This window comes from Mastacembelus armatus, chromosome 24 (assembly GCF_900324485.2).
Source record: "Mastacembelus armatus chromosome 24, fMasArm1.2, whole genome shotgun sequence".
NCBI classification, from domain to species: Eukaryota; Metazoa; Chordata; class Actinopteri; order Synbranchiformes; family Mastacembelidae; genus Mastacembelus; species Mastacembelus armatus.
Genome location: NC_046656.1, coordinates 17,045,794 through 17,107,382, shown reverse-complemented (window position 1 = coordinate 17,107,382; position 61,589 = coordinate 17,045,794). Strand labels below are relative to the sequence as shown.

Here is a 61,589-nt window from a genome sequence, read left to right as displayed (position 1 = left end):
GGAAAATATTCTAGCTACATTTGATAATACCTTTCATAATTGCAGTACGTCTTTGAACAGTCCCATAATGGTGCAACGCAACCTTTAAGCCAGAGCTCATTTGAGTTATTTCAGCACAATGTGCAATGGAAGACCAATCAAAATGTATTTTAGAAAAACTTATGGTTCATGACATTTTTTGAAGCTTCAGTTATTCTTTGTTAGTTCATCAACAAAGTTCAGAGATTCACTAAGGCCGGAGAGTACAGACTATTCAGAGATATCACTGTGTTGCAGCCCGGAGGAGCCCAACTGGGACCAGGTTTCAGACACAGTGACCTTGAGACTAGTTTGTTTGGAGCATACTGAACCATCTATCATAATTGTGGTGTATGGCATTTTTGTAACTTGACCTATGCCAGGGTGTAAAAGTCATAGCGTGTGTGCCTTGGCCAATTCTGACAGTCTATAAACATGGACATGCAGTACTAAATTGCTGCAGTGCTCTTTGAACCTCACAATTTGACAGTTTTCCAGCATCTGAAAAGGGTGAATTTCCTGGTTTGGTGCACACTTCACACACCATTACCTTTGTGCCAGAGATGTGTGATGTATCAGTCTCTGCGGTAAGAGTACTTCACAGTAACAAGTTGGACATACTTTACCTTAGTGCAAGAGCTTCATCTGCAACAAAAGCCCACCCAAAAATCTTTTTTTCAAAGCAGCCATCCTTTGCTACCCTCACGCTGTCAAATGTACAAGATGACTTCAATAGTTCAAAAGGGAAAACTCTTCAACTAAATAATTCAGACCCCTGCAGAGACCACAGCTCTGACTGGTGATGCTGCACTAATCTGAAGCCCTGAGTTCTCTGTTTATGATCAATAGCACATATCGGGTGTGGGTCTGCAGCTAGATAGTTGAGTGGTTCCAGACTCTTTCTCCATCCATGTTTCAGTTGCCCATGGTAACCAATTTGGCGCCAGTGCAGCTGCACCAGGTGTCACACTATAGTGCTCGTAAGGTTGGCACTGATGCCCTGCAGTCAACATCACTCCTGAGTTTTGTTTTAATTTGTTGCCTCTGTGTAACCATTTGTTATTCCCCTCCCTCTCCACATCTGTTTGACAGCACTGAAGCATTTAGTTTCTCTCTAAATTGAGTCTTTTATTTAGCTTTTCTGTGGTTTGACAGTTTTCACTTCTGGGTGTTGGAAAGCCATTTGAGACTTGATTTTGGAATAGAATTTATTTGAAGGGGTGTGTGTTTGAAAAGTCTGAGTGTTCCCATCCAGCAAAAACAAAAAAAAAAATAGTCAGTGCAAATTGGAAAATATTTTTTTGGTGTTGTCATCTTTTCCATCTTTTTTTTGTCCTATTCTTCAAATTTTATGACAGGAACTTTATTAATCAACTTCAAGCTGGTCTGCTGTATGAAATGAGAAAGAACCAGGCTGCTACACAGTTGATTTTCTCTTTAAAGTTTAAAGTTGCACTTGGCAGGGCTTCTCTTTGATGCGTAGGTGGCAGTTTTCCCACTAATTCAGGTGTTTGTTGCATGAAATTCTAAATGTCATGGGGAGAAAATCCTCTCCACCCACTGGATGGAAACATGGCATAGGGCAGCTTTAATATCCAGTGTTTTCTTATAGAGCTGGTTTTTGTTTTACAGATGATATGGTCATATTTTCCTCTGAATAAAACCCCTGCAGAATGTGTTATGTGCTTATGTATATTTGTTATAAATGGCAGATGTGATCATCCCCAGTTCTCAGTATTAGTACACTAAACTGTGATCTCCAGAATCTCGCCTTAAATTGGTCTTGCAGGTCTACAGATTATCATACTCAAAGAGGCGGCAGAGTGGTTTGGAGAAAAGTAAATTGGATTTGGCGGAAGTGAGGATGGGGGGGGACAGCTTTTGTCACAGCAAAAGTAATTTTTCATGCGGTGTAGCTGCAGAACGGTGCTGCTGCTGCTGCTGCTGCTGCTGTTGATGCTGCTGTTTGAAAATGACGCAGGAGGAAAAAGTCCTTGTTCATTGGCCACATCAATAAACTTTACTTATTCCTTGAGAAAGTTTCATCGTAAAAATGCCAGAAGCTCCACTCTCATCTTGCTGTGCCTCATTATATTCAGGCAAATGGCGACAGTGAGGTGTGTGGAGTGTTGATGTGTATCCAATGAGGAGCAGTAAAGGAAATGGACTTGACAAAAGCTCCTCGAACAAGGCTGCAGTCATAATGACAAATTGGACACAGGAGAAAGACTGTGTTGTCTTTGGAGAATCTTTTGGGCTTCTGTGCCTTATAAAGTAGCTCTCACTGCCAACGTGAGACAAAATAGTGAAGAAGTGTCTTTACATTATTGATATCTCTCCTTTGCTCTCTGCACTCATTTCACTTTGATCTCTGTCTGTGAAGCTCCCTTTATGTCGCCTTTTATGAACAAATAATGCTGATTCCCCCAACTGAATCCACAGTCCATCCAGGCGGCTGATGGAGATTGTCTCAATCATTGTACTGCTGCATATTAAAAGCTACAACAGTCACAATGAGAAGTCAGAATAAGTCATGTATCTATTTCTGCAAAACTGAACATACTATGAGTTTATTCTACTGGTTCTTCTGTATTAAAAAAAAAAAAAAAAACACCAAGCAGCTGAGTCATTTTACCTAATGACCAATGAATAATCAATATTTTGAGAAGCTGCCATTTCTGGTGATATTATAAATAGATTGATTTTTCCATTTCAACTTGTACAGTAACTTCCAGTAACTAAGTTCATGGAAGATTGAAATTCCCAGTGTCTCCATACCAAATGTGCACTGTCTGCAATACCATCATGAATTAGTCCATCCCTCAATATTTTCCATCTTCTCTGTTGCCTGTGGCTCTGAGCCCAAAGTCCATTGGTTCCTACAAAAAACCAAGGCATAAATCTTTAAAAGAGGTCACAAACCTAAACAAGACTGAGAGTCTAAGGAGCCATGTTCTAAGAGGCTGAACTTAGGCACAGTGTGTCTAACACTAACATGCTGATGTTTAGCAGAAAGCATGTTTCACTAGCTGAGCATGTTAGCATACTAGCATTTGCTATCACCAGAGTCACTAGGATCTTACAGGACTGTTTTATTGGGACAGTGCTGCACATTTGGTTCAGTGACCATGTTCATGGTGATAACCAAACACGTGACCGTGTTTGTGGCAATAGATCTTTTCACTCAGTTATTATCATTGAGGCTTAACAATAGACACAGCTCTAAACATAATGTGGTACAGTTCAACAACACATACAGGCTTCAGTGTTCATACACATACGGTTCTTTGCCTGAACAAAAACAAACACTTTCATAAGAGTGGGTTTATTACAAAACTGTTGTATTAAACTGCTTTAGATTTAGATGGGCATGTAGGAGAGAGAGTAATCAGTCTATGGATTACTTGGTTATTGGCTTTGTTATTTGGTATAACGATTATTACCACCTTTAAACTCAATAACAAACCTAACGTACTTTGTCTGGTGATATATTTTTCCTTGGCTGTTTCTTTTGAACATCTACTCTAATTTGCTAGCTTGCTGCCCTCTAATTTGAAAATATGATTTCAATTACGGGGCTGTACAGCTCACAGCGAGAAGCAATTTTGGTCAGACCTGTCACACTTTCTCCCGGCTGCTACTGTATAATAGAAAACCCTCTTCAAGTAGCATCAGAGGTGTTGCAGGTTGGTGTGGCTCTGCTCAGCCTCCTCTCAGCTTCCAGCCACACTAATGACATGGCTTGGTGTCATTGGCGAGGTATTTGATATCTGACAATGAGACACTCGGAATGGGGAAATTCCAAGCTAGTGTGTTCTCTACAGTACAGTTCAGTGTGGTTTCACCACCCTGCTTATAGACTGTTTTCAGATGTGATTGACATGTGAATGAAAACGTACAACAGTGTCTTTATTCTGTAATTTCTCGAAATACAGAAAAAAAGAAATAATGAGTCTCTTTTCATGCTGTTCAATACAATGAACTATGATTCACCCAGAAAGACACACACACACACACACACACACACACACACACACACGCACAATGGGAGTAATATTTTACAAATTGCTTTTTAAAATTCTGTACATCAAAAAGACTATTTGGCTGTGAGGCTGGAAAGAAAATAGATGTTGGAAATTGCACCCAGCTGCTATTTGTAATTATGCATTTTTGAAACCCAAGAGCAGAAAATCGAGTCAGGATTTTAGTGTGTGGGGGTGTTTGTAATTGATATAATAGAGCTAGGGGAAAAGCTTTGAAATGAGAGCTTTAGTGAGAAGAGCAGAGAAAAGCCTTTGTGGATCTGCCGCACAGGCTCTTTGTGTTTGCGAGCAGTGGCGACACAAACACCGCTCATCTGAGTTACAGCATTATTTTGTACAGGGTTTAAGAGGCTGGATTCTCTGACAACATTGGCCCCCACTGCATTAAAGAGTGTCCTCTAACTCAGAACAAACAGGCTGCGTGTTGTTCAATATCCATGGTAGTTTCACAGCGGACCACATTAATGAACGTCTCCTTGTATCAGAACTTTTTGGGATTACCTCCTTCCTAAGACAACAACTAAATCCTTTAAATGAGAAAGCTTATATTATACAGTCAGCCTCCTCTGTTTCCAGCTGAGCAGAGCTCTCAGATCTCTGAAGGCTGTGTCATATTTTCAAATACTAGCAGCCACATACTGTTTGATGATTTCCTCCCATCTGATTTGGGAGAAACAAAGGCTACAGGAACAGGAGTGGTTACCAACTTTGGGTTCGCCACCTCCTGAGGCATCACAAGATAAATGCAAGATGATAAAAGTCAGGTCCACTTCATTTTCATTGTTCAACCCTGTATCCCAAATGCCAAATTTGTCTCAAAGCACTTTAAATTCTGTACAACATAGTAACCTGTATGTTGGATTTGGATTAGGAAAGTTTCTTCCAAAAAATTTCATTTAACACAAAGACAAAGAAACATCAAGTTAAAGTATTGTACTTACTGTGAGAGAGCTACAGAAGCTGCTGTCACTTACTGTAAGTGATATTTTTGATGAGGTGCATGTCATCCCTCAGCAAAAAGCATAATTGAAGCTTTCTTTTCTGCTTCACGCGGTGAGAGTGTTTTCTGCATTGTTGTTGGCCATTATTCATGAGCTGCACAATCCTCCATTCTGGACAAACATGGACATGCCTGGGATACAGGGCTGGGATACTTCCATACTACCTTCATTCTTCATTATACTGTATTTGTTGGGGACTATTTTTACTCACAAACTGATCCACATTTCAGCACCAGTGCAGCTTAGAAATATGTATTATTGGCCCAAAGTACAATGTCAATGTTTATAGTAATCAAAAGAGTTTCTCACAGTTTAAGGACTAAGTTCAGTGTTGGGACCCGAGTTTGAGGAAGACACACACACCGCCCATAGGGGTGAGAAAGAAAATTTTAAATTTTATATATATAAAATAATCACCAGACCTATTTTTAAAAAGCATTGATGTCTCATTTAGCAAACTAATAGGAAGATCTGCAGAGTAGAGAAAAACACATCTAAAATGCACCTCACTTCTGAATGTATTGATAAGTTTATTGGAATTAAATGAATCGGGTTCTGAGACTTGACAGAGATGAAAAAGCAGTCACACCTGAAGGGATGAACTGTCGGTCGATTGGGGATCCAGAATAGATGAAAGTCAAGTCCAGGAACCCAGGGAGCTGAGGCTCAATATGGGAGCAACATTTTGTTGATGAGGCCTCTCATGGCTGCGTCTTCCCCCCTGAGGTTCTGTACCAAGAAAGAAAATAAGAAGAAGCCAAAGGGGAATGTGTGTGAGAAGACAAACAGGCTTAGATACATGTAGACGTGAAGCTGAAGGGTTGTTTTTGTTTTTGACTTAGTTTAGAACAATTCTTTTCAATTTTCTTTGTATTGTCCTTGTATTGCAGTTGTGTGCAAGTTTGGTGCATCGAAGCAAAACTTTCCTTCAGCTCTTCTGCAGTCATATGAGGGTTTCCTTTCATTTTCTTTCCACCAGTCATGCAGGTTTAATTAAAAGCTTTCATGATCTTTCAGATTTTGTTTTGACTTCCCCTCACTGCAGTTTCTTCATGACATTGTGGAGTGAAACTTTCAGGCTGAGAGTGCTGTGATGTTGCATTATAGCCACGTCCAGCTTTGTCAGCATTCATTTTGTTTTGAAATTGATTTTCAAACGTTAATGTTTTTTTAAAAGCTTTAAATGGTCTTGTCCCGCTTTATTTAACTGACTTTTATCAGTTCACAAGCCAAAAAACTTCTATTGGGGCTTTGCTGCATCACCAAATTAAAGACTGATCTATTTAGCCTCATTTTCAGCTCTCATTAGTGCTGCTGTGTAAACACTATACAAATAAATGTGGATGTGATTAGAATGAGCTTAATTTCAGATCCTCGGTCACTTTTTCAGAGGAGCCCATGGTTGTTATTGCGAGGTTTTAGAGAAACTATTGCCTGATGGTTTCTAATTACAATTCTTGACCTGGGTTACAAGTCCTAGCAAACCAATTGTGGCCTGACAAACTAAAGTCTGTTTTTTTAAGTTTGTGATAGAAGAAGTAACAGTGTATTAATATTTGAAGAAAGAGGTCATTTAGTGTCTGTGTGCTGTGAGTTTCATTTCAAGAATAACAAAACAGACTAATGACAAAAATTTCTATACAAGTGGTCTTAACAGTTAAGACTGAGAACAAACTGAAAAGTCCAATCTGTAAAATTAAGAAATTGTTGTCAGTGTCGTGCTTTATCTTGTGAGTTATGCTATTGCTTAGATAACAAACACCTCAGAGCTTCAAACCAGAAATCTGTAATTGAGGTGTGGTGTGATGGTCTTTCCACTTCTTTGTGGCTTTGTTTGGGCTTCAGTTTATTCTTCATAAGATTTAATCACTTGGAGCTTTGAGCTCTTGAAACAACATCTAACACATTTGAGACAATACACAAATCTCATGTTTCACCTGTTTTTTTTTTCTCAGTTTAATATAATCACTGTGTGAAGCTGCATCCGACACACGTCACTATTTACAGTGTAAATTGTTATATGAATAAAATACTTACTGTATCAGCTCCTACTGCCACTAATGTTGGGAAAAACTAGACCATAGTGAAGCAGAGAGTATTAATTGGTCATTTTAGAAGGAAGAATCAATTATAGTACCTGTCCAGGGTGTACCCCTGCCTTTCACCCAAAGACAGCTGGGATAGGCTCCAGCAGATCCCTGTGACCCTGAATAGGAATAGGAGGGTATAGATGATGGATGGATGGAATCAATTATAGTGTTGTGAACATTGTTTAGTGACCTGTGTTGTTCCTGTGCAGGCCAGAGATGTCCTCAGCCTAAATGATGTAACAAAGACAGTCATGACATATGACATATCCAGATTCACTTGGTACGGTGGATACATGATATGGGAGAACTTTGAATTACAATAAGATTTGAACTTTGAACCTAATCAAATAACTTTCCAAATACTTTAATGAACAATAAATTCTCAGTTGAGTTAATTGAAAAAATTCTCACTGCATTAACTGAAAAAGTAATCACTGTTATAAATTTGTTGCACATGTGCTAGGAGACAGTCTTTTTAATAGTCTTCCCTGTTTTGGTACCCAGGCCCACTGGTGATTCCATTAATTATGGTGCTAGAAATTTTTAAACTTAAAATAAATGCCTTAATGATGTTTATTCTTCCTCGTCGTCTTTTCTGAGTTCCAACAAATGGGTACCCTTCAACATTTTCCCTCCTTGACAGCTCAGCCACAGCTCTGCAAATTGTGTCAAACCTCCTCTTCTTCTGTTTTGAAAAGTAAGAAAAAAGTGTACATGTTTTGACAACATGGTGTGTGCACAAATTCTGTGAGAGATGCACATAACACAAGGGTGTGTGTGTGTGTGTGTGTGTATGTGGGGGGTGATGACAGTACTTTCTCCCCTCCTCCAGCTTGTCCATCAGTCACTTCCTCAGCCTTCTTCCCACACCAGCCTCCACCAGCAGCGTGCCTGCATCACTCAACCTAAACTCCATCTTAGACAACACCTCCCACCCTCTGAGTCTAATGTTTCCTGCTGCACCGCCTGCACAGTCTCTGCAAACTGCAAACACACACACACACACACACACACACACACACACACACACATGCTGCACATGGCAGTGTTCTGCTTTCATCTGTAAGCCAGAAGTGTGACCAGTTTGAGCAGAAGATTGTATTCACGTTTGTGATAGAGATTCTCTTTCTTTCTGGTACTGGCAATAAAAATAATGTTTTTGTTTTATGGTGTTTCACGGTTTTGTTACTGTTGTTCTTTTATGGTCAAAAATTTAAACCCTCATTTAGTGGGATGCCTTTTGCTTTATTTGCTTTTCACCAGCTTACCTTGTTTTTGTTTTTTGTTACATGTGTAAATGAGCTCTAAACTCTAAGCTGATCTCTTATTCAGTGATCAAAGATATACTAACTTGTACTTAAGTAAAAGTGCATGGTTCTATTATTAATATTAACAGCATTATGCAGAGGAGCCATTCAAAGGGTCATTTTCTCTGTACACACACACACTGTTTCCCACTGGGGTGTTAAAATGATGGACAGACACAGATCTGTACATTATGTACAGCCCAAATCTTTGACGTAGGTGTACTTACATATGTGTCTGTTAATGTAAAGGGAACATCCACAGCTCTGATTACATATGGATGGTGCAGTTAATCTCAGTATGTATATTTTCCATGTCCTTTCCCATCACATAACTTACCTAACATTTCTATATTATGTCATGTTTGGCACAAATTTAAGCTATATAGTCTCATGGAAAGCAGATTATGTCATGTTTATTACAAGTTATTATTTTTCCAACTACTTACACATGCTGCTTTTTAAAAAAAAAAAACTTCTCTTTTTTTTTTTTTTTTTTTTTATCAGCATCTGAAGCTTCTGCTTGAAATGTTACTACACATAAGTGTTCCCCACAAATCACAAATTTCTTCTGAGCTGAAGGTTTTTTCTAATAGTTCAAAAACCCATTTACTCTGTTCTTGTTTCGATTCTTCTTCATTCTGTCTTATTACTGTGATAATTGAAGTTGCAATATCCACCCCAAGAAAGTAATTAAAATTTTCTCCTATCTTATCTTCATCTGCATTTCAGCAGAGAAAAATCTGATTTGAATGTGCATGTGGATGGACATGCAGTCTGTCTACATGAAGCATGTGAGGACACAGTTTAGATGCAAACTGAATGCTAATGACAGTTGTAAAAACAGCGTTTATGCCTCTGAAGGTTAGACTTTCACTTCACAGCTAGAAAGTCTTCATCAGCACTAGAGGTTTTCTACATGCAGCCACAGACTATTCTTGCACTGAAATATTTGATTTACACGTGTAGTTTGACATTTTGGGGAAAGAGTTGCATGAGAAAACTGATGCTACTTGATTTTAGTGCAGAAAATGAAGCCAGAGCTAGAACTTGGTTAGTTTAGCTTAGTGTAAAGAAGGTAAACAAGGGGAAACAACTTGCTTAACTTAATTTAAGATTAAAAAACATCTACCCAGCACCATTAAAGTACAGTAATTTACAACCTGTATCTTATTTGTTATATTCATAAAAAGTGTTATCAGCTTTTCCATGTATTAAGAATATACGGTATAACATGAAAATAGGTTATTATCTTCTGATGGAAATATTTAAATCACGTCCATCTAGTGGCCTTAGTAATTGTGCAAGGAAAAAACATGGAAGTGAGATGAGGTTGTGATAGAGTGATAGAGATCAGGGTGGATGGATGGTCATAAAGCTTCTCTAACCTTAACAAAATTAATAATATTTCTTTCATTTTAAAGTACTTCTTTCCAACTTAACCAGTTTTCTAATCCTACCCAAACCTTATCCATAGTCTTGTTACATTATAGAGTGCACCATTTTGGAAAAATGGTGACATCTGTAAAAAGCACATTTACACGCCCCACTCTCCTAAAAAAAAAAAAAAAGAAAAACGTAAAAGCCGCATTAGGCACACAAACACAGCTCCACAGTGAGGAAAGCTACTCAGCCCAAATAGCTGACATATTAAACATTCACTCTGTTTGCCCAAATTTCATTCTAGAGCAGGACTAGAGAGCAGATGGTAGACTGAAAACATAGAAAACAAACTGCTTCCCAAAAGCAGTGACAGACATGTTGGTGAACATCAGCAGGCTGTGTGCATTTTGGGTTACTGAACCCTGAAAATTACCCTCTCTGTGCCACTTTGAAGCTGCCATAGTGCAAAAATTACCTTGTTCAGCTCTAAAGCAAAAATGTTTGGTGGTTTTGAGTCAGTTTCCTGTCAGACATTTGATTTTTACTGTGTCCACCTGTCTGTGTGTGGACGTGTGCGTGAGGTGAAGGAACAGGGAGAAAGAAAGAATCATAGTGAAGGGATTTAGCTGATGATGAAAAGATATTTGATATGCTTGATCACACATAAAAAATGATGGGATTTAAGGCAGATTATGATATTTTTAGATAAAATATCTTAGAGCTGAAATGAGTCATTGGTCATTAGTCTATCAACAGAAAACTAATCTGCACCTTTTTGGATAAACAATTAATAGATACCAATATTCAAGTTTAAACAAATTCAAACATCTGAATTGAGAAACATGGGATGGTATCAGGAATATCCCATTTCAGGAACATCCATAGACACTGTAGCACCTTTTATTGGGCTGTGTCTTACAGTACTGAGTCTTCCACCTGTGAATGATGAACAGTAGTGTGAATGACTGCAGCCCCTCAGTGCTCACACTCATGACCATAACTGTCCAGAGGCCTGATACTCATACACATGATGCAGCAACACCAACATCTCATTCAAAAGGGATTCGGTTGCCATGACACCTAAGCTGACAGCAGATGTTTACTGATTTCTATTCATTTCTCTTTTGTTCTTTGTCTGCACCTTTCCTCGAGGAGCTGTAATGCACCATTTGTGTGCAGCTCAGTAACACTTGTCGGATCACGATGTGCTGGGCTGGAATATACACCCACCTCAGCTCTGTTGTGCAGCAGAGGAGGCATCCTTGCACCTACTGGATGTCCCTGGGAAAACTGGCACCAAACATCTTCTTAATTCTGATTCTGGTTTCTGGTCCCTTTTTGGTGCATTGCTGTCTGTTGCGACGTCTTTCCCTGTGGAACAAATGATTTTCATGCTTTGTTTGCGCTCAACCTTGGCCGTGTCATGTGACTAGTCATTTCAGTCCTCACTTGTTGTCATGCCAACAGTACATCTAAGGCAGTGGTGCCAGTTCAGTGGAGAGATGGGATGTTTGCACTTCACAGGCATGAGGGTTGGTTGGAGTGTAAGCTTTGGTTTGGCTGCTTTATTCTCAATGTACCTGTCCATGTTATTTATACTTCAGAAACAATAGAAAATCAATAATCATTTTGATCAGGATTAGGTTATTTCTAATTGTCCAATAATCATCCTTCTTCCATTTTGATTTTCTGATGATTCCCATGTGCTTTTACCATTGATACAATCCGTGATGAGGGAACATGAGTAAAAACATATAAAGTGTCAGCCAGAAAGTTTTACAACAAGTGTCTGAAGTTAGGACAGTTACATGATTTGGATACTTTTCAGTTTTGTTCCTCCAGTGTGGTGAACGTGTTGCTGCTGGAACAATCCTGCAAAAAAAAAAAAGTCTCATAGACGTAAAATAATGTCATATTAACAAAAGTTACTGGATTTAATATGGCTGCTAAGAACGGTATTATCACTGTCTAAAAGTTATCTCAGGAGGAAGATCTGCAAATATTTTGTTTGTTTCTTGTTTTGGTTGTCGTTAAAAGTTTGTCATGACTAGGAAGAATCTCAGAGGTAATTTGACATCACCTGCAAATGCACATGTCAGAGATTACACTGAGACTGTGAATGTAGTTGGTGTCTATAAAGGCCAAATATCATGAATATTATTGTTATATTACAGTAAAAATCCCAAAATGCCTCACTGTGTTTTGATGATAAATTCATAATAGACGCTCTCTGGCATTTAATGTGTGTATCACTGATTACTAATTAAATAGCAAAGAACTAAACATTACTGCTTAAATCAAACCCTGCATCTCTTATTGTGAGTAGATTTAATGAGATGAAGCCTCTGGCATTCCTAGTCCAGATGGGATATGTAGTCCTCCATTCAGACCTGGGTCAGCCTGAGGTCTTCTCCCAGTCAGTCTTACCCAGAGCATCTCAAAAATAGGAGGCATCCAGAGGGCATCTTCACCAGCTGCCCTGCCCAGCTCTGTTCACCATAACAGTCACAAGGCTGCATGACAGGCAGCACAGCCTCACTGTTTCTTTAACTCTCTGGAGAATTACGCTTGTAACCTGGATGCGGCAGAGCTCTTTGTTCTGGGGGGACTGCAAACTCAGACTCAGAGGTAATGAACCTCATTTGAACTGCTTCAAGCTGAAATACAAATTGCTCCATTACACTTTGACAATCACGGTCCAATGAACCCAGAAGGACAAAATATCTGCAAACAGCAGTACTTAACCTTTTAATATCAGGAGTATCTCATATAACCAATGATTGAACAGAAAACATTAAACACACAGACACACTTCAAAAAATAATGAGTCACATGATTGAACACAGAACATGAGCAAAAATCAGAACAATACAATCTGAACACTCAAATCTCCAAATGCAAAAACAATGTTTAGCGTTCACACTTGGAGCTTTTAGTGTACAGACAGTGGCAAAACAACCTGACGGTGAAGAGATACCATATCTCTATCTTAAATACAAGACTCTTTGGTTGTAGGGTATGAAGCAAACAAATGAGATATTACATGTTACGCTATGAGCTGCACAGATGTCGTGTTTAACAGATAACATACTAGCTGTTTCCCTGTTAATGTAACTATGAATTTATATTAGACTGAAAATTGGCAGCGAGAATTAATGTAATTTAAAAGCAGCTTATAAGACAAATGGTTATACTGCAACCTCAGAGCCTTGACAGTCAAGTTTGATTTTTTTTTGTTTTTTTGAGCCACACACATGCCTCTTTCATTAGGATTATAACATGTACGTACAGTTAATGGAAGCCTGCCTTCAATAAAGTAAAGCAGGTATGAATATAAATGATTTATAAAATGTGTATGAGGGCTTGCAAAGCAGTATCATCAGTTCACATGCAGAAGCACGGAGCTGCAGTATTCATCCCAACTTCATTGCATTTCATATAACTCCAGCAGGAACAGGGAGATTCAAATGCTGATTTGCCTTTTTCCTGCCTGCAGTGCATTATGTTTCCTATTTCACTGGCAAAATGTCTGTGTCTTTGTCTCCCCTTTGACTTCAGTCGTTAATGACAAATTAAGCAGCATGCAGAATATCCACAGACACATCTACTAAGAAGCTTAGCATATTTAACATTCATGTATACACTCTGCAATTAGGCTGTATACTGACTCACTGTAATGCTGTCAAAATAATGAGTATATTTATGCTTTTATTGATTTAACATTTTGATGGCACTTCATGTACAAAATTGACTGTATGTTTATTGGTGATGAAATGAACGCAAACCACAGTGCGGTTAGAAGAGAGCACGTTATAGTCTCTATTGATGCAAGTGAAGTTAGCGATAACATCATTACACTTGCATAAAACAAACAGCCATGCTGCAGACATGACTGGGAATATAACAAAAAGGCTATAATAAGGTGAATAACTGAGAAAGAGAATAATTCTAGAGTGCACTGTAAACATACTACAGGCTAGTAACAGTTTATCTACCAAAAGAAGAGCGTAGGAGGAGATACAGTATGTGGATCCTTTAAGAAGCCCAGGTCTTTGTTTGAGTCTTTAAATGATTTTCTTTTGCCTGTATTGTCAAGCTTTTGTTTTGTTCCATCTGTCAAATCAAATTAAGAAAAGCATAAACAAACCTTGTATTTGCCTGACGTGTAAGGTGTTGTTCTGAAATTACAGAAGCTTTCAAGGAGAAAAGGCTAACAATGGAACCATCTGTGTACCAATCATTTGACAGAGAACGTGGTGATGCCTGCAAAGCTGCTACAATAGACCCAGGTGAGCTCCATTGACGGATCACTCTCTAACTACTGTTTTAAAACTCATCAAATCTGTGTGTCACAATTGCTGATAATTACTCATTGTTTAGTATAATTGAGCTAAAGTTCACTTTGGTTGTCACAGTACTGGAGTAAACTGTAATTTATCACAAACCAATGGTGCAGCTGCAGCTCTGTAACATTAACACGCAGACTTTATAGCTTGTTTGTGTCTATTTATGGAGGCACTAGACAACAGCTCATTTTTCTTTATAGTTTTCTCAGCATATCACAGAATTATAAGCACGTGAAAAATGAGCTCTAATTTAGTTGAACTGCTTACTGGCAAAAAGACAAAGGCATCTGTTTACATTATGTGGCCTATTTTCAGATGCACAGGCCATGTGATAACCTTAATCACTGGTTTAGCCTCTTTAGTAAAAGCATAAAGTTTCATGTTTCTCAAGTTGAGTGGAGATTTGAAGATGCAGATCAGGGGAATACTAGTGGGAAATCAAGCTTAGATGCATGAATTCAAGTCAGATTTTGTTTACTCAACATTAGTTGCCCTTTCATATTGATGAGGTTGTCACTGGTGCATTAGGGTGATATTTGGGAAATTCAGGCTTGGATTCTGTTAGCCAGAGCTCTTCCCTGAATATAGAGCAAACTGCAGGAAGGAGATAAGATAGTAGACTGGTGTAAAATGCATTATGAGTCCTGCATAAGCTCCTATCTGCCTCTCATTCAGCGTCACTGTAATGCGACCCAAGTGAGGCAAAGAGGCTGCTAGCACCTCATGGGTTTAACGGCACTCCTAGACCCGGGTCTACTGGCTATTCATATGTCACTCACTAAGTTGCACATTATGCAAATTTCTTCCAAAGACCCCAAAGGAGCTAAAGCTTATTAAAATGAACAATTACAAAAAGTTAAGTGGTTTAAAAGTAGTGACCTCTTGTGAAACTAAACTCACAGATGCAACAAGCAGTAAAGTATCTGTCAAAAAAAATTTTTTTTTAAAAGACAGAACTATAGATATTAAACATTACTGCCAATCCTCAGACTTTGTTTTATACATATATGGATATAGTGTCACCTACACTAAACATTTGGTGGTCATTATTATTAGTTTTAGGAATTTAAGTATATATAGACTTATAGACAGCATTTTGATTGTCAGTCGTATAAAGTAAATTATTCTGCCAGGTGCACTAGCCGTGCAGTTAGGTATAGGTATAGGTAGTTTTTTCCTAGTTAATTATAATAGAAAGTCTTCCTGGTTTACATCACTATTAAATAATGTTTTGAACAATATATGACACTATTTCACACAGTTGCTAATTCCGCCAATTAACTAGTTGAGTTAGCTGGTCGACAATAATAAGGTGTAAATGTGTGATAACAACAAACCTCTGAAGAAGAATTTAATGATGCATATTCAGTGGAGATACCTTGGTAGTTATACATTTTAATATGCTAAAAGGCTAAAAACGTACTGAACAGAGCTGTGGGGAGTTTGACATGTGGCACTGCATCACAAACAGTCACAAGTGCTATCAGGATCATGGTGGCTTCCTCTACTGTAGTTTCTTTTCCCTGATGCATAGACTGAGTCACAAGAGGACAAAATGTTATGTACCTCAACTGCAACACAGATGGCTGGGAGCTTTGCTTGAGCCATCACTCATTGCTCACTCACAGGTTAGCATGCCAACCAAGTCAGAGAAAACTGTCACACACCAGTCAGTTTGGCAAACCTCCGTACAGTCTCAGTCTAACTGCTCCATGTGGTGGATATTACAAAGCCTGCGTTACTGGGATCAGAATAATAAGCAGATGAAAGTCAAATGTCATTTGCTGGAACATTTAATTGGTGGTTAGCACTGTTGCCTCACAGCAAGAAGGTTCCTGGTTTGAAACCTGACATGGACTTTCTGTGTGGAGTCTGCATGTTCTCCCTGTTTCCTCCCACAGTCCAAAAACATGTATGTCAGGTTGATTGGTGACTCTAAATTGCCCATAGGAGTGAGTGTGAGTGTGTGAGGTTGTTTGTCTCTATGTGGCCCTGTGATGGACTGGTCACCTGTCCAGGGTGTACCCCTGCCTTTCACCCAAACAGAGCTGGGACAGGCTCCAGCTGATCCCTGTCACCCTGGTTAAGGAATAAGCAGGTATAGAAGATGGATGGATGGATGGATGTATTTAGTGTTGCTATGTTTGGAATAAGACTAATGCATCCCACACCACTGTCACAGCTGTGGATGTATATTTATATTTACACATGTTGCATGTCTAAGCAGTCACAGATGACAATCAATTACTTTGCATATGAGGGATGGGCAGGACTGTAGATATCCAGGACCTGCGGAAACATCAGTCTCAGAAAGACAGATTTAGCTGCTGGTTGTCAGTCATATGGTTGTGAATATTTAATTCTGCAGAAATGACATGTAGATGTGAGAAAACCCTCCATATTTCAGCATGCTGTCAAAAAAAAGAAATCCAGCTAATGAAAAAACATAGGTGTTATAAGGATCGCTATTGCTTGGGGCTGCTCCAATAGTTTGGTCCAGACTAAAATATATGATCATTACAAGAATCACCATGAAATTTTGTGCTGCCTTTCAAGGTCCCCACAGTGTGATTCCTAATAACGCTGTCTCTCCTGACTTTCCCAGCAGGCCAGAAATTCCACTTATCCAGCGGAATATCAATATCTGCTGGATAAATTACAACAGAGTTAGATACAGACATTCATACATGTCTCCCTGGTGGAGAATTCTAGATATTTGTTGATTCGCTAATCTTTCATCTGGAACAATCATCAGGTCAGTTCGTCCAATAGTTTGATTGATGTCCAAACTAATTACATTCTAATCAGGCTCCACTGTACTTTTTGTTTGGTGTTAATTGGTAAATGTTAATGTGCTAATACACTAATGATGGTGAACAGGATGAACATCTGCCAAACATCAACCTGTTAACACCGACACTGGGAGCACATAACGTGCTGATATTAGCTTTTAAATCCAAGCAGCACGTAGTAACCTGGCTGCAGACTGAGTGCTGTTTGGTATTCACCACCACACGCCAAATGTCATATTGAGAAATTACTTCATTGTTTATTTTTCTAAAAGTTCAATGATAAGCAATACATTTTGCTGCTGTTCTTCCATAGAATATTTTATATGGACGTGTAAAATTATGAGGATACTGGGATGTAATACACAGAGAAATCCATCATAGAGGTGGCACAGATATGGATTTCAACATAAAACACGCTTTTATAACAGTAGCAGCAATCAGGCGTACATAGACTCGGTTGACTATATGTACATGCCTATAAAATGAATAGCATGAAACAACCAAAACCCAGAAGTCAACACAAACTGTTAAAGGTACAAACCGTTAAAAGGAAACTACAACACATGATCCAAACATAAGTCCCACAGTACAGTGAAACAGCACAGACTAATGCTCTCTAACAGTGAAAGTGCATCTGATGTTTTCCTTCCAGGGTTTAAGAGCCAATCTGGAGACTGGAAGATCATTACTTCCAGCTTCTGTGCAATTTGACAAACCCTGAGCAGAGGAAGTGTACCAGTGTTTCTCTGAGCTCACTGCTTTGATGTTTCCTGGAACAAGACATTTATCTGCCAGTTAGTCTGTGAGAGATAATCAGTTATCAACAGTCGACGAAGAGGGCTTTTATTTTGGGCCCTTCTCAGGTCTGGATCAGTGTGGGGAGCTCGGTTTTTATCTGCAGCTCGTCCAGCAAATCTTGACTGTAAATAATGTGTTTTTTTTTCTGTTTGCCTAAAGATTAACGAGAATCAGCTTGGAGGAGAATTACAAGTAACACAGCTGCTTATAGTGACAAGCTGCCAGCAGTCTAATTTGGAACGAAAGAGTGAAATATATTCACAGAAAAATAAATCAAACTATGTTTATTAGATAGTTCTGACCATTCTTGTTACGAGAAGCAAAACATTTGGTTGATTTCACGCATACCTGAGCTGAAAGAGCCATTTGCCTTGTTTCATTCTGTTTGGCAAAAGGTTTCCATGTGCTGTCTGCTCAGGTAGTCTATGGCCACAAAGTGTTGCATTAACGCATCTATCTGATCTTATTTATGACAATGCAGCCACTCAACCTCTGCCTTCCTGGCCTGCGCCGCTGACTCCAGCTCTGTGAGGGCATTGAAGAAGCATCACTGAAGTGTTGGCATGGAAATGGTCTAATTACTAAATTGAAATGAGATCATTCATAATCAGAGAAGTGAAACTTTTTATTATATCTTTGTTATTGTGACTCATAGCAGGATGACTTGTTCATTTGACAGTGTGAAATCTGACTGTGCTGCATGTAGCTGGTTCAGCCTGAGGAGAGGAGACATCTGGGTGAATGGGAGCTGCAGAAACAACATGTAACGTGTGTTACAGTTTAATCTGTGAGTCTGGCTCCTAACATTTAACCTTTAACTTGTACTTTCTATGCATTTTCATTCAAATGAAAACAATGGCGTCCATTTAAGCACTTAAAATATCTGGCATGGATGGAAAAACATGAGGAAAATTCACAGCTTGTTATGTGCAAATAAAAAAAACGGGGGTAAAAAGAGTCGGAGAGTCCGACATTTGCAGCTCAGGCATCATAAAATTGATGAAATCTGCTTTCTGCTCTTATTACTTTTCTATTTTGGTTAATTATTCACATAATAAACGAACATGCTCTGACTAGCAATTAAGTTCGCACCCCCTGTCTGGATCTGTAAGCGACAGGACCAAAGTTACCTTCATGTGGAGCGTTTATAGGAAAATGCAGCGTTTTTGCAGCCAAATGCAGAAATTGTGTCCACGGTCACGATATGATTCGGGAAGCGTGAACGGTTTTTCTAAACCGCCAATAATCTGGTGTTTTTGTGCTTTGTGTTGTGCTGATGCTGCTTCTTTGTCCGAGCACGTCTGCTAAGAGGACCTTTGGGAATTCAAATCTGATCTTTATTCTAAGTCTCCACCGCCGCTCCCGTCTGCCTGGTTCCTATGCACTGCACTTGACAGCTTCATGGGTTGGGCAGATAGAGCTATATCGAAACACGTGACAGGGCTTGTGGGAGCGACGCTTCATAAGTGTGAAGACACCGAGAAAGACGCTGGAGAGACGCTGGAGCCCGCAGCAGCGACCTAGAGTCCATCCAAAAGCAGGAGCGCACTGTACGAGCTTCTGCAGACATTTGAAAAACTTCTGTTACATATAGAATAGAAAGAGAAACTAATAAATATGATTAATGGTGATTTCATGCCAACACATTCACCTTGATTGTCTCTCTTTTATCTAACATTTGTGTTGATTGGATGTTGCGCTTCTGGCTTGGATTAACGCGCGGTCATAAAGGGGGAGTCTGCGCACTTGGAAAAATTATGTAAGGTAAAGAAACACCTTTTCTCTTTAAAACGTTAAAGCCTTAATATTTAATGTTTATACCAGAGCTTCACGTGCTGTGAGGTTTTGTTTTGGCATGAAAGTTTCTGTGTTTATTTTCTTCTTTTCTAATGTGCGTCTTCCTCAATGCATTTGTGCTATTTCCACCAGTTTAACTGTAAATCGACGCTACAGCCTGGGTGGTCAGACTTTCTCAACAGTCTGATATTAAAATAACTTTCCAAATGAGGCATATATAAAACTTACTTGATTACCCAAATTTGAGGAGACGTACTGTGTATTGCTTGTCTGGTTTTGGTGTTCCAGTGTATACAGCTCAGCATTTATTTGGCATATTTAAACCTCATGGGGCAAAAGGTGTATTTTCAGACTCACATTTCATATTTTATATGTACGTCTCCTGTTTATCAATTAGTAAGAAGTGGATGATATAGTATTTCTAAGTATGCAGACTCTTAAAGACAAGATATGGTTAATTCTCAATTCAGGAAGTCAGTAAAATGTGTGAACATCCATCCGACATTGTACAAAGGATCAAACCATTGTAAATTTGTCAGTATTGGCACTGAAAAGGTGCATTATCTAAGGGTTATTTTATGCTGAAGGCATTTATGTGGCACAGTATATACTGGACGTTACTAAAATCTTGCACTCCTGCAAATATACTACATGCAAGGGTCATATACAAGAGATTTTTTGGGGGTGGGGATTTCAGATTTAATGGGATGTCTTAAATGTTTTTCATTAATTTGTAGGTTGTCCAGGCATCTTACACTGCAGTATTACCCTCAGACACAGCCATGAAATCTGTGTTGGATGGTGTGGCAGACACCACCTTCCGAACTATTACATCTGGTTTACAGTATCTGGGCTCCAACGACGCTAACTATGATGATCCCATCAATGATGTAGACTTCAAGGGCAGCTTCTCTCTGCAGAAGCCTTTATCTGCTTTCCGCAGCAACTCTTTCCCAAACAAAGTACCTGCAGAAGAGGAGCTCATTCTCAAGGGCATCCCATTCTACCCCACCAATGCCACAGACCTGTTTGGCAACAGGACCACACTCCGAGATGAGACTAATAATATTCAATGTGGGGAGAACTTTATGGACATGGAGTGTTTCATGATCCTGACTCCCAGCCAGCAGCTAGCTGTGGCTGTGATGTCTCTGACTCTGGGTACCTTCACGGTGCTGGAAAACCTGGTGGTGCTCTGCGTGATCCTGCAGTCCCGCACGCTCCGCTGCCGACCATCCTACCACTTCATTGGCAGTCTGGCTGTGGCTGACCTGCTGGGCAGTGTCATCTTTGTCTACAGTTTTGTGGACTTCCATGTTTTCCACAGGAAGGACAGCCCCAATGTTTTTCTCTTTAAGCTGGGCGGAGTGACGGCATCATTCACAGCATCTGTGGGGAGTCTTTTCCTCACTGCTATTGACCGCTACATCTCCATACACCGGCCTCTGGCATACAGGCGCATTGTGACACGGACCAAGGCTGTCATAGCCTTTTGTATGATGTGGACCATCTCCATTATCATTGCAGTGCTACCTCTCCTGGGCTGGAACTGTAAATATCTCAATTCTGTTTGCTCTGATATATTCCCTCTTATTGATAAGAATTACCTGATGTTCTGGATCGGTGTTACCACTGTCCTAGTTCTTTTCATTATCTACGCCTACATATACATCCTGTGGAAAGCACACCACCATGCTGTGCGCATGCTGAGCAGAGCCTCCCAGAAGAGCCTTGTGGTTTACTCAGCAGATGGGACTAAAGTACAGACCACACGTCCTGAGCAGGCACGCATGGACATCCGTCTGGCCAAGACCCTGGTGCTTATCCTGGTGGTGCTAGTCATCTGCTGGGGCCCATTGCTCGCTATCATGGGCTATGACCTCTTCTGGAGGATGGATGATGACATCAAGACAGTATTTGCATTCTGCAGCATGCTTTGCCTGCTCAACTCCACCATCAACCCAATCATCTACGCCCTGAGGAGCAAGGACCTGCGGCACGCCTTTTTCAACTCCTGCAATGCCTGCCGGGGCAGTGCCCAGCAGCTGGACAACAGCCTCGAGTCAGACTGCCAGAACAGAAATGCCAACATTTCTGCCAACAGGGCTGCAGAGAGCTGTGTGAAGACCACTGTGAAAATAGCCAAAGTAACAATGTCTGTGTCAACTGAAACTTCTGCAGAAGCTGTCTAATTGGCCATCATGGGGAAACTGTGTAATTGTCATCTTCCCTAGACAATGCCATTCAACACAATAAAGCAGAAGTTAGATGTTTCAGTGAGAAAAAAAAAATCCTTCCCTGAAAGTATTGACTTACATCCTCACATAGATGCTTTAGTGGTTGCATTATTTTCTGACTGTGTGTAAGTACAGAGTGTGCCGAAGTGCCAAATGTTATTGCAAGGTCATAGGAAGGACTCATGATTTGAAGGGATTATCAAGGACTATCATAGGTCTGTTGTTTACCACAGACTTCATAATGTCCATTTAGTGAAGGGATATTATATTTTTGTACTGTGAATTCAGGTTTTGAAAACAATATATCTTCATTTATGGGATAAGGGGCTACTGACATTTTTAATTAGAGATGTGTTACTGTGTCATTTAGACTTTAACATGTGTCTCACTCCATGAATATAACAAAACGTCTCACCTTGACTTTCTACAGGCATCATGTACATGTTGCATATAGACATTTCTTTAAGTAGGCTAAATGATCAAAAATAGTCCAAATGACTGGTTGTTTATTTCCAAAATAGCCATTAGACATGTCACGTTTGTATTTCTTCTAATAACACTCAGTGAGTGGTAAATGTGCAGAGAGTTTGAGAAATGAGGAGTGATTCATGCTGAGCATAAAAAAAAAAACATTTATCACTATCACTGATAACTAAGTGAGATGGAGGTAAATGAAATCACAGCTTATGTATGTGAAATCTGAAATGGCATTTTATGTGGCAGAGCGACGATCGTCCTTGTCCACTTCTTCTCTTGCTAGCTGTTAAAGCTTTAGAGTAATGTATCCTTTGTTCTAATGTATAATGACTGTACAGTGTTTTCTCGCAAAATGAATTGTTCGAATCAACTTGTTCAGCTATACAGGCAACACAGCAACAACAAGCTTTTAGCCAAAGCTTGATTACATCCATCTAAACTGAATTTGGATGCAGTGTGCTGGTCACTACTGTAACAAAGCAGAACAAACTGACTATAGCTGCTTTCATCCAATGTATGATTTTACTGGATTTAGCCTTGTATGTGTGTGATAACTTGTGACTTGGTGATATATTTCCAAACCCCAAGCCTTTTGATCATTGCAGTGAATTGTTTTAGTGCTACTGTTGCAGCGGGGCGTCATTTCAGAAAACAAAAGCAACCCATGCACAGGCCTAGTGAAGTACTGTTGGTGTAGCTCTAAATAAAAATGTCTGCTGTTAATTTTGACTTACTCTAAACAAATAAGGGAGGGTCTTTGCATTAGCAGGTAACCTGACTGCAGGTTTGTTTGTATGAATTGTGCGGAGAACTGACAACTGACCTTGCAAAAGAATCTGAGAAGATGTGACTTTTCTAATAGATGATGTAGTACTGTCAATCAAAAAATCTCACAGCACAATTGTTCTGTAGACATTTATCTTGGTGTAAAGTTATCCAGACAGCTGTTTATCAGTATGCTTCGCTGCCTCTTGTATTACTGAGTATTGAAAATCAAAATGTCAACTGTCAAGTGGCTTCTGTACAATGGTGGCATAAAGAGGAATCTATGACATAAAAATCACAGTCAAGTGTTTTTAGTATTGATGTTTTCAAACTTTTGAATAAAGTTGCAGCTGGTTGTCATTTCGCCTTCATTATTTGATCATGAGAAACAGAAGATCACATTACAGTTTGCCTAGTTCATCCAAGAAGGTAAGAGGAAGAGAAAACAACACAAAGACCAGCAGTGATCTTTTAGTGCCCCCTTGTGGACGATCTCACATTGTGCCAACCTTTCTGGTGCAAAAGCCTTGCCACAGCATCATCCACCAGTAACATCTGCTCTGTTCTTTTCATCTCTTGGCTAAGAGGATAGGAAAATTGCAGCATCTGTTCACACATCTGTTCACACAGATTTTGTTCATTTATCTACCAAATAGTCCCAACTACAGAGAGCTGTGGGGCGGTTTACTCTACCATGTGTTAAAGGCAGCAATTAGGATTTGTATACAACGACTAAATAAATAAATGAACAGGGCTGAGACTAGAGCTGATGAAGTGAGTGGATTATTAATAAACATTTTTTATAATCATTTACTCATTTTCCAAGCAAGACTGAACATAAATATCAGTCAGTACATTTCTAATAATCAGTACCCTAACAAACACTATTAGTTGGGTTTTGATTTTACAGACCTGCCTACACTTTAACTTTTAATGTGGAATGATTTCACAGAAATGTAAGTCTCCCCTTAATTCTCCACCATAGTGCTCAAAAATACAATATTATAGCAATATATAACACCTAAATGCCTAAACGTCTCCGTGTCAGTTGTACATGGTATGATATGAATCAAAACAGCATTGTTGGGTGTGGATGGTTATTCAGTATTTTCTCTTATGATAAATAAATGATAAATAAATAACAAACCATCCTAAAGTGCGATAATTGTTGTAAAGGCAGGCCGTATAATGTTGAGTAAGTATAACGCGTGTTTTCTATAAATATAAAACCAAAACGTGTTTTTGTTTTCATATTACAGTTCTGAGTGAAAGTAAAACTTGGTTTGCAGGTGGTTAGCAAACAAAACTGATTTGAAAATAAAACGTCACTTTCCGAGGTTTCGGGAAATGTAGTATTTAACCGTATATGATAACGGGCGTGAAACAGAATAAAAACTACAAGTACCAAGATGAAGGTGTTTTTGCGCATGCCCAGTGATGAAAGGTAGAAGGGAGTAGAAGGTATGCTAAGTAGAGACGTTGTGTTTGGATCTGTGAAGTGTTGCGGTGAAATCTGTAATCATCGGATTTAACATCATATTTAACCGAGCTCTTTTTATCCCTTTTATTTCAAGACACATCCGGCGACGTACATTTGGTGAGATTTCTCAGTTCAGGGCAACAAGAGACGAGAAAAGTGAGAATTTGTCTGCCACCCGGAATCGCTGCTGCCGTACTATCTAGCTAACGTTAGCTAGCATTAGCAGCTCAGACCGGGGCCCGGGTCCGCGACTGTCCCAGACAAGAGGGAATTCAAGTGTTTCTGATTTTTAAGACACATTCAGCGCGATGGCTTGTGGAGCTACCCTGAAAAGGACTCTGGATTTCGACCCGCTCATGAGCCCGGCTTCCCCTAAAAGACGGAGGTGCGCCCCGATCATGTCTCCGGTCTCGTCCCCACAGAAGTATCTGCGTATGGAGCCCTCGCCGTTCGGGGAAGTGTCGTCCAGACTCACTACAGGTACAAACTTGTTGCCCTGATTTAAATTCAGTGGAATCTGAAGCTGTATATGTGAAAACCATCACTAACTTCAAACTGAACTGTGTAACGTTAAACGTCTACGTGGTGTGAGCCGGTAGTCCGTGCTATGTATCAACAAAACCCCACAGGCAATTTGTCGAGTTAAATGAGTGTTGTTGTTGTAAATGTTGCCTGTTGAGAGTCGCATATTGTTGACGATGTGGTTTGAATCTTTGTTGCCAAGTTGTGATTTCGGCAAATATTAATTTTGGGAATGAATGTTTTAGCATTTGCTTTGCTTTGGGGAAGTGTAGTGATAACAGGAAATACTGCTTGTTTGTGTTGATACTGCGTAATTACTGGATGTAAATGGTGGTGCTTACTGTGTCTGCCTATCACTGAATTGTAGAAGGGTCTATTGAATTATAAAGGTCATGACGCACACTGACACATCAGCAATGTACTGTGAAATGATCATGTTTTGCTTTGTTGCCCTACAACTGCAGCATCTGTGGGAACATGACAGTTGAATGATGGAGCAAATGCTTTTTCTTTATTTCAGAGCAAATTCTTCACAATATCAAACAGGAGTACAAGCGGCTGCAGAAACGACGACACCTGGACAGTGCTTTCCAGCAGGTCGATGGCTGCTGTCCTCTGGATCTGCACAGCATTCACAGTGGATCTGCCCTGCCAGGTAGCAACAAATGCTACATCAAGCCCCTGTATGATTACAAATTAAAGGGTATTGTAAACTGCTGTCCACCATTATTTACAACTAGGGTCAGTAGCTGCAAGTCTCAAGAATGTAGTTGTATCATTGTATAGACTAGCTCACCAAATCACAAGCATGCTGTGACTGGTTCAGTTCTGAGTTGTGGTCACAGTATGGATTGTAGTAACCACTGCATATGGTTACAAGATTGTCCATTTTGTCACCAATGTGTTATTCACTCTGGCATTACCTGCTTGGTAGCCATATATTGGGTGATAATAATATGATTGTTTTTTTTTTTTGATCTGGGTAAAAATGAATCTGACTGATGTGGAAATCTTTATCCTGATGAGGTTTTTTGCTGTTCCAGTATTTAAAGCTGTCCATCTTGTATTAATTGTAATATTGACTCTCCTACAGGTATGTCCTCAGGTGCATCATCTCCCACCAGGAAAGAGCAGCCTTTATTTTCCCTCAGACAGGTTGGGATGATCTGTGAAAGACTACTCAAGGAGCGCGAGGAAAAAATCCGTGAGGAGTATGATCAGATACTGACGACAAAGCTTGCTGGTATGATTGTTTTTATTTTGTTGTTTTGTTTTGTTGATGGTAATTTCTAGTGAGTAATCCATACCGAGTACCAACAAATATTTATTCTTTCAACAGAGCAATATGATGCATTTGTCAAGTTCACACATGATCAGCTGATGCGAAGGTTTGGAGAGCAGCCTGCTAGCTGTGAGTATATTTATCATTATCAACACTACTCGTCCATTAACACTCTCTACAAACCTTGCCTCTGTGTGTTTATGCTGGTAATGGTTAGAATGTAGAGTTAATTATGAGTACTAAAATTCAAGAGACGAGCAGTGTTTGCCAAGTTTGTCTACATCACACTTGCCCATGCATATGGTTAGTATTTACATTTTGTAGTAGGCTGTAGTTTGCTGCCAAACACTGAGCTTTATATATAATAGTAATAGTGAAAGGGAAGAGACTTGACTAACATGATAGTATTTCCTGCAGAATGCTGTAAGAATGCACTGTTTCAGTTGTCCCAGTCAGCTTATTAGTGTGTCTGTATTAATGAAAACTTTAAGCGTCACCATCTCATGAGGTGTAAGGATAGTCGGTGACAGACGAGAGTGTTGAAGTCAGATGAGTTTATTGCATCTGGGTTGAGCAAAACGTTTTGCATTTAGATGTTTTTTGTTGACCAAGTTCTGCTTTGAATTTCCCAGAAGATGGCAGATGGCTTTAGTAAAGCTACTTTTTACTGTTCTGAAATGATATGAAACTTGTCTGTTAAACCTATTCATTTGTTTACCTTCACAGATGTTTCCTGAGTGTTGCTGTCTGATATTGGGGAATATACTGTTTGCTGCAAATTACTGCAGGGACTCAGTGGGTCTAGTTGGACTTTTCTCCTAGCTGTGCCATATCGCCTCTATGTGGACTCACTGCCTCAGGCATCAGTTAGTGGCATCCACGTTTGCTGTCTCAGAGTTAGGAGATCTCCTGCCTCCAACATATTCAAGGACTCTCTGACATTTCCTGTGGGCTCTTTACTGCCATGTAAATATTTATTTGGCTTTGTTCTGATGCCTTTGTAAAGGCTCACTGCCACCACATACTTGGCCTTTTAATTTGATTTGATTTGAATGTTTTTGTCACATTTGTTTTTCTCACAGACGTTAGTTGTGCAGCTTCTCTATGTACATAGTTTGGAAAAGGGATTGGACATTGATGAGCAGGCAAACTAAAGCTGCCTTCAGACTGGACTCCAGGAACAGGTTTCTTGGCTTTTTTCAGCATTCTCAGACTGTACTGGCAATTACTGCTATTACATTTGTATACACTGTATTTTTTATGTTTTGCTTGACTGTTTATTGTTCTAAAACTTCCTGATTTTATTTGCTGTAAGTATCAAGGGGCTTTGACTCAAGAAAAGCAAATGAATAAAGTGTTTACACAAATGTTTGTTGGCAGTGGTTTTTCACAAGATCACACAAATTACTGAAGTTTTATTCACAGTCTTCTACATATATCTAGTGAGACATGGGCTCCTACTGTGGTGCTATGAAGGTGAAAGGATTTAAAATTTGTGCTCGAAACAAAATATTTAATAGCTAATGTTTTTTTTAGGAAATTAAAATAAAATATTTTTTGATCTGCCTGGCAGTTTTTATCATTAGGACAATAATCTAACAAAGAGACTGATGATATTAAGTCAAGCTGACTATGGGGTGAGTTTAAATGCTTTGTATTAATATAGATGAATTCATTCATGTATTGTCAGTGACATCCTGAAAGAAAAAGACGTTAACTCCCTAATAAATTATAATTAACGCTTTTCTCCAGTTTAACTTCAATAGTTTCTTATTTAGTCAGTCACATTTAACCTCAATGAAACGTGTTAGTGTCCGTAGAGAAAATACCTAATGCCGGGAGCAGTGGAAACTAATCAAACAAACCTTAAGTGACGTAGGTGACGTTGCCAGTGAAGACGCCTGTGATTGGTCGATCTGACAGGAAGTGCTGTGACGAAGAGGAAGCAAGCTATGTCAATGTGAACGACCGATGGACGGTTTGATTTCTTTTTGCAGAAATGTCATAATTGTGTTTTGTTTAGACCTTCAGGAGTCATGGCTTGTTTCTTTAGACGGACAATTGCAGCGAAGGTAGTAAAGTTGAAAGTCTTGTAAATGACTGTGTGCTAACACGTGCTAATGCTAACATGGCTTGACCCCCGAACAGGTGAAAACAAAAACAGGCTTTAATTTGTCTTTCATTTGAACTTGTGTCCAGCTGGGTGAGGCCCTGCAGCAGGCTGAGGATGCCTTCATACCAGCTCTGTCAGCTGTTCCAGTTTTGAAGAAGCAGTTAAGTGTGTTTGTGATTCTCGCAGTGAAACCTTAGCTGATCCTTAGCAAACAGTGTCACTCCTCCCAGTCACATGCCGTGGAAAAGTTTGTTAAAGCTTCCTGACTTTGGACTTTTCAGGCAGACTGCAGACTTCAGGCTGTCAGTGAGCACCTTGCGAATCAATGGGATCTTACCCTCCAGGGGAGACGTTCAGGTCCAGGCAGAAAACTTGGCCACTCAGGTAAGATGTCACAAACTGGCAACCAAATCACACATTTCATTTGATATTGCTCTGCATTTTTTTTTAACACTGGCTTGAACTATAGGTCAAATTCAGGCGAAGGAAGGTTTTTGCTACATTATATAATATATAAAGACCATATTGTGGTTCTGACTTCATAGCAGCCATTATCTTTACTGTTTCAATACGACAGTGCCCCTCTATGCATCGTGAGTCCATAAAGAAATGTTTGCCTAGCTTGGTGTGTAAGAAGATCCCTGACCTTCACATTGACTACAAGCCACAACTACCACAACCACTTACAGCAGCCTTAATATTTGTCTCCAAAAGACACACATCATGTAAAAGTTGATTATGTTATGTTTTTCAGTTGAAGCAGGACAGTGTGGTGGAAGACATCTCTACTGATCGTGGAGTGATCAGTTTTAAAGTTAACCGCAAGCTTCTTGCCCAGGTCAGTGAGTCTGCACTTCCACATGGTAGAAAAAGTATTTGTCAGTTTTCTTCCACAGTGATGAAAACAACAATATCGACTGCAAATATTGTGATGAAATCCGCCTGCTGGTTTTGATGGTAGCCATGTCTGTTGTAGAAATTGCTGGAGCCGTTTGAAAAGGGGCAGGATGAAAAATTCGGGTTAAACAGTGAACTTCTTAACACCCTCAAGAGAGGAACCACATTAGTGGAGTACAGGTGTGCTTGTGTTTGTTTCGTCTTAACACTTGTCTTACCATTATTGACAATTGAACAGACAGAATTCGTGTGTTTGCATGTTGCAGCTCTCCAAATATTGCCAAAAAATTTCATGCTGGACACTTGCGATCTACAATTATTGGTGAGTTTTGGCTGAAATAAATTTAAGCTAAAATATCTTATTTAGATAATGGGAAGTATAAACCACCTTTTGCTTATTGCTTCTAATTGTATCAGTGTATATGTCAACCAATAATTAAAACATTAAGTACAGAAAAACCAAAAATATATTTTAAAACATTTTTATTGTTTGTTCACTAGAATACAGTTTGCAGTTTTACTTCTACTGTAAATGGTTTTGCATCTGTACATTTCTTGGTCGTCATTGTTAGAAGTGTAAAAAAAAAAAATGAAATGGTTGTCAAAGAAAAGTAATATCATCTGATGGTGGAACTGTTTACCCTAAGAAACCCTGCTTCAGACTATACTGTAAGCTTTGTTTGAGTACTGACAGTGAAGTTACCTTTCTTCTCCAGGTAATTTCATTGCTAACTTAAAGCAGACCCTTGGAAACAATGTTATCCGGATGAACTACCTTGGTGACTGGGGTATGCAGTTTGGTAAGTGAATGATGTACCACAGGCTTAAATGGTGTTTGGGTGAATTTTATTGTTGAAACCTTTGAATTTCAGGTTTGCTAGGAGCTGGATTTGGCCAATTTGGAAGTGAGGAAAAACTCAAACAGAACCCCTTACAGCATTTGTTTGAGGTGAGTTTGTTGACATACCAAGAGAACTGCCAACCCACCACTACAATTCAGTTGAGTTTTGATTTGAGAAACCTAGTGGTGCATGGATCCACCAAGCCAAACAACAGTACTGTGGCAGTAGTTTGTTTTTAAATCATGTTCTTGTCTTGCAGGTTTATGTTCGAATGAACAAGGAAGCAGAGCACAACGAGGACATGAAGCAGGCGGCCAGAGACTTCTTTAAACAGCTGGAGCAGCATGAGAGCCAAGCTGTGTCGTTATGGCAACAGTTCAGACAGATCACAGTGGACGAGTATCAGCATATTTATAAGGTACAATAGAATTACAAATGTTTACAACTCTAAGGTCCAAACTTGGTGAGAGAAGTGAAAATGTCAGCAGAACCTTAAGACGTAACAGACTGATTTGTTTTTCCAGAGGTTAGGGGTCCACTTCGATATTTACTCTGGGGAGTCCTTTCATCAAGATCAAGCCCAGGAGGTGGTGCAGCAGCTGCAGAGCCAAGGCCTGTTGAAAACCTCTGAGTATGTAACAGTATATGATGGTCTTTGTTAACTAAGTGGTGTGACAGACATGGCTGAAAGCTGGCAATATCAACATAACAAAACATATAAAATGAATGTTGAGACCAAAAATGGAGCAAGAAAGGAGTGAATATTAAATCTTTACTCACTGTGAGCAGAAACAAGACTCCACATCAATAATGTTGCCATGCAACTGCTGGATTATTTACTCCAGTCAGTAATGTGCTGTGTTACTGTAGGTTTTTGTGGAGATTTTAGAAAACAAAAGTAACCATCCATGTAACCCTAACCCTAAAACTAGTTTAGTTTTATGCTTCAGAAAATAGTTTAAACTCTTTTTTTTTTTTGTCATTGCTGTTGAGATTGATGGCTGATAAATGAAACTAGGCCTGTGTGGTTTGGGTTTTATGGGTATTTTTTGTATTTACAGGAAGGGGACTGGTGTAGTGGATCTCTCCCCTGCTGGAGACATGAACAGTGTCTGTACAGTGCTCCGCAGCGACGGCACAACACTCTACATCACAAGGTCAGTACCAGTATAACTGGCCAAGTAAATCTGCAACAAAATTTTTCCAACAGTGTTGAGAGTCAGTGAAACAGTTCACAGGTTTAAAGTTTGGGTAATGCCCGTAACATCCTAAAAGAAAAAGAATTTGCACTGAAACTATTGTCAGCAGTGGTGTTATTTATGCCATGAGACGTTTGTCTAAAAATGACGATTACTAACCTGTGCTGGCAGCTTGTGGTCGTGGCAGTAATAGCTCATTTTGCATTTTCTACTTTAAAGGGATATCGCTGCAGCTATTGACCGAAAGGAAAAGTACAATTTTGATGAAATGATTTATGTGGTAAGGACACTGGTGAACTCAAGCTAAACACTTTTACCTTTGTAATAGTTACACTGTGGTCCTTTATATAGCAAACAGCTTACCTACATGATCCACAGCAGCAAAAATTGTGGAAAAGGCACAAACAAATTTGTAATGAAGCATTTTTAGAGCCAACTAACTCTGAACGTCTCACTACAGAAATGTACTCGCTGCAGGACAATGTGAATCTGAAAGTATCTATCTATAAATATCTATATATAATAAATATTTGTTTATTAAATTACCTTTATTAATTATATAATTATATTCATATATTCAATTGTTTATATATTTATGTAAATATTTATAATAAATATTTAATGAATATATCTATCTATAAATGGACTGGAAAACACTAGCCCAGCATCAATCCATAATGCAGCACTCTCTGTAGAAGACTGTGTTGCACTGGTACAATTTCAAAACGAACAATTGACGTTGTGAACATGTAATTGTCACTAATAAAAGACAAACTCTACATTTTCAAACCTAATTTCCATAAAAATATGGTTTTATATTAGAACCACTAGGTTTGCCAAAGTTAGGCAGAAGGTGTGCAGTGGTATAGTAACAAACATTGAGTGTTTATTACTCTTGTTTTAGTGTATATTTGTTTTTCTTAAGACAGATAAAAGTCAAGTGAACCACTTCAACCAGTTGTTCCAGATCCTGCTTGTAATGGGACATTCCTGGGCTGACAGGTAGTGCAAATATTCCTTAACACAACAAAGTGGCTGTTTAAAACAGAAACAATAAAGTAACCAAACAGTGATTCCATGCTGTAAAAATATATCACACTTTTATGGAAATGCAAATGAACTTTAAGGTAAATCAAATATAGAAGGAAAACGTCATGCAGACAAAAGAAATATTTTACTTTTAATACATATAGTAAAAGTTATAAACATTTGAAAAACTTGTATACAAAAGAATACAAAAGTCTATGAAGGACCAAAATTTGGGCCATCTCAATGTTTTTAACAAAGAAAATAATTAGCAATAATAAAACAAAGGCATTAATAATATAATCACTCTGAAAAGGCACATTCTGCACACTGAATGGTTTTATTTTGATCTTTACATTTTGAACAGTAGTTACTATTTTCAAGGGATATAAATATTGACTGCAGGTGTCAGCATGTGCCCTTTGGCCTGGTGCAGGGCATGAGTACACGGACCGGTGAGGTGGTTTTTCTGGAGGACGTGCTGGATGAAGCTCGGGCCAGGATGCTCCACAACATGAGCCAAGCAAAAAGTAAGTATGTCAGCATCACAGTTATCTGGCCAAATAGAGCACACCCGACTCTTAGCCAATAATCTATTTGCACTTGTCCTAGTACTAAAGTTTTTCTAGGCCAGGAGTGACCAATCCTGGTCCTTGAGAGCTACTGCCCTGCTGCTTTTCCAACCCTACCTAGTGCTGATTACCTGGATCTAGTGTGGTCAGCCAACCAGAAGCTGGAAGGACAAAGCTAATTAGAAAACAACCAGGACAGTAGCTTTTAAGGATCAGGGTTGGAAACCCCTGCTCTACTCAGTGAATAGCTCAAGTAACTGCTGTGTGCAATGTAAAGTAGTACTTTCAATTCAGTTCAATCAAATAGTTGACCATTTCACTGTAGCTGAATTTCCTAACAAGACAAAACAATCATAACAATCAACATAGATGACCAAAAAAACATGTAAAATAGTGAAAGCATAAAAGAAACTAATACTTCAACTAATAATTTAAACTAATTTCTCTGTTTTTTTGAATGAAGTTAAAAAAGGATGAGATTTACCTATTATCTGTATAGATTCCTGTCAAAGGAAGTTTTGGCAGAAGGTGGATTTAGTTAAACAGATTTTACAGCAGATTAGTTTATGATTTTAACAGTTACCAATTTTGTTTAAAAACCTATTTCAATAAGTGTTAAATTGTTTTTGATTATATTAAGTAATATCAGAATAGTTTTGATAATGGCCCTTTACAAAGTCTTAGATACTGATTTATAAGACCAAGCTATGGTGCTTAATAATTTTGTGAATGTAAAACAAAACATCTTTGGAAAATGTGTTATGAAATGGACCTACAGGAATAATGACTGTCTTTGCAGCAACAAAGGAAATGGACAACCCAGAGGACACAGCAGAGAAAGTGGGAATCAGTGCACTACTAGTTCAGGTAGATAATAATGATGATGATTATAATTATTCTAATTATAATAATAATATAGTGAATGAAAGTTTAAACCCTACTTATGGGCTCTTTATTCATTCATTTCAGGACTTCAGAGGCCCCCTGCTGTCAGACTATAGGTTTGATTGGGACAGGATGCTGCAGGCTCAGGGTGACACAGGTGTCTTCCTCCAGTACACACACGCCCGACTCTGCAGGTCTGTGCTAAAATACTGCTGTAAATAATGGACTACAAGAGGAATTGTTTTGTTGTAACCTCTTCATAATCCAAGGTGACATCTCCAAGTGTCACTTTGTCCAATTTGTCAGCCCCAAACCCAAAGATACCTGATTCAAATTGCATCTTAGAAAAGCATGGGGTTGAGATGGAGCTAAAGCTAAGCACTTAAAGGATAGTTTCACATTATTTTAAGTCAGGTCCATATTTGAACACTGAAATATGTTTCACTTCTTAGAGTGCTTCTATTTTAAGTAAGGATGACAAAATACAGAGTGCTGGTACAGTGCAAAAGTCTATTTGAGTTAATGTTAAGATTCAGCAGCCTGACTAAGACAAGTCATGTGGTTAAAGTCTGTCCTTTATGAGCAAAGTTCCCTCTTTGTTTTCCTATGACAGTTATTCTGTAACACGCTACAATGAAGGGGTAAGAGGGAATTTCATAATTTCAGAAGATGGCATTTTAGAAGAAAAACCCTTCTCAGTGTTTAAATGGGCACCTGACTCTTAAAATGTGAACCTGTCCTTCCTTTTGCTGCTGGGCTTAGTCTAGATAATTAAAATATCTGGGAGATAAGTTTCATGTGCAGCATGTTTCTCTACACAGCAAGAAAAAGCAAGACTTACAGTATAGGTAATCCACATCTTAATTGTAATGCTGTTACTGCAGTTTATTGCAAAGGAATGCGGATATAGATGCAACTACATTTGATCCATCCCTTCTACTTGAGCAGACGAGTATGACCATCCTGCAGCACCTCCTTCGGTAAGCAGAGTAAATCATATTCCTATGCGTGATCTCACATAGACGACAATGAAAGACGGTGACAATCTGCTTCTGTTAATATTTGCTTCACAAATAAGATAAAAGTGGGTGTCTTTCTTATTGGTTTTGCAGCTATGATGAAGTGCTATACCAGTCTGCCCAAGATCTGCAACCTAAACACCTTGTCAACTTTTTATTGAAGCTGTGGTAAGGAACAGGATGTTAGTTGTTTTAATATTTACCCACGTCAAGTACGTCATTTCATGTGTACTTGAGTGTATTCATGTTCTTTATCGTCACTGTCCTTCAGCCACTTGACTGCCTCAGCACACAGAGAGCTGCTGGTGAAAGGAAGTCCTCCGGACGTTGCACAGGTAGAAAAAAAACTGCATCAGCATGCAATACTGAACAATTAGACTTTACCACACAAAGTGACTTACAAAAACACTTAAATTCAGACACACTGGCTGCCCATAGCATGATCAAAGTGCAAAATTAATAAGAATTGCTAAAATACTTTAACAGCCTTTTGCTGAAAGAAGTCAAGAATGGCTGTGTAATTTTTATCCTTGATGAAGATGTGCATATTCTGTGTTGTAATTTCTCGGGCAGTGTAGCACTAGATCAGCTTGACCTTACTTGCTCTAGTATCACCAATAGCTTATGATGTCTACTTACATATTAGCCACCAAAAATTACACAAGCTGAGAACGGCTATGCTTGTAGTAATTTCCTTTTCTGTGATATCAAGATAAAAGGATCATTTATCTTGAGAAAACCAAAGATTTCTCTATAATGGGTATTTCACAGGACACAAAATAACAATGGTTCATTTTCTTTTGAGAGGGAGAACAATGATGGTGAACCCAAACAATGAATGTCTGGTTCAGCTGATCAGCCTTCAAGATCTGTTTTAACTACCAGAGAAAAACTATAATTGAACAATGTCAAGAAATCAGTCAGAGATAATACCCTAAAATTATCTCAAGCACAGCCGTTCTCTGCTTCTGTAATTTTTGATTTATGGTGGCTTAGTTATCATAAGCTACTGGTTATATACCAACACAAGGGAGGTTGTTCTGTCTCTTTTCTACAATTAAATCTGCTTAAATCAAACAGGTGCTTTGTTCAAACCAGGAAGCTGAGCCAGTGTAGATACCAGATCTGCTCAAGGTCCCAACACATCACTCAAACGCAGGATCTCGAACTGACGTGGCAGGCTGAGCCAATCTAGTACCTACACTGGCTGACAAGTTACAATGCATAATGAATGAATGGTGCATCTTCATCAAGGAAACTTTTGGTGGAGTTTTGTATTAAAATAAGCAAGAATTGAATTTTGGAGTTTCAATCAGCTATAAGAAGAGATTACTGTATTTTTACAATATTGCTAATAATAGTTTGCAAATGCTGATCTTACAATCTGAAAATGGCAATATCAAACACTGAATGAAAACAAGAACACAGCTCAACCCAGTTTATGACACCTTTATAGCAGAGAAGATCTGGCCTGAGCATGTGACCAAATTCTAGTCTTTTATATTCCTTTTGTTCACAAACTGTTGAGAATTCCAAATGATATTAACAAACATATCTAATTTAAATTAACTGTGTTCTTTTTTGCTAAACATCTATCAGGCAAGGTTACGACTGTTCAGAGGATCGTGCTCAGTCCTGGCCAATGGGATGAGGATTCTCGGCATGTGCCCAGTTGATAAAATGTAAACCTCAAAGCTTAATACTACATTATTTCACTGCTGTACTGATAATCGCATGGTGGTTGAGCTCATTTGTACTCAAACTAAAAAGTCTTTAATTTTCAAAATAATATCATCCTCCTTATTTCAAACCTGGTTTTACCCACATCAACAAACAGATCCTGTATTCCAACAAAGTGCTGCCAAAACAAAGCCTTTACCAAACATTCAATAACCCTGCCTGTCAAACTTCTCATACGCTTCTGATGCCATTTACAGCAGGGGTCACCAATCCTGGTCTTCAAGGCCCACTGTCCTACTTGTTTTCCAGATGTCCCTGCCCTTACATGCTGCTGATTCCCTGGATCAGGTGAGTTCAGCCAATCAGAACCTGGAAGAGCAGAGATAGTTGGAAAACCAGCACGACAGTGGGCCTTGAGGACCAGGATTGGTGACCCCTAGTTTACAGGACCTGTCACAGATTTTATCATTAGCAGCTTTTTTTCTAAGGGATCAGTTTCTGTTTGGATTCCTTATGTGTGTCTTGCCTGCTCAGCGTGGCTGTGTCTTGCTTTGGAAGGCCGTACAGGTAGATGGAGACACACACAAAGATGGCTCCAGAGGCAAATGTGATTGCTGCACAAGAAAAAAGTAAAATGAGACACAAAATATGAAAGGACATTTTCACAATATTTTGCAAAAACTGTAAATCAACTTTTTTTTTTTTTTTTTTTACTGGCATGCAAAGATGTTAAAAAAAAAAAACATGCAGCTGTGGTTCTTAATAGGATTATCTATGAGAGCCATTTCAAAGGTGAAGAGAACCATTCACATCCACCAGACTGAAAGGAATGGGACAACAAATCATTTGACAGGTCCTGAAATTTCCAGATAGTTTCCAATGAGGTTTCCCAGAAAGAACTATGTGATTTGGTAATTATATGGAAACTAGACCCCAAGTTCTCATTGGTGAGTTGGTTGTGTTGAGTTTATGAGAACATTTTCATGCAAAAACATAAAATTATCAGGTCATGATCACTTTTAAAACTTTACATCACCATATAAAATCCATGAATTATATATTTCCTAGGGTGAAAAACTATCTTCTACTGACCTGCTGTCAACTGACTGAAATAGTATTTCACCAGCTATAAACAGTTTCCACATATAAAAAGTACTAAATTACATAATTTTTACATTTAAAAAGACAGCTCACTTTTTTTTTCTATAAAATTACAGAAAACCACAGGACTTGTGAAACTATTACTGAATGTTGGTCTATCTAGCAATATTAGTAAGCAAATTTCTCATTTTAACCTTCCACCAGGAAGACAAACCAACAATGTGATCAGTACAAGAATATCTACACTTTTTAGGACGTTAGAAATTACTGATACTGATGCAAACTGATCATTGGAGGCTGTTAACTGTGAGATGACGCTTCAGATTACAGTCACATATGTATACTATCACCCATCTTCACTAAGTCAGAATAACTTGTTTTTCAGGTTTTTTATAACATACAAGAAATTACGATCCAATTGTTTTTTCAATAGCTCTGATTGAAGTCTTTTAATATTTTTCATAAACTACCTCTATATTTATAAATGTTATGCAGCTATATGGCTTCAGTCTAATACAATGGATCTTTTATATCTTATTAAATCTTATTTCGCAAACTAACAAATCAGCATACCAACAGTGCAGTTAAGGGAAACTAACTTACTTATCTGTAGTCCAAACAATATGACAGATGCCACAGTTGAGAGGACAATAGCGGCAGCGGCAGAGAAGCCCTTCATGATGTTGTCTGTGTACTTCACCACCACCGACGTGTACAGACCTCCCACACTGGACAGGACTGGTGGCACAAAGAGAGCAGTGTCAGTTAAAATACTGTGGGGGAAAAAATGAACCTGAATAAAAAGCATTCTCAGTTTTTGTCATACTTACATACAACAAAGCACACCCAGGGTGTGTAACCAAAAAAGAAGCCTTTTTCCATGACTTTTTCACCATCAGTCACGCAAACACCAATCAGGGTGATCACAATGCCAGAAACATACATCTGGATGTTTCTCACCCACAGAGATGTGTCCGAACTCTTCAACACCTTCTCAAAGTACACACCTAAATCAGAAAGTACACACAAGCAAATATTTTAAATCATTATCTTTAAATACAGTTACACAAAAGAGTTGACAGATAATACCCCCATGTTAAATAGCAATGCAAATAACTTACTCAAATTACTTTTGGCAAGTGATGAGAAATGAATTCAAATGGTATGAGTTTATCGTTTTGGGTGCACATCACACATTTATCGGGCTGGTGAATGTTTAAGCTGAAATAACTGCCAGTAATTTCCACAGAGATCCAGAATCTAAGTTTACCTGCAAATCCAGAGCAAATGACTGCAATAGCAATGGCGATGAACCCCAGCAAAGGGTTTTGCTCAATCTGGACGAAAGAGAGAGAGAGGGAGTGAGAAAAAAAAAAAGTGTGATACAAGCCACCAAGCAGATGGCAAATGCCACCTGTAGCTTGTTTGTCCAACCCTCACCTGAACTTTAGTGGCCTCTGCAGGCCTCCATTGGACCAGTGTGACACCTCCACAGAGCATGAAGACAGAGAACCACTGCAGTCGGCTGAGAGAGCGGTTCAGCATGAATACTGTACACAGTGCTGTGCATGGGATCTTCAGCTGGTAGGTCACCTAAACAGGGGCACACAAGTCAGGTCCAACATCTATCGATTTTTTCCACAATACAAACAGTAAGAAAGCTACAAGCTTACGAGTAATGAAGTAATTTTAGATTAAAAAAAAAAAAAACTTCTGAAGCTTCTTCATTGTTATATCACTGTAAATTGATTTTTTTCTTTGGAAATCTAAGTCGAAACACATAATTTACTCAAACCAATCATTACATACCTGATAAACTGCTGCATCGAGGTTACTCAGGGCGAGAAAGGCCATGTTATTCTGAATTGCGTACACTACAGAGGGGATGCTCAGCTTCAGCAGCTCTTTAGGGCTTAAAAATACATGTTCCACTATTGTTTTCATCAGTCTGGAGGGGCTTCCTGTTTCTCTGGAAAAGGAGACAAAAAACAAAAAAAAACAAAAAACATGACAATGAAAAAGAAGAAGCATAAATACTTTAGATTCACTTAAGACACTGATTCCACCAATGGAAGCTGTTGAATCACTGTTTTTGAGGTTTTTTCTAATGCCTACATGTGTTTAAGCACATAAATCCAACAACACCTTCAAAACAAACAAAGACTAAGACATCTGAAACAAGTCACAGGGGTCATAAGACAAAAAGGAGCATTAGTGTAATGCAATAAAGAAGCAATAAAGATGCTTATGTGTATTTTTATGTGGAGTAAAAAGTACAATGTTGCTATTTGAAATACAGTGCAGTAGAAGTACAATAAGATATTTGGAAGTATTTAATGAAACTATCAGTACCTCAAATTTAAACTGAAGTACAAATGTATTTTATTACTTTCCACCAATGCCTGTGATGTTAAGACAGTACCTGGAAAACCTTCTGTTTCCACAGCGTTGGTCATTTTTGCGATTGTCAGAGTCAAAGTTTTCTGGGGTCAGTCATACAATACAACAGGTAAAAGGGACAAATACTCACTTGGTCAACATTCCCAGACTCAGTATTAATTTAATGACTTCAGTGATACACACTGCAGTCGTGGAGAAGTACAGATCTCCTGATGAAATGGTCCGTGTGTACCGTAAAGTCACTGTGTATGTAGCTGCCACTAGCGTCATCACTGTCAGGCAGTACACCTTGAAGACCACACTCGCGTTTTCTGAGGAGACCAGGTGAAAATTCAGCAACGTTACCTTGAGTCAGTTAGCTAAGAGTATGTAACACTATCTTACAGCTAGCTAGGCGAGTAATAGTCAGGTGTGTCACTATTGAACAGTCACAGTCAGCGTTAGCTCCACGTTAATGCAAATTAACACAAACTAACTAGAGGATAGAAGCTCTAGCTCGATGCATCTCTGCTTTTTGTTTCCGCTACTAACTAACTAGCTAGGGTTAGCAGTATGGGTTAGCTAGCTAGGTCAGTTTTTCCACTGGTAAAACTCACCGACGGCCATGGTTCAGGTTTGTGTCCGTCCGTGTGGCAGCGCAGTCAACGTTACTCACGGTACATGCCATTAAACCCCACACACACGAATCCACTGTTGACAGAGGAATCTTGCTCGACCTGCATCGCATCGATCACATGAGTTTCCTAGAGGGGGTTGTAGCCAAAAGTGTGGCCTGTCGTGTCGGTGGCACGGACCATTACAGGAGCCGCCTCTAGGGGCGCTGTTCTGTGGTACGGACCATTACAGGACCCGCCTCTAGGTATTATTGAGCTGGAGGGCATTTCACTGTCAGGACTGAGAAACTCCTGGTTAACATACTGTATCTAATATGTGTTACAATAATTGTAATCCAAAAGAAATCCAGTCTTATAATAACTATTGGATGGGAACAGTGGATAGTAAAATTTTCAGCCTTGAACTTATTGTATAAATACTGTTGAGCTGCATGGCAGACAATAAAAATCCAATGTTAAATGGCTTAAACAAGTCAGCTCTGAAAATTCTCACAATGAATTTATAAAACTAATAAAATATGGTTGCAAAAGTTTGGAGAGTACACAATACTGAAATATGAAAATGGCCAGACACATAAGAAAACAGATTAAATGAATAAATATTGCTTGAATTTATTTAGTTTTGACAAAAAACAAATATGTTCTGCCTTTCCTTCAAACTTATAAATGGCTAAAAACAGTAGGAAAGGGGGAAATCGAGTGTTTGGAAGAAGACTTTTGCAATAAAACAAAAGAAATGCAAAGACAAAAGTTGCCTTTTTCCATCACTACAAAATATGTTTTGCTGATAATTCTTGTAATTTATCTTGAGATAAAATAAAGCCAAGATATACTACTCTTAAATGGTCAAAGCTGACAGGATTTCCAGCATAGCTTTACAATGAACATTTGCCAGAAAAAAAAAGTATTGTCTCATACTGCTTAATGATTAACTCTTTAAGCAAACAGATTTCATTTATTAAATCTGACTCAGTCTTCTTTAGCTTTAGCTTACACAATGCAAGCTTTTGGCTACATGTGTCACTGTGTGACTGTCTGTCTCCCTGTCTCGAGTCTCCTGTACGACTGCAGTAGTAAATTCTCTCCCTCTGACAGCAGCCAGCATCCCACCACATCAACACATTTTACAAACATCACAGCCAAAATGCAGGTGGTTTTAAATGGGTAGAGAAACACCCTACTTGAAATTCCTCTGATGTTTAAAGTTATGGGAATGTCTACCACTTCTTGTTCAAACTTCCCGCAAGCACACAACCTGTGATATTTTTTGTAGCTCTACTAACAAATGCTATACTGCCCAAGCACCCAGCTGGAGGAGAGGTTGCACAAATTGAGTGTTGTAAGAGCAACTGAGGGAAACTCAGGAACTGTCAGAGGAAATGTGCTCAAAGCCTTCGCTCTCCCTCACCAGCGCCCTCTCCAGGATGACTCGGCCCTCCTTGTAGCGCTGGCTTTCCTCTGTGGCGAATTCATACATCCAGCCGAGCTTGCTGTTGCAGTTCTTGCAGCTGACGTCCCGCACCATGTGTCTACCCGTCAGCATGACTCTGTCTTGGACCTCGCTGTGTTGCAGATTCACAACCTGGAGAACATTGATTGCACACCTGTTGCTGTGACACCGTTTGTTTTCCGTGGTGGTATTTGAGTTTTTTAAATTCATTGAAGGAAGTAAGCGGTTTTTTTTTGTCTTGTTATTGACAGTAATTTAGTCATCAATTTCTGTTGCCAATTAAGTTAATAATTCATTTATTACCTATAATTGTTTTAATGATAATGATTCCACATTCTTCCATAGCTGATTATTGCATTGTGTTAACTAATTAGGACAGATTTATTTTACAATTTCAAACACTGAAATGATATCATCAGTTAACAGTAAGGAATATATTGTGCTTGACTGCGTAACACTTGACCAACCTTTGGATTTAGCTGTATATAAAATGTTTGATGGCATAAAACCAAAAATAAAGAAGTGTCTCATAATCTGCTGATAAGAAACTGATGGTTATAACAATCCACATATTTTACTGTGCTGAACTTAAAACACAGCACAAAACAACAGCAAAAACAATGTGACTCAAGGTGACTGTTTATCATCAGATGATGCTAAAGTACTTAAATCTCAACCCAATCAATTAAACTGTGATCCATGATGAGAGGTGTCCATGAGAATGAAGTGCTGGTACCTTGTTGAACAGGAAGGCTCGTCCGGTGGCTCCAGTGAAGCGGGTGGAGATGAGTTCTGCTCGGTTGGTCAAGATGGTGTCACAGTTGGCACAAGAGAAGAGGCGAGTCCCACCAATGTGATCCAAGAAGATACGTCCCATTGTCTACAACCTGCAGTTAAGAACACAGCACTGTTAGATGATGTACTGTAAGACCCTGGCACAGCACTTTCCATTGCTGCAAAAATACTGGGAAAAGGACCAACCAACAGGCCTTTAATAACTGTGGATAATGTTACAAATCAAGCCTATCAGATTTATGGATTCTGGATTTAATTAGGTCATTTTGACTGGCCATGTATTTATTTTTGCTGGATTTTCTAAAGATGTTTCAGATCACATCCCTGTGAGAAATTGGTGGTCAAAGTATACTTACAATTATTATTATTATTTATTTGCAGTCAATGTATAACTAACGTTAAGCATTAAATACCGGTAGATGTTAGGAAACAGATGTTAAATCCATTATGCATATACATATACAATATGTATACTGCAATAAAAAAGTATTAGTGCTGGACCAATAAGCCATTTAACCAATTAGTTTATCAGAAAAGGAGTTGTCAAGATTTCAATTGATTTAATGTTTAATGTAGTTATCAAACTGATGCCAAACATTTGCTGGCTCCAGTTTCTCAAATGTGAGGATTTAACGTTAGTGCTTTTCTCTGTTTTACACTGGGTCGATGAGAGTGGTTAATGAATTAATTTACTGTATTTAGTTAAATTTATCGTTAATTGCTGACACATTAAACACCATTACAGTTTCTAAACTACAAGATTCATTTTGTACTCTCTCAAAAGACGATCATAGTATTTACGACTTCCACCTAAAGGCATCATCAGGCCCGGCATGTCCATAACAAAATTATTAAGGAAAATACACAAAAAACATTTAAGCGAAGTTTAAGTTCCCATCATAAACTATCAAAGCTACAGGTTTTAGATAAACACAGAATAAATTCAAACGCTACTTTTTACTCAATAGTTCATCAGAAAATGGCCAAAAAGATGAAGCTAAGTCGCCCAAAGAGCAACAACCGTTCTCAGACCAAAAACCGTTTTAAGTCGAGTCCAAATGTCTCACCTCGTAACGTTAACAGGAGGGAAACGGAGATGTTTCTCGTAGACGCGTGTTTATTTGCTGTTTATTCTTAGATTAAAAAACAATTTGCCTATTCCTGTGGTGTTGTCAAAGACAGAGGGCCGTTGATGCAGTTACAATGGCGTTTGTTTTCAAGCTAGCAAGAATGAGGGTCACGCCTTCCGCTCAGGACTTTCAAAATAAACATACACTCACGAAATTAAGCACAAAGTGGAATTTTAAATTGTACTAAACTAATATAATACACGTCATCTTAAACCCACAGTAGACAGAAAATTGGGCCTACGCCTCAATGTAATTTCTCACACAGTCACACCGACGTACCCTTAATCTAGTGACCAGGTGAATTCATTGCAAAAAAATGCAACACCAATTTTTTATATATGATAAATAATTTCACTCTATGTTACTGAACAACATAATAATAATGAATATCTTGTATATTCATGTAAATATCCATAAAATACTGGTAATACTGTATCTGAAGTCCTTTGAGTTAAATAACCGGACTTAGTCTCTGCTTTTATTTTGAATGATAGGTCTTCCCAGTGTTTCTAATGTATCAGTGGTCACTTGATGCTGCTCTACATAATGTCCACAGGGCAGCAGCAGCACACTAGTACAGAAAACCTACTGCAACTGACTCACTGAACTGGATGCAGCACTAAGTCTCCTGTACCACTGTTTACAAAACTGTGTTGTATGAGCCCACAAATACTGGACTGTCTATTCCACAAGTGTAGTTTTTTTATTCTAACATGCAGGATGTGATACTGGGTGGATTTTTCTGATAAAATTATTATTATATTAACTGAAGAAAAATAAACTGACCTGTTAACAGAAGCCATGGAGTCGCCCCAAAGAAGAGAAGGAAATGTTTCAAAACATTATTTCAGTGTTTCAAATCTGCATTTAAGTGTAATATACTCACATGCACCACTAAGATGTTGAGGTTCTCTCTGGGAGTGATGAGGATGGATAGGATCAGGAATGAGGACATCAGAGGGACAGCTCATGTTAGATGTTTTGGAGAAAAAGCCAGGGGAGCCAGATTGAGATGGTTTGGACATGTTCAGAGGAGGGACAGTGAATACATCGGTAAAAGGATGCTGAGGTTAGAGCTGCCAGGAAGGAGGCCTAGAGGAAGACCAAAGAGGAGGTTCTTGGATGTAGTGAAGGAGGACATGAGGATAGTTGGTGTGGGTGAGGAGGATACAGAGGATAGGGTTAAATGGAGGCAGATGATTCACTGTGGCGACCCCTGAAGGGAGCAGCCGAAAGGAAAAGATACTCACATGCACCACTGTTGCATTTTGGTGACATGTTTCCTAATCACCATTAACATGAACACTATATTTTATTGTAAGTCAACTCCATATTCACCATTTTGCAGCCTTGACAATTTATTAGAGCACCACACATGTATTCATCTGCAGCAGAAAACAATAGAAAGTTTTTCTTAAAAAAAACTACAATACCAGATGTTATAAAATCATTATGACTGAATTTATATAATCATTAGTATTTTTTAAAGGTTTACATCTTTTAGGGAATCAGTGAGTTGTGTTGGGAGAAAGAAGAGATGAAAACAGGACAATGTACATGCTGTTATCAAGAAATTATAGACCAATTTAGTCTTGAACAAGGTCACTAAAGACCACACTGGCTACCCAGTCATCAATATATGGTAAACCTTATGTGGGTGTTTATTATTAGGTAAGCCACTATAAAAATCCCCTGAAATTAAATTACACATTAACTGCACCGCTAAGATGAACAAAATCAAGACAAAGTGGTTTACCTGATTTATCTGGCTGATGTCCTACCCAAAAAAAGGCAGGTGGAATAAAAAATTCATTGTGTCCGTCTTAGTACTACATCATTTTGTTTAATTTCAGCTCTATCAGCCCTATAAGCTTTTTGCTTCTATATCCTACATGCTTCATGCTCTTTATCCTGCCATAATAATTCATATGGCATCACCAGATTGGTCAAAATCCTAAAGCCTCCCACCTTAGCTTATATGACAGTGAGCCAAAAGCATTAGCAACTTCCCAAAATACTGCGCAGAGATCTCTCTCGTCCCGGATGACTGAATGCATCTGGTGCCAGATCCTGTTTGTGTGCTCTGAGCATCCAGAAAAGCAGCAATCACTAACATCCATCTGGTGTTCTGTCATTCCAGCTGGTGGGATATGTGATAGCAGCCCTGACTCCCTTTACTTTTTCTTCTTATCTCTTTTAGGCTTTCATTTTTGTTTTGTTTTTTGTAAAAACCACCCAAGCCTTTCTTGAATTAATTTGCTCTTTAAAGGTTTTCTTGCTCTGCTCAAATCTACCAGTTGATTCTTCAGATTTGATACTAAAGACCTTCCAAAGGACTCACTACTTTCTGCATTTAATTTGAAGCTGTCTCTTTCTCAGACACTCTGACAATGTCTCCCAATTATATTTGTTTCTAAAGCATCCCATTCTTTCCTCTCACTAGCCTTTTACTTCCCAAATTTATCAATTTTCCAAAAGTTTTTAAGGATTAATTTAGAAGCAAAACTTTTTCTGTGACACTATCAGTCAGATTAGGATCTAGCCTCCTCAGTTATTCCTTCTTTACAAGAAATCTGAAAAAAACATATACATTTCTCATAAATCCTTCATATAAACATATGGATCAGATACAGATTAAAGCTCACTCTTAAACAACAGAGGTGTGTGAGAATGTGATTTTAAGTTTGGCAGAAGGAATAACAGTGAAGGACTTTTGTTTGATAAGTATGGGCCTTGAGTGTTTTTCTTATGTCTCTCCTCCTCATTTCATTTATCTTTTCTTCAATTTCTAAATAAGTACCAGCTTTACTTGTAGTCAAATCATTTGAAGCTCTTGAATCAAACCCTGTCTTGCATCTTTTCTTGTGACAAAGAAGGAAGATGGTGCTTCACTTCAGGCCTGTCAGTTTTTAATTGTACAGATGATTGGAATCATAATCGTGTTGTTGCTGAATATCTAGAAGTGTAACTAGAGGACAAATTGCCCAACTAATCCTGTTCAAAGATAAGCACAGAGCCAGCGGGTCATGTAGAGTAAATGTCCTTGAGGGACGATAACAGACTATAAAAGCAGTACAACCTCATATCGGGATTACAATAATCATGATTGGAGCTGACTCTTTGTGATAATGTTAATAGTTCTGTGGCATTCAAGATCTGCTGAGTGCAACAAGGAAACAATGGAGAGATTAGGACTTTGCATCTTTCTGTCTGTACAGACTGAACTTCAGCTCTTCACTGGCACAAGTGGTTTAATTCAGCACTTCTGCATCAGAATCATACCATTCATTTCTGTGGTTCATGACTTCCATAATCTAAGGAAAAGGTAACAGATTTAAAATAGATAAGTGAGTCATCAGTGAGTTTATGCAGAGGAAGATTTAGTTTTGTAACTACAGTAGATCATTTCTTCAATAAGGAGAAAAAATATCCAGAATGCTCAGTAAAGAGCTGTAGCATCACACAAACTACTCATTCAACATGCACATACATTATAGACAAAGTCTACTACTAGTGTCCATTAATGTACACTTTATCAAAAAGATGCTAGACATTTTGCAACTTGATAATTTGACTATAGCTGTCTTGTTTAATCACAGATTTCTTTACCTTACCAAGACATTACTTACTACTTAGTCAATTTCAGCACTGTTAGATGTCTTCTATTCTATCTTCTTCTATTTCTATTTTATATTCTAAGCAAATTAACAATAAAGTAGTAAATTTTGCAAAAGACAATTTGACCGTCTAGCTCACAGCCCAACTCATTATTACAATAAAGATTCATTATGATCTTATCAGTGACAGTTATTCATTATAAAATGGCTATGTCCTTTGGACAAGTGGGTCAGTCCCTCCTCTCTATGCATATTTATGATGTATATATTGTTGTCAGACCAGGTAGTACAAATAATTACACAAAGACAGACAACTGTCAAACAAAGACAGCAGGGAGGAAGAGACTGCAGAAAAAAAGCAAAATCGGCGAAAGGATGCTTTTACAGCTGGTCCTGATCTCACTGCTGGGTCTTACACAGACGACAGGTCTATACTGTATGTATGGGACGTGCATTATCTGCAGCTAAATTCTTCGTAAAACTCTTCATAATTAGAAATATTGTAATAACTTTTTCAAATCTTTTTTCTTCTATTGATTTTCTATCAGCAATAAGTCATGAATTAATCGATTCTGCATGGCAGGTCAGTTTACCTACCAACATACCATACATTATCTGTCCCCTGTTTTCTCCACTCATGTTCAGTAACTGGGCTGCCTTGTACTCAGATGTTTCCCTCTCAGTGGCATCATTCAGATGGTGAGTCAGAAAAATAATTGATTCATATAATAAATGACTTCCCTTTATAACTCAATTACAGTAACATGTTATTGCTGATTTGTTACCTTCTGAATTGTCATTTATCTCTCTCTCTCAAGTTAACAGTGTTAGACCATCAGATGTTACTGTGCTTTCGTCTATTGGACTTCACAAGCACAGGTGAGCATAGGTCACCATTCAGATTCATGCTGTGATATTTGCATCACAGTGTCTGAAATGCATTCATTTTGTGTTTCCACAGCACACAGCTATCTGCAGCCGTATCAAGACTTGGAGGTAAAGTTAAAAGTTTTATTTTGTTGTTTGTAGTGTTTACAAAGATGGAATTTCAGCATCAGAGTTTAACTGAATAGAACTGGCTTACAGTCTAAATACACAGAGTAATTCACTTTAAGAGTTTTATATGAGCTTGTATTTCACTACTGTGCACTATCTTTACTACACTAATATCTATGCTACCTCTGATAATTTGAAACAATGAATCCCAGTTGGTTATCGTTTTTGAAAGCCAAGTACTGTCCATACTTCATATAGATAAAATACTGACTGATACTAAACAGGAACTGTTCTTTAAAATGGATGTTTCCACAATGTCATGCTTTATTAGAAACTATGTAAGACTGATCAGTATGTATCGACCAGCTAATAGTGGCTTATAATGAATTATTACACACCTAAGGTGCATCTGGATTTTGCCATTTTGATGAATGACATTATGTATTTGAACCATAAGAAGTTCAAAAAGATGCTGTTTTTAACTCTGTTTCTGGCTGTAACTAAAGCCTATTTTATTTATCGAGTAATCTGCCTGGTTTATAAAATGTTTAAAATTGCAGAAAAACTCAAAGATCAAGTTGACATATTCATATTGTTTATCTTATCGGTCCAACAGTCCAAAGCTGTTATCAGATATTACAACTGTATTGTTAGAATTATTATAATATTCACGTTCAAGAAGTTAGAAGCAAATGCACACAAAATGAAACAAGAAGCTCTGGGTTTGGGTTTAAAACTTGAATTAATTTTCCTCCATCAGAGCTGATGAGTCTGTTTAACCCTGCACTGATCAGTCCTCTCTCAGATGACACAAACCTGTCTGAACACAGGTACAGAAAGCATTTTCTGCTATACAAGAATGATTCCAATCACTCTTCATTACTTCAAGTCATTTTTTGTTTTCCTCTCTGTAGCACACCGCTGGATCAGGCAAAGGAAGTGTCTCTGTATCTCTCTAACAATCAGGTAGGTTCTTTAACAGCCCACCTTAAAATGCAATGTTGTCTCTTTTGCTTCATCTGATACTTCTACAGCTACATACTGTAAAATGACTTGTTTATTGAAAGCATTCCACAATAAACAAGGGCCATGTTTGAGTGTTAGGGGAAAATAACTAATCAAATTCTCAACATGGAAAAACACCTTACTGGAAGAAAACAGCTTTAAAGTACTGGCTGTTAATATTTTTGCCAACAGGATTCTTGGAAGCTGGTGCTTCTCTTTGTTCAAGTGCATCAGCTGTGCATCTGTGAGCAGCAGCAGGTAAGGATGCTATAAAGAGTACTGTTATGGAATATCTACACTGTATAAGTCATTTCCCACTAGGGATAACAACACAATCACAGAGTTCAAGTTAAGGCGATTTGCATAAATTTGTAAAATTAGGAAAATAAACACTGACATTTAAGCAATAAAAAGGTCCTGCAATTGTGTTTGTGCAGATCTGGACTGTTATCAACACAGTAGTTAAAGAGGTGGACGATGCTCTGCAGCTGCTGCACTCTCAGGTATATTTCACATTATATACAGTATTTTTGTTATCACCGTATTCACACATTTGACTTTTTTCACTTCACTGTTTTGCAGTTGAAACATACCATTGTCAGTGTTGCATTATGGGATGGAGAGTATGACACTTTCCAAAACAAGTAAGTTTATATCCCTAAATGTATCCTTGACACTGGCTTATAATACAAAAGTATGATGGTTCAACAGTTTAATAACATAGTTATTTTGCATAAAGCCTTAAAGAATGTACTTTATAACCACATTGCACATAAATCTTTCTTTTTATCCTTCACTATGACATTATTTGTAATGACTGTGTAGTTTTAAGACAATGAGACTGTTTTACTGCCAGGATCTGTCCATGTGGGGAAACAAAAAGTAAAGAAGAAATCAGACTTGTGAAGGCCGTGCTAACTCAGGCTCTGCAGGTTAGAGTCTCTGTATATCTCTTAGCTACTGTATGTTCAGTCCTTTTGTTTATTCTAGCTACTGTTAAAACATGGCCAATACTGTTGGGAATTTACCAAGTTCATCTTCTCATGTTTTTCTTTTTCTTTATTGGCCAGGAGTCTTTGGATGAGCTCTTGGTAAAGAGGCACTGGTACAGTGACAGATCTGATTTCACTGTCACTCTGCAGGATGCTCTCTTCATCACAGACCCTTCATCTATAGCTGTAAGTTACATTTAGTAGGGCTGCAGGTAGAGCCAAATCAAAGAAATATCAAAAGAGGTTCCTACTAACTCAGGAGCACATTGATTACCTGGCTGACTAATTAACCACCTCCTGTGGTTGGGATCTGTGTAAAAACTAATAATCTGATTATCGTTCCCAGTCCCAGAGCCACCAAAGGAGTCTGTATTTTCTGTTTTAGTCATTCTACTTCTAAGATGGTGAAATCATGCAAAGTGTCAAAGTGTTAAAACTATTCTGGAATAGTTATAAAAACCTTAATGCCAAAACAGCTCAAATGATAATCCAAATCAAAAGGGGTTATCTCCTGAGATGATGCTATTCCCAGTGAGCCTGGGATGGTAACAGAGTGAGTCTTGGTTATCTGGTAACTCAAAATGTACTTCTCATATCTAACATTCTGTACACAATATATGACATGTGACAATATGATACTGTTGCAGAGTGGGAAGCCTCTCCCCGAGTCACAAGTGTCACTGCAAACTGATAAACTGATGGTACAGATGTGGACAAACCTGGTGAGGCCTGATCCAGTCTAAGCACTAATTTACACTAATAGATTAACTGTTCTGTCTGATGCAAACATGACAACAAAGATTTTTCTGCTTTTCAGCTGCATCCCACAGTAGGTCAACATAACACAGACAATAATGGACAGATCATCACATTGCCATGTCCAACTGAGGTGAGAAATAATGCCACACACATCTGTCACCTTGTCACAGTGCGCCATTGGCATTCTTCACTTCACCCCCACCTCTCTCTTCTTTCTCCTCTCTCTTATCTTTCTCCCACCCAAAGAATCAACCATTCCTGAGGACAGAGTCAAACACGCCTTCATATCACCAAAGCAATGCCTCTCCTCTCTTGCACCCAGTGAGTACTGCCTTGCATTAAAGGCTAATGGAGGCTATCGCAGCACTGTTTACCTGCTGTGTAGTTCTAACTGTTGATCTGCTCTATGTGTCTGCTCAGTCTACAGGTACAGAGATGCCCTGTGAGGACTTCATTCCCTCAGCCTCCATACCTACCTCAGGTAAAATGGTTTATGTTTGCATTTCTATGTATTTATGAGATATCTGATTTACTCATAATGTACATTCATTTTATATTTTATGTTGAAGTTGATAGATAAGTTTTTCTTCTACTCCAAATATATTTTGGACTCATTTATAGTGTAGTACTTTACAGTACTTTATGATCCTATACAGAATCTTTAGAAAGCGTATTTATATGTATTAATAAGTATAACATTATTTTACTGTTTATGTCTAATTAATGAGCCTAAGCCTTTATTATCCTGACTAGTCTGAAATGTCTTCTGTATTTCTGCAGTTCATGAACTCAGGCCTGCAGATATCAAAGTCGTCGCTGCTGTGGGAGACTCTTTGACAGTGAGTCCTTTGTCAGTCTTTTGTCAGTCCTTTGAAATTTTGAGTGAAACAGACTATAATCTAAAGTAAGACATCTGATCTAAATGAACAAACTGAATTAAATTTACATTTAAATATTTATTTAGTGAATTTGTTAAAATAATCAGTACATGAATCAATACTAAAAATAGTCTGTATATTATTACATAGCAGTTGACTGAAGCCTTCTACTGTCTGGGGGAGGTCATATACAAATATTAAGAACTTCTTAACTAATCATGCTACTGAAACACTGCTTCTATCTGTCAGGCTGGGAACGGTATTGCGTCCAGCCCAAACAACATCCTGGATGTCCTGAGTCAGTACAGAGGGTTATCCTGGAGGTGAGTCAAGACTTTAACACAGTCATCACACAGGAGTATGTGTATGTTGTGCCACTTGCAGTGTGGGCTTCATTTAGCTTGAAGGCAATTTCAAAACGTTATTTCCCACAGTATTGGTGGAGATGAAAACCTCACAACTGTCACCACTCTGCCTAGTGAGTCTCATTCTTGATAATAACATATATTATTTCCAATCATATGAAAAATATTGTTTCATCCAATTTTTGCTTTTATTATTACCTAACCTTTCCTTTTTTTTTTTTTTTTTTTTAAACAGACATTTTGAAGTATTTTAATCAAAACCTGACTGGCTACTCTGTTGGTATGGGCAAGCAGCACACTCCTCACGCTTTCCTCAACCAGGCTGTAGCAGGAGCAAAGAGCAAGTGAGTGCACCATGTTTAATTACAGAAAACCAGCTTTATGTTTTAGAGAATTGTGCTTTTAAATTAGAAAGATTGTGCTATTTCTTTGTAATATTTGTGATTGCATTTTAAGGGATCTACCATCACAGGTGCGAGCCCTGGTGGAAAGGATGAAGAATGACTCTGTAAGTTTACTGATATTTATTTTTAAAGTGTTTTTGAATTTGAAAACTCTACCTGAAAAGTCTTTCTTCTACAGAGAATAAATTTTGAGTCAGACTGGAAAGTGATCACCATTTTTATTGGTGGTAATGACATGTGCGACCACTGCTACAACTCTGTGAGTACTACTGTTGAGCAATAATTAATGTGTTTGTTTTCCTCCGCCTTTGGAGGAGCCAAAAACATAAAACATAAAAGCTTATGCCTTTGCTTTACAGCTAATTTATTCTGCAGACAATTTTGTTCAGAATGTTGGTGAAAGCCTGGCTTACCTACACAAAGAGGTAAAGTAAATGAAAGACTTTATTTTCAGATGTACAGAATGTTTGTGTGCTTGATTGTTGCCATTAATTGAACCAATTCTTGTCAGGTGCCTCGAGCTCTGGTGAACTTAGTAGAGCCTCTCTTTATTAGTCCACTGAGAGAAGTGCACATGGACACTTCACTTAAATGCCCAACGTGGCTGGTCAAGTAAGTGTTACTTTACACTCTGCCTCTTAATGTGATTTCTGTTTTATTTATTTAAAGTTTTATTACTGCACAGCAACAATCAAGTAATGTGGATTCCAATTATCATGCTAATAAATAATCATAAACAGTGGTAAAATACGATGTTATCTCTCTTTTGCCAGTATTCTATGTCCGTGCGTTATCTTGCCAAAGCCCAACTCTAAAGCGCTCCAGTTGTTGGACGATCTCAACAGAAGCTATCAGGTGGGAAAGGAAGGAAGGAACCAAATGTACAGTAATGCTAAGGTTACTGTCCTATTAATTCTCAGTCTTTGACTCCTTTGCTTCTTTAAGCATTTACTGCATGAGCTTGTGGAGTCAGGCCAGTATGATACTCGCTCAGACTTCACTGTGGTCATCCAGCCTTTCTTCAGGGATATCATTATCCCCAGACTACCGGTGAGAGTTCTGTCACACATCTTGGATTTAAATGTCACCAAAGAGTATTAACCAAGCTGGTATTATTTTATGGTATTCTGTTTTTTATCACTGCTTCAATACCTTGCAACTGTCAGAACAGAAAAGGAATTACATAGGTTTGTTTTGCAGTTCTCAAAAAAATTACTGAAGAATTAACCATTTCTCAAATGTAACATTAAAGGAATAGTCCAGCATTTTGGAAAGCAACACCAAGCTTGTTTATTTTAAGTCCAGATATTCAACACAACCTCCAGTCAGGTTAAACCCATTTCAGTATCACCAGCTGCCAACGTGCTAATTGACTCTATGTCAAGCGACTCAACATGTTTATACAGTTAGCAACATGCTGCTCAAACCAGCAAACACTAAGTAGTCACCCTAAACCAGAGGTAGTCACTCTTAGGTCCATGAGAGCCCAACAATCCCCGTTTTTCCAGCTTCTGCCCTGCTCTAAACTAAGTAACATGCTAGCCATGTGCTAAGCTAACAGTATATTGCCTGTGCCACCAAATAACAAAGATCATGTTTTAAGCCAACCAGCAAGCTAAGCTAGTCCTGCTAACCAGGTATGCCTCAAAGCAGGACTTCACACCAGCTATGTACTTATCTATCATTGCTCCAGTCTTACAGTCTGCTAACTCACAGCCTTGGTCATTTTTTTCACTGCCTGCTTTAAGCAGCTAGTTCAGGTAACATGACATATACTCCATTTGGCTATGCTGGTGTGCCACTGGTTTTATGGTGGCTCTTAAACGGAGCACAGGTGCTACATGAGGTCACTGATATTACCTGATCATTATCAGCTGAGCTAATCAGCTATGGCTAATTTGAGAAAAACTGAACAATGTCATGCTGTAATTTGGCCACGCTTATGTTGGCCTATATATATTCATAGGAATTAAACCCTACAATGGAATACAGGAATATATATATATATTAGTTGCTGGCAACATCAGGACATTAAATCTTATATTATCCCCCCATTTGCCTGCCTACTCTCATCACTCTCCTGCTTTCCTCAGTGGCAGTGCTAGTATCTTAGAAACTTTGCTTACTAGCTTTCACCTGACCTGCTTTATTGGCTTCTTAAGAAGCATTGGTTAGTGAAGGGTCCTTTCCACCGGCTTCCAAGTACCATTTTTCCCTTGGTGTATTCTAAGGCCCTTTTTTAGAAGTGACCTTTTTGCAGCCACAGGAACATTTCTGCAGCTGCGTTTCTGTCAGTTCTCCTCTACCTTTGAGACTGAAATGATCTCATTGCACACTATCACTTCCATTCCAAGGTCAATAGCCAGATGTCCTGCCTGTGAGTCATCTTCCACCCCCACGTTTGTAGACTCTTGGGGTAGGCACTTATTTGTAGCTTAAGTGGTGCAGCCTATGATACTTGGCTGCTGCCATCATGAATTACCAGCCCCTGCTGCCGCAAATGTGGTCTATTCTATCTGCCAGCTGTCTTTCCAGGCTGCCATTTATCATTTTTCCTAGTTGTCATCTGTCCTTCAAAAAATGAATTTGCAGTTTTACAGGAAGGTATGAGGCAGCCAGAGTAGCTGTTTTTTTTTCGTATTTCCAGTATTTTTGGCAAATCTAACCAATTACTAGCTGTGGTTTTATAGTGATTAGGCACAACAGTGGGTTTGAGCTACTAATCTAATACTGCAAATAAGCAAATGGGCATATTTCCCAAAACACTGGTGAATAAATGTCTTTCATGAATTATTAAAATTTTTAAATTGGAAATGAAAAAAAAAAAATTCTGTAGAGGATCTGGGATAAACTGTATGTTTGGAGACATCAATACACTGGCGTCAGTCAGTTGTGATGGATGTCACAGACAGCTCTTAAATCAAGCTATATTTTTCTGCCCAGATTGATAAAAAATAGTCAGCAGTCCTTAAGGTTCATACATTTACCATACCTCTTCCACAGGATGGCCGTCCTGATCGCTCCTTCTTCAGCGCTGACTGCTTCCATCTCAGCCAGAATGCCCACACTCTGATGGCTCGTGCCCTCTGGAACAACATGGTAAGTATTTCTCAGTTATGTCATTTTTTTAATGGATGCATTTAACTTAATGTCATTTCAGGGAATTACTATCCCTCATCATAAAAATAGTAGTTGGACATAAGAGATTACTTTTCACATCAGCACAAACATACAGCAACAGGTTTTCAATACGGGATAAAGATGAGCTGGGTTTCATTCAAAGTCTTTGTGAAAGTGCAAAAACGTATATAGACTGACCTGCTTGCTTTGGTTGCTATAGCAAGGCAAAGTGCTTTTGGTTGTGATGTTATCAGCATGTTAAATGTACCAGTGTATTACTTCTTATGCAGCATTCCTAATACACTATGACTCTTGTTTTCTCATAGCTGGAACCTTTAGGCAATAAGACGTCCACACAGGAATTTACTACAGACATTAATCTGAAATGTCCAACCAAGGTAAGAAATTGCAATCACCTTCATGTTTATCAGTGCTGGTGAAAATGATTATAGCTCACAGTCACAGCTCACTCAAAAAGTATTAGCAATGCTTATTTTACTTTAATTTATTTGAATGTGCATGTCATCTTTCTATATTTTGAAGATATAGAATAGTTGCAGACTCTCATGATGCAATGTAATTTGTCTTTTGGCTACAGGCTTCACCATATATTCGCACCTATAACAACAGCAATTACATCTATGCTGGTCCCTCCCCAACACCTCGACCTATATTGGTAAGAATTTAATGTCCATCTCAATTAAAATACATATAAAATATGTGAAGTTTAACAGCTAAGGACCTGAATGAAGTAATTTGTTGAGAAAATGTGCCAAACATTCTCTGGTTCCAACTTCTTAAATGAGAAGATTTTATACTTTTCTAAGTTCATGTATCTATAAATTGAAAATATTAAAGTGAAAATTAGCCAGACATGAGCAAAACTTCAGGATGGATAATATGACACATTGCAACAATTTTCACCTTTCTTTTCTCCCTCCAGAACTGGGGAAGTGACTTCACCTGTGTGGACCTTGCTCCATCTGACACTGTACCAACTTCAAGTGAGACAGACAATTATCTCTTCGTTATCATCAGACAGTCAATATGACATTACATGTCTTCTTTTATCTATCCATGTCTTAATCTCTTTTTTTATTTATCTATTACACTATGCACACCATCAAAACGGTCTCAGTTTTCCACAAATAAATGCTCGTGCCATCAGGATATTTTAACAGATGCTATAATCAAAAACATGTTTCAATGGGTGACAGTGGCTTTAAACAGCAGAGTTCCAAATTCTGAAATGAGAATCTGGTGAAATGCTAACTATTCCATTACATAGGGATGGTGTTTACAATTATCTTGATAATAGGTTGACTCTCTTTTATATCTTTTTGTCTTCAGTTCACAAGCTGAGACCAGCAGACATTAAGGTGGTGGCAGCACTGGGAGACTCTTTAACAGTAAGTGCACTTTTTCTTTTTAACATAAAATGGCATACACACTGACAGGCAACATTTAACACCAACGTTGAACCAGTTGATATCAGTTATTTGGTGTCACTGAACTATGAACTCTTTAATCAGTTTATTATCAGCCACAGCTATCACCTGTGAGGATCATTTCTTTTATGTTCTGGTGTTTGGTCTTTGATGTAAGAATTATCTTTGTGTCTCACTGTCTTCACTGAAAAGTTTCACTTTTCAAAACACCTTCAAAAAAGGCTGATGTCACTTTATTTATCAGTATCTGTCGTTCGTTGTTCTCTACTCACAGGCAGGCAGTGGTGCAAAAGCAAAGAACCTGTTGGACCTCAATAAGGAGTATAAAGGAGTTTCATGGAGGTATGACATCTAATAAGCTTCACATTAACTGTCACATTCTACAAATGACACTAATGTTTAAATTTTTTGCAGCATTGGGGGGGATAAGACTCTTGAGACCGTCACAACACTACCAAGTAAGTATGCCATTTATTGGTAAATAAATAATCTGTCATTATATCCGACTGAAATAACAATCACTTTCACATAATGCTAACAGTGTGCCTTTGTATTCTCAGATGAGCATTATTTTTAGCATCAGTATGAGTTATTAGATGCTGGTTTCAGCATGAGCAATCTGATTCAAAAGAAGTGCTGGAATCTAATAGTTATTTCAAACTTTAATCTGGAACATTTTCTAAATAACAGGCCTCATGCAAGAGCCACTCAAATGAGCAGATTCATTCTTAAATGGCAAATGTGAGTGATTTAAAACAAATTGTAAAATTTATCAGCTTTTTGCATTTGGAATTTTCTCTGAATTATGAAGAAAATTCATCAGTGATCCAGAGGCATGTATGAGGTGCAATGTCTGCTGATACTTTCTCTGATATACATATTTGTGAGTTCCTATAAACACTGGCTCTCACACATAGACATGTAGCAGATGTATTGTAACAGGAGAATATTGTAATCATATACTTTTTTAACCCAGGGACATGTAGCTCACTGCTTCTCAGTTTTTTTTCTAGATTCTGTTTTATTTATCTCCTCAGACATCTTGAAGAAGTTCAACCCCTCTTTGAAGGGCTTCTCCACTGGTCAGGGCTCGAGGCAGAAGGGTTTCAACATGGCTGTACCTAGAGCTAAAACCTTGTATGTGCATGTTTCTTTTAGTTTCTTCACCTGAGTAAAACACTCTTTAATTCCTTGCCCCTGGATTTGTTCTGTTACAGAGAGATCCCAGTACAAGTGCAAGCTCTCGTCAAGGCCATGAGAGAAAATAAGGTGAAACTTTCAAAAACATGAGTACCATTTGTAATTTTCTGTATGCTTGACGCTAATCATCTATTTTCCTTTCATGCTTATGTTCGGTACAAATATTACACAGGATATCAATTTTGAAAAAGACTGGAAACTTCTTACAATATTTGTGGGGACAAATGATCTTTGCAGTTATTGCCTTGACCAAGTAAGCATTCTTTAAACAGCATGTACTGTACACAGATAACATATTTCTGTATGTTATGGAACTCTAATCAAATGTGCTTGATACGTTTCTGCAGAACAATCTGTCACCCAAGAATTACAGTCACAATCTTATGCTCAGTTTGGACATGCTATACGAAGAAGTGAGTTAAATTAATTACATTAAAATTAATGTAATCTCTCGTCTATGTGAGCATAAGTAGGAGTTATTTTTCCCTCTTCTCCCTATGTCTATAGGTACCGAGGCTCTTGGTTAATGTTGTGGTGAACCTTCAGATAGATGTATTGAAAAAAGTTAAGAGGAACACTCTGGGCTGTTCACTACTTCGGAGGTTTGTTTTGTATAAATTTAGCTTGTTTATAGGTCTGTTTTATGGGCTTCTCAAATGCTGCATAAAATACAAAGTGTCTAAGATCATTTCTTTCAGTGGTGACATCTGTGCATTTCTAGAAGTTAGAATATCTTTGAACTATTTACACTTACACTAAAACTAATTTATTGTCTTGATTCCTCTAGAGATTAGCTGCTCACAAGAAAATTAACAGGAATTTGGTTTTTTTCAGGATCAGCTGTCCATGTGTTATAAACCCAGATGAAAACACCCCAGAACTTGTGGAGATACAACGAATAAACCAACAATACCAGGTAAAGGCTTTTCTAAATATATATTCATGTAAAATTTTGGAAGGGGCTATCTCTGTAATTTCTCTAATTTCTCCATTTTGCTTTGTTTTATTTCTTAGGCTGAAATCCAGCATCTCATTAATGGGGATCGCTATGATGGAAAAGATGACTTTGCTGTTGTCCTTCAACCCTTTTTACAAAATTTCTTTATCCCTTATATTGGAGTAGGTTACAGAGAGAATACATCACAAGAATGATACACACACAAAAAAATCGAATGCACCCTTGCTGAAAATCTGACCTTTTCACCAGATGGGCGAGGCCGACCCCAGTTTCTTCTCTGTTGACTGCTTCCACTTCAGTGAGCGGGCCCATGCTGAGATGGCCATTGCTCTCTGGAATAACATGGTGAGTAATGGAGGCTCTCCTCTGTCTGAGATCCAGTCCTCTGAAAATCAAAAAACCCAGTGTGAAGAATCATCTCAATTTTAACCCATGTCAGCATGGAGCAAACATCACAGCACAGAAAACATCATGCATTCTGTGTTAATCAGTCATATATGTTTGTGTTTGTTGTCTAACATAGTTATGGAAATAAACTCAGCCATTGTTTTTACTTTCTTACAGAAAATAAATGCCACGTTTACATTTTCCTGAAACAATAAAACCTACAACCATTCACCTGAAAAAGATAACCTCTATATGACCCTCCATTCATTTCTCTATTGATGATAACACAGATGTGATCTGACTTCACTAAGCCTGCCTTCATGAACATTACCCCACTGATACCTGGTATCTCCCTCCTTGTTTCACTCTCAGCAGTAGTAAGCAGTGTGAACAGTCAGTTTTTTCTGTTTGACACTTTTTTTTAACAGTTGGAGCCTGTAAACAGGAAACAAGCCTACAACAACTTCACATATGATCGCTCCAAGATTCACTGTCCCTCTGTGGTACGTGTGGTGATTTCTGGCTTCTGGAGAGTAATACCCCTGCTCACAGCTCATTCTATTATTTTATCACTCAACTAGACCCCACTTTTATGGAGTTCCAATGTACTCAATACAAAATACAAAAAGTGTGAAATAAATAATCTAAATACATAAATAATAATAATAATAAATACATTTCTTACCTTTCCTTTTATTTTCCTTCTCAAAGGCAAATCCTTTCATCTTCACTAAGATCAACAGCCTCCCAAGTCCACCTGTAACCATCACCACGACGGCTCCATACACCAACACAACCAGCAGCCCCAGCCCTTCACCAACCATCCCTCTGCCTTTGTGTTCCTCCTCCATGCCTGTATGGGTGCCAGTGGCTGTGGGAATCATCAGTTCACTGGCTGGCATTACAGTCACCTTAGTAATTCTCTCCTGCAGTCAGTGTACAAAAAACAAAGCAAAGAGAGCAATAGAAATGAGAGGAACAGTTTTTTAATGCTGTTGTACTCAAGTATATTTAAACCTTGGAGCTGCATCATGACATTGTTTGAACACTGGAGGGTAGAGAGTAGATTCCAAAGAAACACTCCTATCAAAATGATGGATGGATGATTTGCAATGTTTGGTTTTCTTCACCAGCTGTTTACTGTTTTACATTGGACAAGCAGGGAACAGTCAACTTGTCTGACGTTGCATAGTGGGAGCAGCGGTTCAGTTTTACTTAAGGGGCGTCAGTGTGAGGAGATGGAACTCACTCCAAAAAAAAAAAAAAAAAATCCAGAAAAATATTTGGAAGTATTTGTCATGTCCTGTGTAAAATAATCCATGTTTGAGTGATTTGATGTTAGCAAATCCATACATCTGTACGTTTCTCTTTACTAGTATTTATTTTTTATGAAATAAAAATG

The 61,589-nt window shown here is 38.4% G+C and overlaps 6 protein-coding genes across 11 annotated transcripts; 4 read left to right on the top strand and 2 right to left on the bottom strand.

Moving 5' to 3' along the window:
• Positions 1 to 18,326: 18,326 nt before the first annotated feature.
• Positions 18,327 to 23,411, top strand: cnr1 (cannabinoid receptor 1). 2 transcript variants are annotated; one of them, XM_026318056.2, is made up of 3 exons: positions 18,479 to 18,562; positions 19,507 to 19,539; positions 20,310 to 23,411. In XM_026318056.2, the coding sequence occupies exon 3, from the start codon at positions 20,355 to 20,357 to the stop codon at positions 21,762 to 21,764; it is 1,410 nt and encodes a 469-aa protein (XP_026173841.1). In that variant the 5' UTR covers positions 18,479 to 18,562; positions 19,507 to 19,539; positions 20,310 to 20,354; the 3' UTR covers positions 21,765 to 23,411. The 2 variants fall into 2 exon arrangements, with proteins under 2 accessions (XP_026173840.1, XP_026173841.1); XM_026318055.2 differs by having other exon boundaries at positions 18,327 to 19,534.
• A 1,092-nt stretch (positions 23,412 to 24,503) lies between these two features.
• On the top strand, positions 24,504 to 27,703 carry akirin2 (akirin 2). 2 transcript variants are annotated; one of them, XR_003296310.1, is made up of 6 exons: positions 24,504 to 25,011; positions 25,574 to 25,708; positions 26,147 to 26,296; positions 26,393 to 26,464; positions 27,062 to 27,301; positions 27,418 to 27,703. XR_003296310.1 is itself a non-coding variant. In XM_026318062.1 (5 exons), exons 1-5 carry the CDS (start codon positions 24,840 to 24,842, stop codon positions 27,070 to 27,072), a joined length of 540 nt encoding a protein of 179 aa, XP_026173847.1. In that variant the 5' UTR covers positions 24,504 to 24,839; the 3' UTR covers positions 27,073 to 27,703. The 2 variants fall into 2 exon arrangements, 1 of the variants encoding a protein (XP_026173847.1); XM_026318062.1 differs by having other exon boundaries at positions 27,062 to 27,703.
• A 559-nt stretch (positions 27,704 to 28,262) lies between these two features.
• rars2 (arginyl-tRNA synthetase 2, mitochondrial) lies at positions 28,263 to 36,674 on the top strand. The gene is made up of 20 exons (XM_026318054.1): positions 28,263 to 28,407; positions 28,535 to 28,608; positions 28,730 to 28,832; positions 29,203 to 29,286; positions 29,425 to 29,525; positions 29,612 to 29,667; positions 30,062 to 30,145; positions 30,218 to 30,294; positions 30,447 to 30,605; positions 30,712 to 30,818; positions 31,249 to 31,344; positions 31,606 to 31,666; positions 32,312 to 32,388; positions 32,818 to 32,942; positions 33,784 to 33,851; positions 33,954 to 34,063; positions 34,754 to 34,849; positions 34,982 to 35,056; positions 35,160 to 35,223; positions 36,488 to 36,674. Exons 1-20 carry the CDS (start codon positions 28,372 to 28,374, stop codon positions 36,572 to 36,574), a joined length of 1,740 nt encoding a protein of 579 aa, XP_026173839.1. The 5' UTR covers positions 28,263 to 28,371; the 3' UTR covers positions 36,575 to 36,674.
• On the bottom strand, positions 35,402 to 40,807 carry slc35a1 (solute carrier family 35 member A1). Of its 3 annotated transcripts, none has more exons than XM_026318057.2 (9): positions 40,666 to 40,807; positions 40,200 to 40,380; positions 39,479 to 39,638; positions 39,110 to 39,262; positions 38,940 to 39,006; positions 38,500 to 38,676; positions 38,273 to 38,407; positions 37,010 to 37,182; positions 35,402 to 36,845 (listed from the first exon to the last, which is right to left on the bottom strand). In XM_026318057.2, the coding sequence occupies exons 1-8, from the start codon at positions 40,673 to 40,675 to the stop codon at positions 37,052 to 37,054; spliced, it is 1,014 nt and encodes a 337-aa protein (XP_026173842.1). In that variant the 5' UTR covers positions 40,676 to 40,807; the 3' UTR covers positions 35,402 to 36,845; positions 37,010 to 37,051. The 3 variants fall into 3 exon arrangements, with proteins under 3 accessions (XP_026173842.1, XP_026173844.1, XP_026173845.1); XM_026318059.2 differs by having other exon boundaries at positions 35,402 to 36,840; positions 37,019 to 37,182; XM_026318060.2 differs by having other exon boundaries at positions 35,402 to 36,937; positions 37,095 to 37,182.
• Positions 40,808 to 40,942: 135 nt separating this feature from the next.
• Positions 40,943 to 44,159, bottom strand: LOC113136913 (protein yippee-like 5). Of its 2 annotated transcripts, XM_026318064.1 has the most exons (4): positions 43,996 to 44,159; positions 42,870 to 43,020; positions 42,092 to 42,265; positions 40,943 to 40,963 (listed from the first exon to the last, which is right to left on the bottom strand). In XM_026318064.1, exons 2-4 carry the CDS (start codon positions 43,008 to 43,010, stop codon positions 40,958 to 40,960), a joined length of 321 nt encoding a protein of 106 aa, XP_026173849.1. In that variant the 5' UTR covers positions 43,011 to 43,020; positions 43,996 to 44,159; the 3' UTR covers positions 40,943 to 40,957. The 2 variants fall into 2 exon arrangements, with proteins under 2 accessions (XP_026173849.1, XP_026173848.1); XM_026318063.1 differs by lacking the exon at positions 40,943 to 40,963 and having other exon boundaries at positions 41,271 to 42,265.
• Positions 44,160 to 48,343: 4,184 nt separating this feature from the next.
• On the top strand, positions 48,344 to 61,227 carry LOC113137570 (phospholipase B1, membrane-associated-like). The gene is made up of 41 exons (XM_026319305.1): positions 48,344 to 48,374; positions 48,494 to 48,554; positions 48,637 to 48,671; positions 49,432 to 49,501; positions 49,586 to 49,652; positions 49,869 to 49,934; positions 50,114 to 50,179; positions 50,259 to 50,320; positions 50,533 to 50,608; positions 50,747 to 50,854; positions 51,316 to 51,390; positions 51,486 to 51,557; positions 51,674 to 51,748; positions 51,848 to 51,908; positions 52,208 to 52,266; positions 52,555 to 52,628; positions 52,740 to 52,783; positions 52,906 to 53,014; positions 53,127 to 53,178; positions 53,253 to 53,333; positions 53,434 to 53,499; positions 53,586 to 53,686; positions 53,848 to 53,929; positions 54,020 to 54,124; positions 56,078 to 56,173; positions 56,521 to 56,592; positions 56,793 to 56,870; positions 57,138 to 57,198; positions 57,545 to 57,603; positions 57,917 to 57,984; positions 58,057 to 58,100; positions 58,680 to 58,779; positions 58,860 to 58,911; positions 59,015 to 59,095; positions 59,190 to 59,255; positions 59,350 to 59,444; positions 59,677 to 59,758; positions 59,857 to 59,961; positions 60,050 to 60,145; positions 60,616 to 60,690; positions 60,899 to 61,227. Exons 1-41 carry the CDS (start codon positions 48,344 to 48,346, stop codon positions 61,175 to 61,177), a joined length of 3,207 nt encoding a protein of 1,068 aa, XP_026175090.1. The 3' UTR covers positions 61,178 to 61,227.
• Positions 61,228 to 61,589: the final 362 nt, after the last annotated feature.

Coding starts and splice junctions, on each gene's coding strand:
- cnr1 (XM_026318055.2), top strand. CDS start 20,355: ATGAAATCTGTGTTGGATGGTGTGGCAGACACCACCTTCCGAACTATT.
- akirin2 (XM_026318062.1), top strand. CDS start 24,840: ATGGCTTGTGGAGCTACCCTGAAAAGGACTCTGGATTTCGACCCGCTC. Junction 25,709..26,146: donor CAGTGGATCTGCCCTGCCAG/GTAGCAACAAAT, acceptor ACTCTCCTACAG/GTATGTCCTCAGGTGCATCA. Junction 26,297..26,392: donor ACTGACGACAAAGCTTGCTG/GTATGATTGTTT, acceptor TTCTTTCAACAG/AGCAATATGATGCATTTGTC.
- rars2 (XM_026318054.1), top strand. CDS start 28,372: ATGGCTTGTTTCTTTAGACGGACAATTGCAGCGAAG. Junction 29,287..29,424: donor ACCGCAAGCTTCTTGCCCAG/GTCAGTGAGTCT, acceptor TGTCTGTTGTAG/AAATTGCTGGAGCCGTTTGA. Junction 30,146..30,217: donor TGACTGGGGTATGCAGTTTG/GTAAGTGAATGA, acceptor TTTGAATTTCAG/GTTTGCTAGGAGCTGGATTT.
- slc35a1 (XM_026318057.2), bottom strand. Junction 38,677..38,939: donor CATTTGCTCTGGATTTGCAG/GTAAACTTAGAT, acceptor TTTCTGATTTAG/GTGTGTACTTTGAGAAGGTG. Junction 38,408..38,499: donor CTGGGTGTGCTTTGTTGTAT/GTAAGTATGACA, acceptor TTGTGCCACCAG/TCCTGTCCAGTGTGGGAGGT.
- LOC113136913 (XM_026318063.1), bottom strand. CDS start 43,010: ATGGGACGTATCTTCTTGGATCACATTGGTGGGACTCGCCTCTTCTCT. Junction 42,266..42,869: donor GAGCCTTCCTGTTCAACAAG/GTACCAGCACTT, acceptor AATGTTCTCCAG/GTTGTGAATCTGCAACACAG.
- LOC113137570 (XM_026319305.1), top strand. CDS start 48,344: ATGTTTCCCTCTCAGTGGCATCATTCAGATG. Junction 48,375..48,493: donor TCAGTGGCATCATTCAGATG/GTGAGTCAGAAA, acceptor CTCTCTCTCAAG/TTAACAGTGTTAGACCATCA. Junction 48,555..48,636: donor ATTGGACTTCACAAGCACAG/GTGAGCATAGGT, acceptor GTGTTTCCACAG/CACACAGCTATCTGCAGCCG.